At 45.9% G+C, this 72,089-nt stretch overlaps 1 protein-coding gene and 1 long non-coding RNA gene across 2 annotated transcripts; one reads left to right on the top strand and one right to left on the bottom strand.

Moving 5' to 3' along the window:
* The first annotated feature begins 12,603 nt into the window (after positions 1 to 12,603).
* On the top strand, positions 12,604 to 14,867 carry rh50 (Rh50-like protein). The gene has a single exon (XM_072514865.1). It carries the CDS (start codon positions 12,734 to 12,736, stop codon positions 14,162 to 14,164), a length of 1,431 nt encoding a protein of 476 aa, XP_072370966.1. The 5' UTR covers positions 12,604 to 12,733; the 3' UTR covers positions 14,165 to 14,867.
* Positions 14,868 to 20,995: 6,128 nt separating this feature from the next.
* Positions 20,996 to 59,987, bottom strand: LOC140428427 (uncharacterized). The gene is made up of 3 exons (XR_011948775.1): positions 59,822 to 59,987; positions 30,130 to 30,232; positions 20,996 to 21,796 (listed from the first exon to the last, which is right to left on the bottom strand). It is a non-coding gene; the product is annotated as an uncharacterized lncRNA (long non-coding RNA).
* Between the last annotated feature and the right edge of the window lie 12,102 nt (positions 59,988 to 72,089).

The raw sequence follows: 72,089 nt of genomic DNA on the forward strand, positions 1-72,089 counted from the left end.
CCCGCTGGGTCACTGTCTGTGCGGAGTTTGCACGTTCTCCCCGTGTCCGCGTGGGTTTCCTCCGGGTGCTCCGGTTTCCTCCCACAGTCCAAAGACGTGCAGGTTAGGTGGATTGGCCATGCTAAATTACCCGTAGTGTCCATAAGGGTTGGGAGGGGTTATTGGGTGGAAGTGAGGGATTAATGTGGGTCGGTGCAGACTCGATGGGCCGAATGGCCTCCTTCTGCACTGTATGTTCTATGTAATCTATGTAATCTATGATCCAGAGATGGGGTAACCCCAGGTTAAAGAGGTGTGAATTGTGTCAAGCCAGGACAGTTGGTAGGATTTTGCAGACCAGATGGTGGGGGATGAATGTAATGCGACATGAATCCCAGGTCCCGGTTGAGGCCGCACTCATGAGTGACTTTAACCTGATGTGCTTCTATTAAAAGTTATTTTTTAAGTCTTATGGATGTTAAAAGGACAGTTTACGGATTACTTAGTGTTGTATTTTTGGGGGTTGTATTTGAATTAATGGTTGCTAAGATGGTCACTGTATGTTTCAAAATGGTTAACTTGAGTTCATAGAATAAACATTGTTTTCCTTTAAAAAATATTTTTCCATTTCTGCTCTACCACACCTGTAGAGTGGGTTGTGTGCTCCCCATACCACAATCTATTAAAAGTTGTGGGTCAGGTGAACTCCATGATACACTTTGGGGTTCTCTAAACCCTAGCCCGTAACAAGCTCAACCTCTTCTTCCTCTGACTCCTCATCAGAAGACCAGTTATCTTCCTTGCCTCCTCCTCTGGAAGGGTCCCCACTCTCTGCATGGCCAGGCTGTACAGCAAACTATAACAATAAGAGGGACTCTGGCTGACACATATTGGAGTAATCCACCTGATCTGTCCAGACATATGAACCTCTTCTTCAACAGACCTGGCCATGGTATGTCTTTCGTTGTAACAGTGCATAGCTTCCATCCTAGCGCTTTGAACTGGAGTCATCAGCTACAACTTCAGGGTGTAACCTTTGTCTCCGAGCTACCATCCATCCAATATCAGACTCGTAAACATCCCTGGCACTTGGAAGTGTCTGAGGATGCATGAGTTCATAGAATTTACAGTGCAGAAGGAGGCCATTCGGCCCATCGAGTCTGCACCGGCTCTTGGAAAGAGCACCCTACCCAAGGTCAGCACCTCCACCCTATCCCCAGAACCCAGCAACCCCACCCAACACTAAGGGCAATTTTGGACACTAAGGGCAATTTATCATGGCCAATCCACCTAACCTGCACATCTTTGGACTGTGGGAGGAAACCGGAGCACCCGGAGGAAACCCACGCACACAGGGAGGATGTGCAGACTCCGCACAGACAGTGACCCAAGCCGGAATCGAACCTGGGACTCTGGAGCTGTGAAGCAATTATGCTATCCACAATGCTACCGTGCTGCCAGGTGCCTTGCACACACCTACATGTCTTGCTGTTTGTGGTCACACACACTCTGCACATTTAGGGAGTGGTCTCCCTTTCAGTTTATAAAAACTCCTGACTGCTCTGCTGGTGTCTCGATGGCTACATGGGTACAATCAATTACCTCTTACGTTAGTAGGAAGCCAGCCGTGGCTGCAAAGCGTAATGCTCTTTCCAATTGACTGCTGCTGTCTGTAGTGAAATAAATATACCGATGGGCACACCTAAACATCGCATCTGTGAATACATCTATGCAGTGATGTCTTGCATGTCGGGTCGTCCCATTCAGGTTTTCATAGGAGAGCTTAAAATGACCCAGTGGTGAAGACGTTCAATGCAGCTATCACTTTTCATGCCAAAGCATCAGGTAGCCAACCACACAACTGGAGGCTCTCTACGGGACAAGCATCTCATATGGGGATGTGCAGTCTCTTATGAAAGTGAAGTCACTCCATCATCTGAAGATACAACATTTGTCTGCTGTAAACGTGATAGACAGACCTTCGCCTATGGCTGGATGCCTGCTGATTTTTTAAAAATTGATTTACGGGATGTGGGCATCGCTGGTTAGGACAGCATTTATTGCCCATCCCTAGTTTCCCTTCAGAAGGGGTGGTGAGTTGCCTTCTTGAACCGCTGCAGTCCTTGAGGTGTAGGTACACCCAATGTGCTGTTAGGGAAGGAATTCCAGGATGTTGCCCCAGCGATAGTGAAGGAACGGCAATATATTTCCACCTCAGGGTGGTGAGTGACTTGGAGGGGAACCTCCAGGTGCTGGGGTTCCCAGGTATCTGCTGCTTTTCTCCTTCTAGATGGTAGTGGTCATAGGTTTGGAAGGTGCTGTCTAACAAACCTTGGTGAGTTACTGCAATGCATGTTGTAGATGGTACACGCGGCTGCCACTGTTCATTGGTGGTGGAGGGTTTGAATGTTTGTGGAAGGGAGAAGCAATCAAGCGGGCTGCTTTGTCCTGGATGGTGTGGAGCTTCTTGAGTGTTGTTGGAGCTGCACTCATCCAGGCAAGGGAAGAGTACTCTATTACACTCCTGATTTGTGCCTTGTAGATGGTGGACAGGCTTTGGGGGGTTCAGGAGGTGAGTTACTCTCCATAACATTCCTAGCTTTTGACCTGATCTGGTAGCCACAGTATTACCATGGCTAGTCCAGTTCAGTTTCTGATCAAGGGTAACCCCCAAGATGTTGACAGCGGGCGAATTCAATGATGGTTATGCCATTGAATGTCAGGGGGTGATAGTTAGATTCTCTCTTGTAGGAGATGGTCATTGACTGGCATTTGTGTGGCGCAAATGTAACTCGCCATTTGTCGGCCCAGGACTGGATATTGTTCAGGTCTTGCTGCATTTCGACATGGATTGCTTCATTATCTGATGAGTCGCGAATGATGCTGAACATTGTGCAATCATCCGCAATCATCCCTTCTGACCTTATGATGGAAGGCAGGTCATTGATGAAGCAGCTGAGGATGGTTGGGCCTAGGACAACCATCCCTGAGGAACTCTTGCAGTGATGTCCTGGAGCTGAGATTATTGACCTTCAACCACCACATCCATCTTCCTTTGTGCCAGGTATGATTCCAACCAGGAGAGTTTTCCCCCTGATTCCGATTGACTCCAGTTGAGCTCTGGCTCCTTGATGCCATACTCGGTCCAATGCTCCCTTGATGTCAAGGACAATCACTCACCTCACCTCTGGCATTCAGTTCTTTTGTCCATGTTTGAACCACAGCTGTAATGAGGTCAGGAGCTGTGTGCTACTGGCGGAACCAAACTGAGCATCTGTGAGCACGTTATTGCCGAGTAAGTGTTGCTTGACAGCACTGTTGATGACTCCTACCATTACTTTACTGATGATGGAGAGTAGACTGATAGGACTGCAATTGGCTGGGTTGGATTTGTCCTGATTCTTGTGTACCGGACACACCTAGGCAATTTTCCACATTGCCGGGTAGATGCCAGTTTTGTAGCTGTGGAACAGCTTGGCTAGGAGTGCGGCAAGTTCTGGAGGAGAAGTCTTCAGCACTATTGCCGGAATATTGTCAGGGCCCATAGCCTTTGCATTATCCAGTGCCTTCAGCCCTTTTTTGATATCACGTGGAGTGAATCGTATTGGCTGAAGACTGACATCTGTGAAACTCCAGAGGAGACTGAGATAGATCATCCACTCCGCACTTCTGGCTGAAGATTGTTGCGAACGCCTCAGCCTTGCCTTTTGCACATAAGTGCTGGGCTCTTCCAGCATTGAGGATGTGGAGATTTGTGAAGACTCATCCTCAGTGAGTTCATTTAATTGTCCACCATCATTCACGGCTGGATCCAGCAGGACTACAGAGCTTAGATCTGATGCGTTGATCTAAGTGCAATCACTTAGTTCTGTCTATTACTTGTTGCTTATGCTGTTTGGCACATAAGTAGTCCTGTGTTGTAGCTTCACCAGGTTGACACCTCATTTTCCGGAATGCCTGAGGTTGGTCCTGGCATGCTCTCCTGCACTCTTCATTGAACCAGAGTTGATCCCCTGGCTTGGTGGTAATGGTAGAGTGGGGGATATGCCAGACCATGAGGTTGCAGATTGTGATTGAATACAATTCAGCTGCTGCTGATGGCTCACAGCGCCTCATGGATGCCCAATCTTGAATTGCCAGATCTGTTCGAAGTCTAACACATTTAGCATGGTGGTAGTGCCACACAACACGATGGATGGTATCCTCAATGTGAAGACAGGACTTTGTCTCCACAAGGGCTGTATGGTGGTCACTTCTACCGACGCTCTCATGGACAGAGGCAACAGGCAGATTGGTGAGGATGAGGTCAAGTATGTTTTTCCTCTTGTTTGTTTCCTCACCACCTGCTGCAGTACCAGTCTAGCCAACTCAGTCTGTGGTGATACTACCAAGCCACTCTTGGTGATGGACATTGAAGTCCCCCACCCATAGCATATTCTGTGTCCTTGGTAGCCTCAATGCTTCCTCCATGTGATGTTCAGCATGGAAGGGTACTGATTCATCAGTTGATGGTGGCCGGTCAGTGTTAATCGGCAGGGGATTCCTTGCCCATGTTTAACCTGAAGCCATGAGGCTTCATGGGGTCCAGAGTCGATGTTGAGAACTCCCAGGGCAACTCCCTCCCGACTGTATGCCACTGTGCCCTCGTCACCTCTTTTGGGTCTGTCCTGCCAGTAAGATATGACATACCCAGGAATGGTGATAGTGGCGTCAGGGACATTGTTTGTAAGGTATGATTCTGTGATATGACTATGTCAGGCTGTTGCTCAACTCATCTGCTGCCTCCTCTCTGAAGCCCTTCGCTCCACAGCAGCTTGCCCGCCTTCCTGCACCTCATGTTGATCCAGGCCCTGGCCACCTGGCTTCCTCATTCTCCTTCTCCTCCACACCTTCTCACTGGAGGACGTACCTCCCACAGAATATACAATACCCATAGGCCACATTGTTTCTCACCACAATTGGTGCAGTGCTCAAAGATGACAGGAGCATAAGTTTTTTACACTTCCCTGAAGGATAGCCATGATTATGATGAAAGGTTTATGAAAAGCAAAGATTTCTGAAAAAAATAGCTGTCAGCAGCCTCTTCTGCTAAAGCCAGGCCGAGAGGTGTATTGATTTGCAATATCCTCCCCACCATCAACCAGAGCTGTTTTAGGAACCTTGGCAGGTCAATAGCTAAGTGATGAAGGATGGTCCCATTGACGTGACTCATTTGATCCTTCAGTTTTCTCACCTAGCATCTAGATATCCTTCACTGTAATGTGGCTGAGATGCCAACTGTGATGTAATGTCAACAACCTGGAACTTTGCTTCCCTCTTCATAGATGTTACCTGACCTGTTGAGTATTTGCAGCATTTTCTGTTTTTTAATCCAGACCATGAGGAAGCCCCAGCAGGTTTCTTAAAGAGTGCTGGATTTATTAGTCAGTTTACAAATATAGATAGATGGGGGGTGTAGATGTCAGCCTTGCAAGATTCATAATGGAAGTTACTCATTTAAGGCTAATTCACATTAATTATATTTTCCTCCATTTGAATCATTTTAAGTCTATGTTAGTATTTCCCTTTACAAGTTGTTAATGTATTTATATATGTTCAAATGTAGAACGGAAGCAATGGAGTAAACTTGTGCTGTGTGACATTGGTACACAAATACATTAATAAAAACTTTCTCTGCTGATTACATTAATAAAGGATTAACCTGTTTTTTTAAATGTGTAAAAAACTTTGATAAATTGATAGACCACAATTTTCTTTTTTATTCGTTCATGGGATGTGGCTGTTGTTGGCAAAGCCAGCAAATTTTGCTCATCCCTATATACCCTTAAAAAGGCTTCTTGAACTGCTACAATCCTTGTGGTCGAGATATATCCAGTGTTGTTAGGTAGAGTTGAAGGATTTTAACTCAAGCCCGATGAGGAAATTGAGATATATATCCAAATGAGGATGGTGTGTGTGCTGGAGGGAAAATTGAAGGTGGTGGTATTCCCTGCACCTATTGACCTTGTTCCTCTAGGCAGTAGAGGTCACAGGTTTGAATGTTACATGGATATGTTAACACTTTCTTACACTGATAGTGCAGTGTGATTTCGTTTGGTGAGTGTCCACTCCACCAGAATTGAACACTGAAAATAACTCACGCCAGGGCAGCACGATGGTGCAGTGGTTAGCACTGCTGTATCACGGCACCGAGGTCCCAGGTTCTGGGTCACTGTCCATGTGGAGTTTGCACATTCTCCTCGTGTTTGCGTGTTTTTCACCCCTACAACCCAAAGATGTGCAGTGTTGGCCACACTAAATTGCCCCTTAATTGGAAAAAATGAATTAGGTAGTCTAAATCTTTTTTTAAAAATATTTTTGATGATGTCATCAACACATCTTATCTTAAATATCACTTTTCATTCACTATCATGGACATCTTGTGTTATTAACCAAATAAGTATAAATTTAGTAGTAAATGCTGCTTGTTCCCATTAACCAAATAATCAGGTATAAGTCTGGAAAGTATGATACATCCAGATTACAATTTCCACTTATTTAAAAGTCAAGACAGGTGTCTTCACTATGACTGGTGCCATCATTTAAATAAAAACGGAAAAAGCTGGAACTAAACACCATCTGTAAAGCTTTGGGATTTGAAGGGAGAATCTTGCCAGACATACTATTTACACAAGCTACAAAACTGCATCAAATACATCAAGCTCAATGAAACGGTGTTCATTTAACTTTTCCATTACAAGTGAACAAGACTTGTGCAACTGATATACTCCTTACTGTTGCGGGCTGGTTTATCTCAATTGGCTGGACAGTTGGTTCATGTTGCACAGTGAGATCAACAGCATCGGCTCAATTCCTGTACTGGCTGAGGTTATTCATGAAGGCCTTGCCTTCTCAACTTTGCCCCTCGCCTGAGGTGTGGTGACCTTCAGATTAAAACACCACCAGTCAGCTCTCCCCCTCTAAGGGGGAAGCCGCCTATGGTCATCTAGGACTATGGGTACTTTGCTTTTACATTTTACTGTGTGTTTCTGGAAAATGAATACAAAGTGAGTAATTGATTATTCACTTAACTTGCAAATACCTAATTTAATGTATTTGTTATTTTTAAAATTTAGATTCCCCAATTCATTTTTCCCCATTAAGGGGCAATGTAGCATGGCCAATCCACCTACCCTGCACATCTTTGAGTTGTGGGGGCGAAACCCATGCAAACACGGGGAGAATGTGCAAACGCCACACAGTGACCCAGAGCTGGGGAATGTATTTGTTATTTGATATTTTATATTGTTTGCCCTTGAATCTAACCATGTACTTTAAATAGGAAGCTATAGCCACCCCAACTTTCTAAGGCAATAGGTCTTAGCATGTAACACTGTTGTTATTGCTTTCTTAAATACAAATATGAAATATATTGTATAATTTTTACTTGTTGGATTTCTTTAATGTTTACTCAATTAACTTAACAATTACTAGAAAAAAACTACTAAAAATATGGATACACAAGAGCACCAGCAGTAACTTCAGTATGTCCCAGAATGCTGCAATTACCTTCAATGTTCATGGATTCTTTTTGTTTCTGGTGATCCAGAAGTCGCTACCTTGCTGGTGTTTGACGCTGTTTCTGTTATCAGCCATGAAGCTTTCCATTTCAACAATTGAATTCCTAGTCAATGTTTAATCATCTAAACCATCTGAACACGTCCATTGAACCAAAGCAGTCTTTGGTCTCAAAGGTCATTATTGTTCAATGACGAAAAAGAAAATGACTAGTTGGCAAGTTACTTTACGAATTGCAAGCCCAAATAGATCTGTTGACATACAGAGTAGATGTTTCCAAAGAATCTACATGTGAGTTAAGACAGATAACGATTCCATGATTATACAGTGAAGGTAATTTAGGATAATTCTTACTCTTCCAAATGACCTGTAAATTCACACAATCTACAGCAGATTTGCTACCTATGAACTCACTTCAAAATCAAAAGCATGACATGTATGTAATCTGTTAAATTTGGACAACAACAGCATATGCAGTGATGCCATGATCTACTGATTCTTAAATGTAGATGTATAAATAAATGTATGTGAAAGTTTGCATTAATTCCGTACTAAATGGATACAATCAATACAACAGCAACAACTTGCATTTATATAATGCCTTTAACATAGTAAAGTGGTGCAGGGTGCTTCACAGGAGTTTAATCAGACAAAAGGGAAATTCACACCAGAAAGGAAGGCAGTATTAGGATAGATGAAGAGGCCGGCTTTATGGAATGTCTTCATAGAAGGAAAGGTGGAGAGGTTTAGGGAGGGAATTCCAGAAGTTGGGGCATCACAGGTTGAAGGAAAGGCTGCCAGTAGTGAGACGAAGGATGTGGGGGTTGCACAAGAAGCCAGTTTGAAGGAACAGAGTTCTCGGAGAGCGAAAGGCAATGTTTTCTTTGAAATGCGTTATTATATGAGGACTGTTTTTGCAATGGGCAGTCCCTTTGAATTAAGTGCACAGCCATGCACACCCATAACATATCATGGAACAAGACCTGCATTGTTCCCGCCAGGCTGCTGTATGGCTGTACACAATTACAGCTTAGCAGGGACATTGGGTGGAGGAGGCTGCAGAGATAGGGAGAGATGAGTCTAAGGACCAATTTGAACTCAGGTTTGTGGATTTTAAAATCAAGCTATTCATCAACGAGGAACCAATATAGGTCAGCAGGAACAAGAATGTTGGATGAATGTGATTTGATAAATGCTAATATATGGGTTGCAAAGTTTTGGATAAGCTTCAATTTGTGGAGGATGGCAAGGGGAGGACTACCAGGACAACACTGGAATATTTGATTCTGAAGATAACAAGACTTTGAATGGATTGAGGCAAGGATGGGGACACGATATTACAGAGGTAATCAGTCTTTGTGACGGAGTGGATATAATTTAGAGGCTTATCTCCAGGTCAAATACTAAGATGAACAGTTTGGTTCAACATGAAACAGTGACCAAGGAGGGGATGAAATACAGATCCCTATTTTATCCCTCATGTGGCTTACAATAAATAAGGGAATACCACCACAAGACCCTTGTAAACTTTATTGTCAATTCTATTGAAGCTGAAGGAAACTATGGAGAATGAAAATTCCTCCACAATCTCAGAACCATGCACAATAGGTTCATCTTCAATAATGTCTGAGCCTTGTGACATTTCCCACTTAAAGTCCAGGAGTAATTCTTCTGATACCTGGTTAAAGCAATAATTTCCAGCATTTCTTTATTAATAACAGCAATCAGCTTCATGTGGGATTAATTCTTCATCAATTCATGGCTAGTTGAATTATCCCAGTGTGGAAAGCCATCAAGGCAGAATGAGTTAGGTTTGATTCCTCATCTGCACTAGATTAGTAGATCTTGGAGCACATTAAGCTGTTGCAAAAATCCTTTGCTCTCTTGGTTTAGGAAAGGAGTAACATCTAGGTTCTTCAATATTGATCACTATCGAATGAGTTCTGCTGGAATTACTATTTGGCCCATCAAGTCTGCACCGACCCTTTGGAAGGGTACCATACCTCGGGTCAGGCCCCATCCTATCCCCTTAACCCAGCAACCCCATCTAACCTAATCTTTTGGACACTAAGGGGCAATTGATCATGGCCAATCCACCTAACCTGCACATCCTTGGCCTGTGAGAGGAAACCAGAGCACCGGAAGTAACCCACACAGACAGTGGGAAGAAAGTGCAAACTCAACACAGACAGTCGGTATAAACCCACGACCCTGGAGCTGTGAGGTAGCAGTGATATCCACTGTGCCACCATGCTGCCCCATTTACCTCATTGCTGTTTGTCAGGTAGCTGAAGGATCAATCACCAACAGTAAAATAATAAAGTTGTATTTATATAACAACTTACCACAGTCTCAGACAATTAAAAGGCCCTTCAAAATTGATTAATTATTTTAGAAGTGCGCTCACTTTTCTGCAGCCAAAGTGGCCGGTTTGTGCACAGAATGGTCTCATCTCTCTAAGCAGCAACGTTTCCTGCAATCCAACATTTTGTCAGCACTGCACTACACATCATCTTAGTTTATCTGTTTATTGCCTGGAATTAATCTTGAACCCACAGCTTCCTAACTCATCAGCATGACTGCCACCAACTAAGCCAAACCGAAATTCACCAAGAGCAGGAAGATTGGGGGGGGGGGGGGGGGGAACTGATCTTAAACCAGGAGAGGATTTTAAGTTCAAGATTTGGAGGACAGAAGCCAATGCAAGTTAACAACAGTGGAAATAATCAGCAAATTAGTTCAAGATGCAGGCGACTGACTTCTGTATCAGTTGAAATTTGTGGAAGGTGGAGATCATGAGGAGAAATGTTGTCTGGAGCTGACGCAAGTCATGAATGTTGACAGCAATTGGGATTAAGGTAAAGGTGGAGGTGTGTGATGTTGAAAAGCTGCGAAATGCTTTTGGCTATAAAATATAATTTTTCAAATATTTGCTCCTGGTTTTACCTACCAGGAACAATCCATTAAAGTTAATACTTGTAAAACTGTAACCATGCCTGATATATACTCATGTCCCACAGAAGTGTGCAATTGGAAAATTAGCCTTGTGTGCTTTGAAACTGATATTTAAGTCAGCTATTAATAGTCTGCCTCACCCGAGAGAGCATCTAGGAAGAGCGATAAAGTAGCAGGGGTGCGTATTTTGGATTTTGACTGAAATTCATAGTTACAGAATTCCTGCTGAAGGAATTTATGTCTCAAGTATGTCTTCATGTCCAACATGCAGACTACCAGGACGGAAATTAATGTGGGATCTAGAAAAGTGAAGGAGTGAGAGAGCTCAATGTTGTCAATACCCTGTACACCTATAGAAACTGACCATTCAAATGAATTGCAGAGCAGTATGGAATAGATGAGGGGGAGTGGTGGGGCTGGGATGGAGAACTCTGAAGGCGATTGTGGCAGAGAATAAGTCTTTCCGAAAAGCAAATTTCTGCGGATGCTGGAATCTGAAACAAACAGAAAACGCTAAACAATCTCATCAGGTCCGACAGCTTCTGTAGAGAGAAGGGGGCTAACATTTCGAGTCTGGATGACTGTGTCAAATAAGTCTTTGCTGCCGTGCCCGAATAAAGAGACGATTTACACCAAGCTTTGTGAATCCCCGGGGCTGTGAAACGGCATACATGACTACTTCAGAGAATGCAAATCTCGGGAATGGTGGTTATGAGTTTACTAATAGCAGCACCTAGCTATGTGGCCCCGGGCTAAAAAAAATAATCAAGTAATGTCAAAACCACAGCATTCAGTGTTGGGAACACATGTAGGACCAGTGTTTAGGTTAATGATCAAAACAAAAAGGCAATACTTAGTCGAAACAGATTAAATGCACGTGTTTGCTCAGTGCCAATAGTAAGCTCTCTTTACTTAAGATACTCAGCGGGTTGACTTTGTACTCACACTCATCTACGCTGTACTGGTGAATGAAGTTGGCAAAACTGCTGGGACAGCAAGATTCCTGAAACTTGTTGCTGTTGCAAATCTTGCCCATTCTACAAAGCCTAATAAGAAGCATTCCTCCCAGTTAACTGCAGAGATTCCCTGGTCTACACTATTGCCTCTTCAGGTACTGCAGTAATTTGCTTGGCACTCTTATGCCATAAACGTTTTATCAGGATTCATCGGGTTTGCCGAGATATGAAGGTGCCTTGCTTGGTCCTCAAGTCCTGGAGTGGAACGGAACCCAGAGTCTGTGCCTCGGAAATAGGGAGGGTGCCCACCAGCGCCACGAGCACCCCCCCCCCCCCCCCCCCCCGCCCCGACTGTACTTCTAAAATGCTTCATTGGCCCTGAGGCGCTTCCGGCCGTCCTGAAATCGTCAAAGCCGCCACATCAGTGCAAGCCCTTCCATGTCTGGCCTCTGAAGCTGGGAGCATCAGTAGAGTTGGTCAGGATCCTCTCTGCACCAGGTTTGATGCAGCGCAGTTGTTAAGCCGGATCCCTGTACCTCAGCACTCTGTACCAGGGGCGATACACCCAGCCAGGCTGGCTGGAAACCTCCCCGCTCAGCATGACCTTCCGCCCGGACTGCATTAGGCGGTGGGAAAGCTGTCAATAACACCAGTGCACTTTCTCCAAACGTTTGTTCCAAATAATCAGCGGGCGGCACACTGCGGACACTTCGGACTTTACTATAGTCAACTTTAGGTGTCACATGGTACCCTGCACTTCGACTCATCCCGGTGCCCAAGTCCCATTGACTAAACTGATCCCTGGTGGAATGGGCTGGGAGAAGGGGACCAGCACTCGCTGGGCTGGACTGCCTTTGGAAAACGATCGAATGGGGGGGGGGGGGGGGGGGGGGAGGGGGCTATGTAACGGAATCATGTCATTGGTTTAGTGTGAATTACAGCGCCTTTAATAACAAAGGACACAACTGGAGGTTTGGTGTTCGATTCCCCCCCCCCCCCCCCCCTTTAGAAAGTAACTTCCAAAGGAGCTGAACCGAATTGCAAATAATTGATTCTCTCGGCTCCTGACCGAATAGAAGATAAGCGGGTTGCAATGAGTGCTGAAAGTTGGAGTCACGTGCTGCTTTGCCGATATAAAAGTGCTGCTCCAGGTGCCCTGTCCAGCCAGTCAGCGCTAGGAGTGGAAAACCAGCCCGGACTGGTGCAGCGAGTCCAGTGCAGAGCAGCTACGCCGCTGCACGCTCCGCGGGGTCCTCACACAGGAAGCTCAGGGTTGGGAGGGGGAGATGTCCGCTATCCGCTGCCGGCTGCCTTTCCTCGTCATCTTCCTGGAGGGGATTTTACTGGTGCTGATCGCGCTCTTTGTGACTTACGACGAGCACTCGGATGCTGCAGCGCACAGCAACCAGACAGACCACAAGCACAACCAGCTCTATGCAATCTTCCCGGTCTTCCAGGACGTGCAGGTGATGATCTTCGTGGGCTTTGGGCTCCTCATGGGCTTCCTCAAGAAGTACGGTTACGGGGGCATCGCCTTCAACTTTATGATCGCCGTGTTCTCCGTGCAGTGGGCTCTGCTGGTGCAGGGCTGGTTCTACCACTTCCACCACGGCAGGATCCACATCGGCGTTTACAACCTGCTGACCGCCGAGACAGCCTGCGCCACCGTCATGATCTCCTTCGGAGCCGTGCTGGGGAAGACGAGCCCAGTGCAGATCCTCATCCTGTCCCTGCTGGAAGTGCCCATATTCACTGCCACCGAGTGGATTATCATGGAGCTCCTAAAAATCAAGGACGTCGGGGGGTCCATCACCATCCACCTATTTGCTTGTTACTTTGGACTGAGTGTGACCACGGTGCTGTACAGACCGGGGCTGAAAGGTGGGCACAAGGACGAGGGGGCTGACTATAACTCGGACAAGCTGGCCATGCTCGGCACCTTGTTGCTCTGGGTCTTCTGGCCAAGTTTCAACTCTGTCTTCGCCTCGAGTGGCCACGGCCAGCACAGGGCTGTGCTCCACACCTACATCGGCCTCAGCTCCTGCACCCTCACCACGTTCGCCGTGTCCAGCCTGCTGGACAAGCGGGGCAAGATCAACATCGCCCACATCCAGAACGCTGCCCTGGCCGGCGGCGTGGCGGTGGGCTCGGCCGCGGACATGATGGTCACCCCGGCCGGGGCATTCACCTTGGGCTGCATCGCCTCGGTGCTCTGCACGGTGGGATTTAAGTACTTGACTCCCTTCCTGGCTAAAAAACTCAAGATCCAAGACGTGTGCGGCATCAATAACCTGCACGGGATTCCCGGCTTTGTGGGGGCAATCGCCGGCATAGCCACAATTCTATTGACAGCCGATGAGAGCTATGGCCACGGCTTGTATGACACCTTCCCCGAGAGGGTCCCCAAGGAAGGGGATGTAAAGTTGGCCGAATTGGCTCGGGTGCTGCCGCAGCTGAAGCCTGGAGGGGGTCGCAGTGCCTGGGACCAGGCTCAGTACCAGGCAGCAGCTATCGGGGTGTGCCTGGGCATTGCTGTCTTAGGCGGGACAGTCACTGGCTTCATACTAAAACTCCCCTTTCTGGCACAACCCAAGGACGAGTATTGTTTCAATGACGACCCTTACTTTGAAGTGCCCGAGGTGGAAGAGAAAGAAGAGTTTGAATTTACCAATAAAAACAACGCGAACAATAACCAGCGACTCAAACTTCCGGTTTGATTTCTAAACTTCATTTATAAAAAAAATTTGTTCTTGGAAGTGCGTACCATCGTGTCTTACACCAGTTTTCAGGACGTGCCGGCAAAATAGAAAAGACACCTTGTGGTTAGCATACTTGATGCTAATTTGTCCAATACTTTACCAGATGTACTTATTAAAGAGAAGCCTTTAACCTGAGTTGAGTTGAAAATTACTGTTTCAGCGAACGCACAACGCCCCATAAACCTCCAAAATCAGGATGTGCCCACTCCTCCAAAACCCAAAAAAAAATCATTCACAGATCCTGCATATTCTATGAACTTTGCAAATAACACATTTACTCGGAATGTGAATCAGAACATATTTCTCACACTTGTTTAAAAAATGATTACTGTATATTTCCTCCTACAACATTCGGCGAATGAGATACAAATGTACAAGTCTGGGGTACCTGCCTTTTGACACACAGTGACATGCTAATCATTAATGTCAGTCTCTGTCTGCCAGCCAGGTCAAGTCTGCACAGATGAGCCATTCAGCCAGTACTTGTGTAAGAGTGAGTTTCTATTTTTCCTTTTTATAAGTCAGTAACTGATTGCTCTTAAACTGCACACTAGAAGAATTTAATGAATTTTTAGACAAGGTAAAATTTAAAGAATTTAATTTACTCTGGTTAAGGTAATGGATAGTTTTAAGAAATTCAAATAAAGTTGTTGAAACACAATGATCAAGAGTGTTCAGTAATTTCCTGCGGTGTAATGTTTCTAGCAACCTTTTTCTTCCCGACTTTTATTCATTCTGTTTCAGATTCCACCTGCCCCCGCCCCCCCCCACAAATCTATCTCTGCCTGTGTTTCCTGCCCCGCCCCCCACTTTCCCCCCTCTTCCTCTCCCAAAGGGTGAAGTTTCATAGGATCCTCCAGAAGTTTCACGACTAAACCATTCTTAATGTGGAAGCTGAAATCATGAAATTTGACAGGTTGTTTAATAGTACGGGGAGGGGGGTGCTCCCATTCACGTCAGACCCTATCATCATCTTGAAGTGAAACCATGCAGTTCATTAAACACTCAGTCTACACGTTTCTGCACCCTTTCACCACTCACCCCTCACCAGTCCCACCCATCAACTACATTTTCTGGCAGGAGACATTGAATAGATAAGCTGCAGCAACTCTACCCTATTTTCTTAGCCAATGGATACTGAGGCCAGGTATAAACCCCCAGTGACACCCCAGCTGATTACAGCAAACACAGCATAAACTGGAATCAAAAATTGTGTCTTTTAATCTTTACAAATCAGGTTTACATTGCATTTGCTGAGAGCAAACCCTCAGTGTATTTCAATCTCTTTTTCATCACCCTCTGTTCACCTTAAAGTCCTGAAGCTTCTACTTACAGCACCTTATTTTTGTGACCTTTACTTCCTCTCTGAAGGTCACCAACAATTGCAGCAAAACAAGTCTAAAGTATAGGTCAGTTCGTTTGCCTACTGATTATGGCTGACCTTTCATTCTTTCCGTCTTTTATTTCTTCAGTTAATGCTGTTTTCCTTCACTGGAGCAATTCTTCTTTGGTCTGCTTCACTGACTTAATTCAAGTCAGTTTCCTTCTTCAACTCTGATCTTTCCTACCTGTCTCAATACTTTGTTATTTGATTACAACTATTTGTCTTTATTATAAATACTGATCTTTCTTGACATTTTCTCCTTTTAGCTTCTGCCTGCCTCCCCATCATTCATTCTAATCTCTATACTTCCCTTGCTTTGATCTTCGATTTTAAGGGTGAATTTTAAGAACTTTAAGGAATTCTGAAGCCTTCAAATTTTCAGTCGTGAGCACTTACCTTTGTCTTAACTTTTCCTTTTCAGGTATGGATTTTTAGATTACAGCTTACACTTTTGTACTAGTTACATTATTCTACACCGCCATGCTCACTTTATCTGCTTCTCTTGCATTTTCCTCTCACAAAGGCAATGCTCACACAAAAGTACAGAAAGTGGCCCTCCTGTTCCTTGTCAACTTAATCACGTTTTATATGGTTGATGAGAGTGTTGAACAGCTATTCACAGAATCACACCCAAGCTCAGTCATGTCCTTTTGAATCATCTATACTCACAAGGTTTCCTGCAGGAACCATTCAGTAGCAACAGGAGCAGGAGCTTGGGCAAATTCTTCACCTTCTTCGCGAAGGAACACTGCATCTAACTGCAGCACTCCCACCTCTGCTCCAGCTGAGAACAGTTCACATAACAAAATCAGGAATTGAAACAGAGACTTTTCTGTTCCATATGGATCGCACCAAATGGTATAAGTGTGCCAGAGAGAGTTAGATATTAAAGCACTGTAGGAGGCTATCATGTGAACATGCCTATATTTGAAGCAGTGCCAGCTTCACATTGGAACTATTTAATCCCATTTCCTTTCTTTTATACTCTGTAATTTTCCTCTTCTTCATAAGTTTATTTAATACCCTTTAGAATGTCAGAATTGATTAGCTTCACTATTCATTGGAGGTAATGCATCCCGCACTCTAATAGCATTTCACACAGGAAATATTCTTATAACTTCTATCCTTCTTCTCATAACCATTGTTACTGACTCATAAATAATAATGTAATATTTCTCCTCAAGATTCTGAATACTTAACCTTCCAACGAATCCAACCTAGATTTTCAGGCCTCATCTTATCTTAATTAATCCACTTTTCCACAGCTCTACGACTCTTTCAATTATAGATCCTTTGAGCAATGGAGCTTTATTGTTTTCTTTCAAGGATGTTTTCTTCCATTAACTTCTATCCAGACTTTTTTTAAAAATCTTCCATTCCAGGCTCCTGTTCCAACAACCGTCTCCCCCCCAAAATGAATTTTCTCTTTTTTGACATTTCTGGGTCAACATTTCATTTCCTGTTGCCTCTACAATCCATTACTCTCCATCAGACTTGCTAACTGCAACTAAAATCTCTTGTTTGCTCATTTTGTGAGCCATATTCTTGCTGTACGTCTGTTGCCAGCTTCAGCCAAAACCAAAATCTCTCCTCCACTCTGGCTTAAGAAAAGTCATCTCATATGAGCTGTTATTATTCACTTTACAAACATGAAGCTCAAGTACAGAAATTAATGTGGTAATGATCTTGGGTTCTCAGTTTAATCAGACCACCATGGCGATACAGTGCCCTTATAGTTTTGCAAAAAGTCAGAGGTGATAGTCTGTATTATATATGAACAGATTCAATTTCACACATTTACAAGGCACAAACATGTATGACATTTTGTTGTTCAGCAAAAATTATATTATGGGCACCATTTTACATGAAACTCAGGTGATATTGTTTTCGTACACATGAAATGAAGAATATTGTACAGAAATGGACCTTGAAATGATTTGTGGCATAGCGGCCCAATTCTATGATTTGTTTAAAATGAAAATATGCATTATACTCAAAGATGTTTAGTGGAAGGTATATGCTATATTTTTGTGCACATTGGAAGTTAAAAGTAATCCTCTCTGGTAGTTAATCCACCAGAATATGTGAATTCAAGTTGTAGCAGCAAGTAATAGCAGTTAACAATGCAACAATGGAATACAGTTGGATCAGGAAAGGAGATAATCCACCAGCCTACTCATTAGTGGGTTGTGTGGTGGCTTCATAGTTTGTACCAAATGTTTTATCCCAGATATGTTTAATCAATATCCAAGTGCAATCCCTGCAATAGATATTATGGGGAGACGGTGGAATAGTGATATTGTCACTGGACTAGTAAACCAGAGACCCAGAGTAATGTCTTGGGGACCCAGGTTCAAATCCTGCCACTGCAGATGGTGAAATTTGAATTCAATAAGAAAGAAATCTGGAATTAAAAGTCTAATGGTGACTATGAAACCATTGTCGATTGGTAAAAACCCATTTTACCGGCTTGGGCCACTGTCTATGTGGAGTCTGCACGTTCTCCCCGTGTCTGCATGGGCTTTCTCTGGGTGCTCCGGTTTCCTCCCACAGTCCAAAGATGTGCAGGTTAGGTGGATTGGTCATGCTAAATTGCCCTTAGTGTCCAAAAACATTAGTTGGGTTACAAGGATAGGGTAGAGGTTTGGGCTTAGGTAGGGTGCTCTTTCCAAGGGCCGGTGCAAACTCGATGTGCCGAATGGTCTCCTGCACTGTAAATTCTATGATTCTATGATTTGGTTCACTAATGTCCTTTAGGAAAGGAAATCTGCCGTCCTTCCTGGTCTGGCCAACATGTGACTCCAAATCCACAACAATGTGGTTGACTCTTAACTGCCCCTTCAAAGGCAATTAGGGATGGGCAATAAATGCTGGCTCAGCCTGCGACGTCCACATCCCATGAACGAATAAAAAATGATAGTCTTCCTTATTATACTTGTCCAGGAGGTATAGTGTTTATCTCACCACATTTTCTCCAACAGTTCTGTAATACTCCTACAATTCACTTGTCAAGTCCCAGTGGTGTAAGCTAGATCTGATTGCACATTTTCTTAATTCATTAAATTTGCGGAGCACATGTATTCCCATTCCTCTTTCAGATGTTCTCCAAGTTATATCAAAAGACATATTTGACTGTCTTTGAAGCAAGCATTTTCATGAGCAAAAATTGTTTAAAAATGGGTGAGGCAAACAATTTTTCCTTTTATTTCTTTCCCTTTGGATCGTTATTAAATTTTTTAAATAGTTGTTGATGTTGATCTATTTAGAGCCAGAGTTTCATCTTCTGGCTTACTATAAATAATTGAAAAGAGATTTAAGCAAATACTAATAATACAACAAGTACTGCAGTAATTATTTGGTAATATGGACATTTTGCAGAAAAAGCCCAGTTAAGATAATTATATTAAGCAATTCCTAATCAATACTCCTATCTGAATGAGTTTACAACAAATGCCAGTGAATATTAAAAAAAACCTCACTATTTGTTCTTAGACTGTTCAGTTTAAATGTCATGACTTTGCACTTCAGATGTTACTCCCCCCACCATGTAAGTAGATCTATGGCCTTCAAAGAAACTATTCTGAAAAACTCAATTTATAAACAAAATTGAACCCAATGGATTGGGGTTGAGAGGATCTCGAAATCCAAACTTTGAAACTGGAATTTCTGTAATTAGTCAGTTTGTCTAGAAACATTCCTACAGTGTTTGCTTGTGATTTGGAAAGTTGATTGCAACATCTGTAAAGGGGCCAAGCTGTAGAAAACACTAGTAATATCTATAATGGAAATGCTAATTACTAATGGTGTCATTCGAGTGCATGGTTTACTCCAAAGTTCAAGGTATTGTACCTTTGGTGAGACTTTCCATAATCAGAGCACATTGTCCTTCGTAGAAACCAGTTCACTTATATTTTCAAATATTTAAGATTTTGCATTGGGATAAATAAACTTAGTAATGAACATTAATTAGATCATAGTATTATAACTATAATTGTAACTAGTTTCTTTTACACTACTTTTAGTGGCATTGTGTTTGTGACCAATGCAAGAAGCACAGTTGTCCTATTTTTCTGCCATCTGCCCCTGCTTTCCTGTCTCTATCCCACAATGGTTTTGTTCAGGTTGACTGAGATGACTACATCTGAGGAAACACTTAAGGAGCATTTTAATAGAGCCCACAATGCTCGTAGTATGTTGAGGTATAAACAATAAATATTGGAGAATTACAGAGATGTAAGAAGGTAGAATGTTTGTTTTGGAGGAAAATTCTGATCACATAGGATAAGTAGTATAAATATGTATATATTTGAAAACCCAGCCCCAATGGGCAGAACCATAGAGGAATCCCATCAGTTTCTTGCTAGTGAGCCATAGCTGAAAGGTCTACAGATCACTAGATTTCTGCACTAAAAAAGAAAGCCAATATTGATTTTGTTCTCCACCATGGAGAATGATGCACCTATAGGGAGTGGTTGGGAACTGTTGGACAAAGAGTCAAACAGTTTTCTTGATGAGGTGAGTTTTATTCCACTGATTCTGCCTCATTTATAAGACTGTGATTGCACTCTAGTTACTGCCTGTTCTCTATCTTCAGTTTTGGTGCAATCTGTTGGAGAGTACTGTCACAAGAAAATGTCAATGCCCCAAAAAACAAAATAGTATATAATCAATGCTGTGTGCAACAGTAATGACAAACAATGGACATGTATCTATAGAAACACATTAATATAAAGATTAAGTTCTATTTTAATCATTGTAAACTTTAAATATTAAAATGGAAAAAATGGTTAAGCATATTAGTGACATAAAAGATACTTCAAGTGAATTGCTGTACTATTCTGCTAAAAAGACTGAGAATCTAAAATAAGCCTTGTTAGAAAGCAGAACAATTTACAATGCCCTCAGCGCAGGATGGGGAAGATAATCAGGAGAATCTGTTCAAACCCAACCAGCAGGTAGTCACCCCACTTATCCCAGTATAGAGATTAGGATCTGTTAGACAACAACATATCACTGCAGTATTGCTTTCAATCTAATAATAATTTGCAATGTTTATAAAGGACAATTTTTTGTTTTGAAATGCCATACAAGGCATGATGGTGAAATGCGCAATATTAAACCTGTTTTGATGGACAAACCAATTCAGCTCAAACAAAGGTGTACCCTAGATTTCACCTGGTGGTGACCAGTGCATTTCCCTAAACAGCATAATCACCAAGTTATGGTGAAATTACAGCAATCTTGCGAATGGTAACATGCCTAAACTTCCTTACAACCATATAACTTACACTGGCACGTAAAGAAGCAACCTAAATTAAGCAAATATCAGTACACAATCAGGGCCTGAGGTACATGCGGAATATGTTCCATGTTCTTTATGAATGAAAATGTTATGTTTGGTGCCATCAAACCATACTTTAATTACATTAGTCACACATGTTTAACAATATAGAATCATGAACGCCACTCAAGTTTAATTTTTAAAATTTCCTTCTGACACTAAAAATACACTCAAAATACATTTTAGATACTCGTGAAGAGAAATCTTTAAAAGTGGCTTAAAAATCACAATAAAGTATAAGAAATGTAAAGTTTCAAACTCACATTTTCTGGCCTTTTTCATGTGGCAGGGCAATGTTAATGAGCAAAGGAGGATTTTGGCAAAGGTTTCATTGAACTGGTGAAAAAGATTGGGAAAATTTGGGTGACAAGCATAAGTCACTTATGTTGTATTCCAGAAAGTCAGGTTGTTGGGGATAGAATTTTACCCATTTTAATAAGCATTTATTTACAAGAGATACACATTTCGGACAAGAATCTCCTCACCCAAACGCCATAACTTTTATAGGGGCATAGTTAATACACACCATCTACATGCAATTAAATATAATCAACAATTTGCACTTCAATTTCTTTGATATTTTGCATCACAAATTGTGTTACATAGTACTTCGGCTGCTTTTCCAACTCACATTTGCAAGAAATTCTGAACCATATTTTAAATAGCTGGGCCTTAGAATTGTGTCAAGGAATGAAAGTACAACTCCCAGGAGTCAGTGCAGAGCTCAATACAGCTCAATGTATGCACACATTTTACCAAAAAGAAAAGCTGCTTCTATCCACTTGGAATAATACTGTCTCTATCTGCTCATAGAGATTTCCAGCGCGCTACTTCAGTGTGGCAGCACACATCACTTCTGGATAGCCTGCAATGAAAGGTTTGGGTTAAAATATATTAATATAAAATGCATTGTGAATGGCCTACACAGCCTGATTCATAATAACAGTGATGAAATGCTGTACCTCTGAGCTGCCCAAATGGACTTTCTGCCGTCTGAATTATAATATTCAATCTGCTCCTGATAGTGTTTGCAAATTGACAATGATATAATATGATGCAGTGAATGAAGATGCACAAATGCAGAATGGAAATAACATGATCATCATGTTTTGTGACAATCCTTGTGTGGTTTGTGCGCGTAAGTGTGGTTTCTGCCCATGGTGTAGTAGTACCAATTGTGTTTGCACCTACCATGTTTTGTGCCCATCATTGTGGTTTATGTCCATATTGATACTTTTACCTATTATTATCATTGGTGCAAATGTTGTTGTGTGTGCCCATTGTTGTGACTTGTCTGAGCTTTTCTTTTCATCTTCAAATTAAGTTCTTATTGCTGAACCCTTAGAGAACCATTTTGTTTATTATTTGACCTGTTTAAAGTAAAACTATTTCGCCTTGTTTTCTTTTTTTTTAAAGAAACATCACAACAGATAAATAGCGTGCAGGCTCTATCTAATATTTGTGCACTGAGACAATGCTGTCAGAGGTGCTGTCCTTCAGCTGACAGATTAAAGTGAGGCCTCATGCGCCTTCTCAGGTGAATATTAGAGATTCCATGGCATTATTCAGTATCTCAGTGGCCTGACCAAACTTTATCCCATAGTCAACACATTAAACAGGTTATCTGGTCATTGTTTTACTAATTACTGAGCAGTTTGTGTGTCTGGACTGCACTAGTCAGTGAGACTATCCCATGTGCAATGTTTCTCTCTGGCTCAGAGTCATTGAGCTGGAGTACGAGCTGGAGACGCTCCAGCACTTAAGGCAGGGAGTGCAGTACCCAAAACAGTTTGATCTGGACTTCAGTCATATGTAGAGAAGTGCAGTTTCAAAATGAGGTTGGTGTGACTGACAGTGTGACAAGTAAGGGAAACCTGGATGAGATGGAGAATGAGGATCTGCAGAAACATCTAATCCAACAGTCACAGTGTACTTGCTACCAATGAGGATGAGGTTATAAGGACTGTTGGAAGGATAGCCAGAATGTGGACCATGGGAACTTGGAGCAGGAAGCAGTTCAAAGGGGACTGTAGGATGGGGAGAACCATAATGTAGTGTTTGGGAAGCCTGTGTTTAGGGAGAGAGATAGCATTTTTTCTAAGCAAGATCAAGAGTCCCACATGGTAAGTTGCTTGTCAGGTAACAGGGAGCAGAACATTTCGAACAGCTTAAAAGAGGGAAGAATTCAGTCATTGCGATCCACATTGGGACCAATAACATTGGGAAGTATAGGCATGGGATCCTGTTTGAACAATACAAAGAACTAGGAGCTAAATGAATGAACAGGACCTTCAGGGCTATAATCTCTGAATTATTATCTGAGAAATGCTCAAATTGGAACAATTGTGAACGAAGGATACCAGATTGTAAGGTCTACACAAAGGAAGGGACATTATAGAAGGGGGAAACAGTAACTTGACTGATTATTGATGAAATTATTTCAATAATAAAAGATGATGTAACAAGAATAGGTGAGCAGCGGAGATTTTATGGGTGAAATTAATTAAGAAATGGAAAAGACTATAGTGAGAGTTGTATGACTGATACTATTACAAGGGGACCCTAGATGAGATAGAGAATGGGCATCTGCAGAAATTGGTCTTTTTCCAATAGATACAATGTACTTGCTACCCTTGAGGATTAGGTTAAAGACTGCTAGAAGGATAGCCAGAGTGGCCCCCTGGAAGCATCTGAGAAGTGGCTGAGTGTATAAATGCAAAGATTAGACAAGCATGTATCAAAGGCAGAGTGGTTTTATCGGGGGCATTTAACTTTTAATATAGATTGGAATAAGCAAACCGGCCCATCTGAACTTCTTGAGTGTGTCCAGGATAGTTTTCTCAGCAATATATCCAAGAAACAACAATTTTGTAATATGTAATGAGCCAGATTTAGTTAACAGCCTGTGTGACCGTTGATTTAATATCATTCACAATATGGATGAATTCTACATAGTGTTTAAAAGGGGGAAACGCGAAACTGCTTCAAAACTGCTATGAAAAGGTGTACGTTCAGTGACTGTCCACAATAAATGGAACAAATGGGTTAATGGGTGAATGAGAAGGGATCAGTGGGAGTTGTTCAAAAATGTCATGTAATATGATACAGAACTAATTTGTACCCCGAAGGGGCAAGAGCTCTACTTGCCAAGAACACAACCATGGACAACTGAAGAAGTAAGAGGTTACATAAAACTAAAAGGAAAAATGTACAAAAATGCAAAAAATAGCCAAGATAAACCGATAGGAAAGATACAAAGAACAGAAAAGGGTGATGAAACAGTTATTAAGAGCTACAAAAGCAGAGTAGAAAAAGGGAATATCAAAATCAACACGGAAAATATAATGGTTATATTAGAAAAAAGAGGGTGATCAAGAGCAGCGGGCCCCTGGAGTACTTAAACGGCAGTATTGTAAATGAAAATAAGAAAATGACAGAAAACGCTAAATAATTAAGTTTCATCAGAATTGGTACTTCAGGAAGAAGTCAGCATGCCAGACATCCCCCCAAAACTTGTATTGAATCAGGCATAGGTTTTCACCAACAATAATTATGCAAACTTAGAGGAATGGAGAAAATAGTGGCACAAAAGAGTGGCAAATCTCCAGGACCAAATGGTTTACATTCCTGGAATTTAAAGGAAATAAATAAGAACATTGCAGATGTCCTAAATATAATCTTCCAAAGTCCTCTCATCAGGACCTGTTTCTTTAGATTGGAAAATTTCACATGTCGTTCCACCGTTTAAAAAAGGCGACACAGGGAAACCAGGAAATTGTGCTGAAATTTGCTAGCATCTAATATTACAGATAAGGTGACTGAACACCGTGACAATTTTCAGCTGCTGGGCAAAAGCCAGCTTGGATTTGTAACAGATAGATCATGTCTGATGTGCTTGTGCAGGAAACTGGAAATGACTAGAAAATTCCAGTCTGCCTCCTTTAATGGTGGTTAGCAAAATACTTAGTGAACCAAATCAGCTACCCATCAGCGGGGTGGGTAGCATTGCCAGTCCTGATCCCATCCCCTCTATAATGGTTAGTGCAGGGGGCAGCATCAGGAAACCAGCATGCTGGCAGAGCCAAAATCTATGTGCCTCTTCTGCCTTTGTTCCCTCCTTCTGAAATACCCTTCTGTGAAATAACTACAATGTTTATAAACATCTGGCTATGGTTGACAGCTCATGACCACATCAAAAACAGTTAAGAGATTTCTGCTGAGAAAAAGGGGAAGTGAAAGCATTTAACTTCTAGATTTTTATATACATTGGGGGTTAGTTTCACAGCAGGCTACTTGAGATCCATTCAAGCGTGAGGGAAATGAAATTAAACAATCAATTACAGCCAAGTAAAAGTGATTTTTCTTTGAAGTGAGTAGAAGCCTTGCAGATCAAAAGGAACTGAGGGTGTTTAAAGCCTTGTCATGTGGTTTTGCTTACTATGAAGTTACAGTTGCTTCTTTCTAGACATCTGCTTGAGGCAGAAGCTGTAAGGGACAGGTAAGTGAAAAAGCGGTGATTGTTTTCACTGTTTCTGCCTGGGATGCTCTTTAGCTTCCAAGCAGGGATGACTGATTGGGGGTGGGGGGAGGTTACTGTTATGGGGGAGGTTCTCTAATATTGGGGTTCTCTGATATGAGGGGGGTCTCTGGTGGGGGACTTTGGGGGCACCTACCTTAAAGCGTACCCAATGGTCCACTGTGCCAGGACCATGTTGGCAAATACTTGTACCAATATATGCCCATGTGAATCCTTGCCCCGAGGGCTGGAGAATCACGGAGGTGTTGAGAATCCGGTGTCCAGCCTGTTAATAGGAAACAAATGGGTCATTTTGACCTCTTTGCTTCCTTCCACTGATGCAGGGCACGAACTTCTATTCTGCCACCAGAGGTGGACTGGAACATCAGAAATGGACTGGCGCTGTATTTTTACTGACACTGGATTCTCCGTCACATTGGGAGCTCCGCTACTGGTGGCGGGCGGTGGAAAGTGCAACCCCTGGACTCAAAGAATTAAACTACACACACAAACTAGGGTTATACTCCCTGTAATTGAGAAGGTGAAGGAGTGATTAACCCAAAGTTATCAAGATAAGACGAACAGCTAGGATAGATGGAGATAAACTATTTTGTCTTGCTGGGAGTCTAGGACTGAGGGGTATAGTTTAATACTAAGAGCCTGACTTCCCAGGAGTGAAGGTAAAAATAATTCAATACATAGTTTCCTCCGGGTGCTCCGGTTTCCTCCCACAGTCCAAAGATGTGCGGGTTAGGTGGATTGGCCATGATAAATTGCCCTTAGTGTCCAAAATTGCCCTTAGTGTTGGGTGGGGTTACTGGGTTATGGGGATAGGGTGGCGGTGTTGACCTTAGGTAGGGTGCTCTTTCCAAGAGCCGGTGCAGACTCGATGGGCCGAATGGCCTCCTTCTGCACTGTAAATTCTATGATAATCTATGATAAAGGGGTGGTAGAAGTTTGGAACTCTCTTCCAAGAATGGCAATTGATGCTAGATCAATTGTTACATTTAAACCTGAGATTGACAGATTTTTGTTATATTTGTTTCAGATAATTGCTGTTGGTGTTCAAAATCATCATCTGAAGCACTGAATCGCCGAAACTGCAGGACTCTCAAAACAGTCAATTTGTTTGACTTGGCCCATGTTCCATTTCAGGTACCTATGATATTCTGTAGGAATATCATACTGAATAGATGAAGACAATTATTGACCTGGATTTTTGGGGGTCAACGGTGAAGAAAAAGACTGAAAAGCAGAGTGGATATAGGAGATCAGCCATAATTGTCCCGAATAGTGGAGCAGGCTCGAGGGGCTATCCAGTATATTCCTGTTCCTATTTGTTGTGCTCTTATAAATGTCTCCTGCCATTCAGTCGGCCCACACACATTTTCTTTGGTGGCTCTTGAGCATAAACTTGCTGTCATTGGTCATCTCATTCAGTGCAGCACCTTATACAGAAGATCTGTGCTATGTGTGAGCAGGTCAAGCAATGGCGAGGCCGCTCAACCAATCACTGAGTTTCCCATCCTTGAATAGGAGCAGGATAGGGAACAAATGGTGCTGGCAGCCTGCGTGATGGTCCTCTGTCTGCATTTCCAACTCTGTGGACATTCCTGGGGATGGGGGGAGAGCGAGAGCTCGCCTTCTGACTTGCCAAGATTTTCACAGAATGGAAGATGGTTACGAGCTCTGTGAAGCTGATTAGCTCCAACTTGCTGGGAACAGGGGCATGAGCAGCTTTATTTGACGGCAAAAAGTGAAAGTTTGGACAAAATAACGACTGAGAAGCAGTGGCATTTCAATTAGTAACCTTTTCCTGCCCTATCCTGAGCCCCAGTAATTTCTATTTGCCATGGCTACTTTGAAGATGAAGATTCTCTCATTTTTAAAGACCTCAGCATTGGCTGCCATCCGGACCAGAAGGTGGCCACTTCCCTGCTGTCCCACCTCAATTCCTGCCCTAGCCCCTCTCTCCCCACAGCCACTAATTTGGATGATGGAACCATATCTTGGATCATTAAGACCCCATCCCTATGTAAATTGTGCAGGTTGGTGATGGGGTGCCATCACAATGTGGGATTGTCCAGATTCCCGTCTCCAATGGAAAAATCCAACAATGAGTCCAAATCAGAAAGGATAAAACAGGAAACAGAAATTCGGTTAGGTTAGTTGGATTGGCCATGCTAAATTGCCCCTTAGTGTCCAAAAGGTTAGGTGGGCTGTGGGTTACAGGGATAGTGATAGTGTGGGGGCGGACCTAGGTAGGGGTGTGGAGTAGGTGGGGGCATGGGCCTAGGTAGGGTGCTCTTTTGGAGGGTGGGTGCAGATTTGATGGGCCGAATGGCCTGCACTGTAGGGGTCCCATGAGTGCAACAAGATCCAAATCATGCATAGAAAACAAAATTAAGATCGAGAAAGAAAGTAAGTAGAATTCAACAGGAATGAATTGCCCGCCATGCTTTGGGAAGTCGTGAAGGCGGTGATGAGAGGAGAGGTTATATCGTACAAGGTGCATATGGATAGGGAGGTAAAGGTGGAACAGCAAAGGTTGGTGGATGAAATCTTGGAAGTGGACCACAGGTACACGTGCAACCCTACCCCACAGCTCCCAGCAAGCAGGACATGTTGACATTTTTAGATGGGGTGGTGGGGTTGATAGATGGGAAGAGTCGGAGGCCCCGTTAGACTTGAGGAGATTTTGACTAGTATTGGGTGGATGCAAACGGCTAAAGCGCCTGGGCCTGATGGGTTTCCAGTGGATTTTTGTAAAATGTTCGCAGGTTAGATGGTTCCATTGCTGGTAGATATCAGGATCCAGAGATTGTGGGTTATACTGGCTAACTCGCTGTTAAATGTGGATGCCAAGATACTGGCTAAGATATTGGTGGCAAGGCTGGAGCCCTGTCTTCCTGAGGTGATTGTAGAGGATCAGACAGGCTTTGGCAAGGGCCGGCAATTGTCAGCCAATATTTGGTGGCTGTTGAATATGGTTCTCTCCCTGTCTGAGGAGCCAGCGCCGGAGGTGATAGTGTCTTTAGATGCTGAAGAGGCATTCAACAGGATGGAGTGGTGCTATCTTTCTCAAGTTCTGGTGAGGTTTGGCCTAGGGCCAAAATAGATTTGATGGGTACGGTTTCTGTATTGGGCCCCCTTCGGGTGCTCATACCGATACCTTGAAATCAGGGTACTTTCATTTGAAAAGGGAGACCAGACAACGGTGTGATGTCTTCCCTCTTATTTGCCTGAGTGATTGAGCCCTTAGCTATAGCTTTGAGGGTTTGGGGTAAGTGAAAGGGGATAAAGAAGGGAAGGGTAGAGCATAGGGTGTCCCTATATGCCGACGATCTGCTGCTTTATTTTACAGACCCGGTCCCCATTATGAGTGATATAATGGAGCTATTGAGGATCTTTGGTTCATTTTCGGGTTACAAGTTGAATCTGGAAAAGAGTGAGTGTTTTCCGGTTAACTCCCCAGGTAGGGGAGCCAAATTGGTGGTGTTGCCTTTTCTCTTGGCCGGCTCTAGCTTCAGGTATCTGGGTGGCCCAGGATTGGGCCCAGCTGCATAAACTGAACTTCGCAGGTCTGGTGGACAGGGCTAAGTCTGATCTGCAGAAGTGGGACAACCTTCCTCCGTACCTGGCAGGCAGAGTCTAGACTATTAAAATGAGTATTCTGCCAAGGTTTTTGTTGCAATGTCTTCCTATTTTCCTAACTAAATCTTTCTTTGTGAGGGTTAATTGGTTGTTCTTATCCTTTATATGGGCGGGCAAAACTCAAGAGGATCCGTCAGCTAGTTCATCAATTGGGTACGCAGTCATGGGCCTAGCTTTTGCTTTATTATTGTTGGGTGGCCAATACTGAGAAGATTCTGGGGTGGTGCGGTGACCCAGGTTCCATACGGGGACAGATAGAGGCGAGGTCGTGCAGGGGGTCTTGTCTGAGGGCACTGGTGGAAGCTCGCTCCGTTTTCTTCAGCTAGGTGCTCCTGGAACCCGGCCGCTGTGTCTACTTTAAATATTTTGAGATAATTCAGGCAGCATTTTATGCTTTGAGCCGTATAGAGGCTGGCACTATCTGTGCCAATCATTTATTTGAGACGTTGAGATATGATGCCACGTTCAGGGTGTGGGAAGGAAAAGGGCTGGGGAGATTCAAGGATTTGTTTATAGAGGGACAGTTTGCCAGCATTTCCCGAGGCACCACGATGTCTCTGTTGGACAGGATACTTTCACTGGCAGGGTCAGAGGAGGGTAACACATTTGATATTTATGGGCAAATTTTGTCTGAGGACTCGGACTTGGTGGATGGGGTGAAGGTGAAGTAGGAGAGGGTGCTGGGGCCTATATGGATAATGAGGTTTGGAGTAAGGCCCTTTTGCAGGGTGAACTCCACGTATTCATGTCTAATCCAGCTTCAGGTGGTTCACAGGGTACACCTGACCAAAACTAGGATGAGTGTTTTTTTACCACAGGTAGACAACAGGTGTGAGCGGTGTTCCAGGGGTTCAGCCAATCACACACACATGTACTGGTCTTGCCCCAAACTGGTCAGCTTTTGGGTCTCCGTCTTCAACACCATGTTGGCGATTCTGAATATCGATCTGGAGCTTTTCCTCTGGTTGCCATTTTTGGGGTGTTGGAGCCGCCAGAGTGTAGACGGGAGTGAAAGCAGATGTCCTTACCTTCGCCTCGCTGATTGCTCAGAGGCGAGTTCTGCTGGGATGGAGGTCCTCTTCTCCGCCCTGTCCTTCGGTATGGTTGGGTGACCTAATGGAATTCTTGTACCTGGAGAAAGACAAGCGCACCGTTAGGGGGTCGGTTGAAGGGATCGGATCTACCTGAGATAGCAGCCATTCATTACCTACTTTAAGGAATTAGTCACCGTCAGTTGCTAGTGGGCTGGGGGCGGTGGGGGGGCGGGGGCGGGTAAGGGTTTGATTTGTTTTTCGGTTGTCTTTCTTATCTTGGTGGATGGGCTGAGGTTTTTGTTATGTCGGTTTTCTGCATCATTTGCTGTGGGTATCATGGATTTTGTTGTAAACATTTTTTGGAAAATGGAAAATCTTTAATAAAAATATTTTTTTATAAAAGATTGACGATGAAAGATAGGATTGAGAGAGAAAGGTAAATAGGACAGGAAGAAAAAGTTTTTAAAAAGCTGCGGGATTCTCCATCAGCGGGATCCGCCGCTTCGCTGGCAGTGCACCCACGCCGGCGAGTTTCCCGCCAATGTGGGCTGGCCACAATGTGAAACCCCAATGGCCGGTTGTGAGATCGGAGAATCCTGCTGTCGGCAGGGGCGCGCCATGCCGGAAAATGGGGCTGGCGGGACGGAGAATCCTGTCCAATGTTTTTGAATTTCTAAAATCAATTGAATTCCGAATGAATATGATTCCATGCCGGACACACTGTTTGGCTGTAATTGTGATTGATTGCTCCACTATAAAATCATTTACATCTTAATGCACAAGCTCTTTTTCCCCCTGCCGTGTTTATAGGTTACCATTGGGTAGGTACCACAACTTCACACCCTTACATCAATTTCAATGCTGGGTATATTGAGGAGATACTGTTATGGCGCAGCTTGTGGAGGAGCAGGTAACTCAAGACTACAGCTACTGGATTTCCATGTTTAACTGAAATGCTCTGGAATTTGCTGTCCAATTTACTCCATAATGATGGTAAATGCTGTAGTATCATTGTTATTCATGGTACAAAATCCAGGTCACTATACGTTATTTATTTATTAATACTGGATATAATAAACAAAGGAAGGCAGTGGCTTAAAATATCTCAGTGAATTTATGTCTTTGTCTTAATCTAAGTGATGACAACCTGGTGTCTAGTGGTTAGGATTTAAAAAATTAATGTTGAATATTTTGTGAATGACAATATGCAGGATAGACAACTTATTCTGTAGCTTTGGGACTAATTTTCAAGCATTGCAGAAAGAAGGTGTAGAAAAGTAAATACATTTGACAGGATTCCATTGATAGCACAGAGCCACGTTGTGACCTATGACCTGAAATGCAGCAGGCCTGAATCTCTACTTGCTGCATTTTGCAATAGATGTTTTTGTGTAGCAGAATGGGCCTGCACTATGGACAAGTATAAGCCTCACTAGCACATAATGGAATCAATATCATGCAGTCGAAGTAGAAGATCAGCCATGATCTTATTGAATGGGGTTCACAAGGCTCAAGATGGCCTACCTCTGCTCTAATTTCATCTGTTCTTGTAATATTTATTAAAATGAAGCTTCCTGCCAAATTTCATGACGGGGACAAGGTTTGGTTTACAATGTGCAACTTGTATAAACCACATTGCCACATCAAGAATCCCGGCCACATCAAGAGTCCCGGAACTTGTTCTCCTCATGTAATTTTTAAAAAACAGTGTTTTTTTCTTTTAAATTTTCAGTTATATCATTTTTCCATTTGCATTATTTGGTTCTGCAGTGTGGTGAATTTTGCATTTTTTGTGCCAAGATGTGTGTTGGCATTGTTTTTGATTGCAATTGCATTTAAATAGCACCAAACACTAAGGGCATTCAAATGGTCATTGGATAGACATATGAACGATAAGGGGATAGTGTAGATGGGCTTTAGGGTGGTTTCACAGGTCGGTGCAACATCGAGGGCCGAAGGGCCTGTACTGCGCTGTAATGTTCTATGTTCTAAAGTGATGAGGATGGGATTTTCATGCCATTGACACTGCATGATTTAGAATAGGCAGATACACTCATGAGGGGAGAGCAAATGCAGGTGCATTGGCACAAAATATGTTTCACTTCTCTAAATCCAGCATTTATGCTCATTTCCACAAAAGTTATTCATATCGGCGGTCTTGCTTTGCCACCTCTGAATCACAAGTCCCAAAGTCATCCAATTTGCTGCATGCTGAATTGCTGACAGCATCTGGAACAGGAACAGCTACCATGGGGGATGCATGCCACATCAATGCTGAATTGTTTGACAACTAATGTTCAAAAAGGTGAACACATTTACCTTTGCACCTGCAACAAGGCATGAGGGACTTTATTGACTGAGCTGGCAACCTCCTTTCATATAGCTTGTATCTGAATTTTTCATGGAAGATGGCTAGAAGGACACTGTGAACAATTAATCTACCCTTTCGCCATCAATACAACCTTCCTTTCAATGGATTTAAGATCTGTAGCCCTATCAAATTTTAACTCTCACCAGCTAAGCCAGCCAACAATCGATACTCTCTGGACAAGCTCTCATGTGCCAATAGCCGATTAATTTTAGGGGAAGGAATTCCCATTCCAAAATTTAATGTGATCTTTCTTCTGTGCCGGTGGCACAGATGGTGCTGCATTATGGTGCTAGCTCAACATTAGCACAGTTACCACATTCAGAAAGCCGCCTCAGAAAGATTTACGATAGTAGGACAGGAATGCAGGGGGGGAAAACAGGTGGATGGAATAGAAAGGCTGGAATGGTGGACTAAAGGGAGAGCTTTGAAGAATTCTTGGCATCAGTACAAAGACCAATGTGGAGGGGAGCAGATAGGGAGGCAGAATATAATGACTGGAGAAGTGCATGTCAATGGTGGAGCAAAGGGAGTGAATTCTGAGAAGAAGTCTGGTGTTTGGAAATGCGCAGGAATCCTGCAGGGGTATAAGGCAAGGGAAGACCCCTAAGGAATAGTGTAACAAGGCCATGGAGAGATTTGAGACCCGTGACTAAAATCTAGAAATCAAAATGCTGGGGAGAGAGCCGTTGGAACCTGGTGAGGATGACGAAGAATATGATGATGGTGTGAATAGGGACATGACCTATCCACAGTTGTTTTGGGTTACTGCAGAAAAACAAACCAGAAGGGCATTGGCAAAGTCAAGCATGAATGTTTCAACAGAAAAAAGGATACATGGGGTGGAAGTGGGTATTGTGGTGCAAGTGGAAGAAAATAGGTATGGCATTGGAATGGAATGAGATGGAAGTTAATTTCAGGGTAGTCAGTGTACTCACATACTAAATTAATTTATCAAAATTTGAAAAGCAGCAAGTATTTTGAAGGAAGATTTTGGCAGTCAATGCATGGGATAGCGTAGAATTGGTTTGGTTACTGGGGTTTTAATAATTAATGGAAAGGTTCATTGAAGCACATATTGCATTTTGCTGTATTGGAACGTGGAAAAAGGTCATTTACTTGGAAGTGAAAAGAAAGATAACTTAGTTGGATAGACAGTCGAGGGTGGGGGGGGGGTAGTTGGCACTGCCTGATTTGATGTGGTATCACTGGGTAGCAAATGTTGAGAAAGTACGGGGGTGGTTTAAGGAACCGGGTTCACTATGTTGGCAGATGGAGGCGGTGTCTTGTATAGGTTTGTATTTGAGGGCACTTGTTACGGCTCCTCTTCTGTTTTCTCCGGTTAAGTTCTCTTCGAGCCCAGTGGTAATAGTCTTTCTGAGGAACTGGAATCAATTCAGACAACACTTTAAGTTAGGATCTATGTCATTACTGGCACCAACCTGCAAAACCATAGATTTGCACTGGCAGGGTTAGATTCAATGTTTAGGACAATGGAGAGGGAAGGGGGAGAGTGGTTTAGAAATTTGTTTGTAGAGGATAGGTTTGCTGGGCTGGAAGAATTGGTGGAGAAATTCCTGCTCCCAAGAGGGAATGTGTTCAGGTATTGGCTGGTGCGAGACATTGTGCGTAAGGAACTTTCTTTCCTTGGTTATCAGCACCCTCACTTATGGATAAGGTTCTATCTCTTGATGAGTTAGGAAAAGGGAGGATTTCAGATATCAATGGGCTGAGTGATGGAGAAGGCTTCGCTGGAGGAAGTGAAAGAAAATGGGAGGAAGAGCTGGCTTTGGTTTTGGAAGCAGGGGTGTGGAGTGAGGCTCTGCAGAGGGTCAAATTCACCTCCCCGTGTGCAAGGTTTAGTTTGATACAATTTAAAGTGGTGAATAGGGCGCACTTGTCCAAGGCACATGAGTGGCACAATGGTTAGCACTGCTGCCTCACAGCTCCAGGAATCCGAGTTCAATTCTAGGCTCAGGTGATTGTCCGTGTGGAGTTTGCACCTGTGTGTGTTTTCTCTGGGTGCTCCAGTTTCCTCTCACAGACCACAGATGTGCAGGTTAGGTGGATTGGCCACGTTGGTGTCCAAAAGGTTAGGTGGAGTTACTGGGTTACGGGGATAAGGTGGAGGTGTGGAACCAAAAGAGAAAATCCTGGAAAATCTCAGCAGGTCTGGCAGCATCTGTAAGGAGAGAAAAGAGCTAATGTTTCGAGTCCAGATGACCCTTTGTCAAAGCTGGTGGAGGTGTGGGTTTGATTTTGGTGCACTTTCCAATGGCCGGTGCAGACCTGTTGGGCCGAATGGCCTCCTTCGGCATTGTAGAGATTCTATGGTTCCTGGGGTAGAGGATAGATGTGAACGGTGTTCTAGGGGGCTGGCAAACCACTCACATATGGTTTGGCGTTGTCCCAAGTGATGTGTTATGTACTCTGGGATAACGCAGGCTGCAACTGGATGCAGCTTTAACCAAAAGATACTCCAGACCTTGAAGTTAGTTCAATCTGAATTATTGAACAAGTAGCACAGTTAGCACAGTTCTCTATGAGTTTGACTCTCTGCCAACCTAAGTGTGGTTACTCTGTCTGAGTGAACCAGATTAGCTCTTAGCCACATGCTGGAGGTGTAATACTGTACATACACCCTGACTCACTCTGTAGATGTTCATCAGTGGAAAGAGGCGGAGTGTGAGTGCCTCGTGCCTTTTATTGTGAGATAACCCCCCTGAGTGTCCTGCCTGCTCATTGGTCATGTCCTGTTCTCTGTGTTCATTAGCTGCCTGTCTGTATGTCATAATCTGCATGTCTGCATATCATGACATCTCCCCTTTTAAAAAATATTTGGTTGGCATATGGGAACGTACTTTTACATGTGGTGGCATTTATTAACATATTTACAAGCGGTGGCATATGTGAACGTATTTACATGTGAAGACAGCTGTCTAATGTGAGAAAACAGAACATAGCAAACAAAACAAATGTTCATAAGTCGAGCCTCTGGGGCTTGCTTCTGATCCTTGTCGACCGCCGGAGAGGTGCTGGTGGGGACGACAGCACCTTGACAGCCAGGATGGAAGCCTGACTGGTGGCCTCGTAGTTCGAGGTATCAGGAGGTGGCAAAAGAACGGACGGAAACGGAGAAGAAAACAGTTGCGGGCAGGTAACCTTGCCCAGTACCCGTCTGTTTCGTCGCATAACAGAACCATCAGTCATACGTACAACATACGAGCGGGGCACAGCCTGTTGAACGACAGCTGGAGCAGACCAGCCACCATTCTGTATCTTGATCCTGACAGTGTCTGCCAGGGATAACACGGGCAAATCAGGGGCATGAGCATCAAAGCCCTGCTTTTGCTGGTCTCGGAGTTGCTGCACCTTCTGCCGCACAGGGAGGTGATCCAGGTTAGGCAAGTGTATGGATGGAAGTGTCGTCTGCAGGACCCTGTTCATCAGCCGGCAACATGCCAGTGTACAGTGGGGTCGCCCTGTACGCAAGCAGCGCGAGGTAGATGTCAGAAGCAGAATCCGCAGCCTAGCAAATGAGTTGTTTCACAATGTGCACCCCTTTTTCAACTTTCCCATTGGACTGCGGATAGTGTGGTCTGGAAGTGGCATGTTTGAAATGGTATGACTTGGCAAACATAGACCACTCGTGGCTGTTGAAGCACGGGCCATTGTCATTCATGACAGTGAGTGGGATACCATGCCTGGAGAATGTCTCCTTACATGATGGTCCGAGCTGTGAGGTCTGAGAGCTTCACGACTTCAGGGTAGTTGGAGAAATAGCCAATAATCAACACGTAGTCACGACCATTCGCACAAAAGAGGTCGATGCCAACCTTGGACCACGGGGCGGTCTCGATTTCATGCTGCTGGAGCGTTTCCTTGCTCTACGTGGCTGGAAGCGTTGACAGGTCGCACAGTTGAGGACCATGTTCGAGATGTCCCGGTTAATACCGGGCCAGTAGACATCCTGCCTGGCTCTGCATCTGCACTTCTCGACGCCCAGGTGTCCCTCATGGATTTGGCGGAGCACCAAGCTCTGGAGACTGAGTGGAATGACAATCCGGTCCAGCTTGAGGAGGATACCATCAATCACCGTCAGGTCGTCCTTTACATTGTAAAATTGAGGGCACTGCCCTTTCTGCCAGCCATTGGCGAAGTGGTGCATGACACGCTGCAAGAGGGGTTCTTTGGCTGTCTCCTCGTAGATACGAACCACTTTCTCATCAGACGTCGGGAGGGTGCTAGCAAACAGCTGCACCTGTGATTCAATCTGCCGGATGATTTCCAGCGGTTCACTAGGCAATGTGATGAAGCGGGACAATGCATCAGCGATGATGAGCTCCTTGCCAGGCGTGTACACTAAGTCAAAGTCGTACCTTCTGAGTTTGAGGAGGATGCGCAGCAACCGAGACTTCATGTCGTTCAGGTCCTTGTGGTTAATGTGGACCAGAGGCCTATGATCCGTCTCGACAGTGAATGTCGGCAGGCCGTAGACATAGTCGTGAAACTTGAGAATGCCAGTGAGAAGACCCAGGCATTCCTTCTCTATTTGCGCATACCTTGTTTTGGTGGGCGTCATGGCCCTCGATGCGTAGGCTACCGGTGCCCAAGATGAAGTGTCATTGCGTTAAAGCAGCACCGCACTGATGCCATCCTGGTTCGCATCTGTGGAGATCTTTGTCTCCCTGTCAGGGTCGAAAAATGCCAAGACGGGTGCAGTGGTGAGCTTGGCTTTCAGCTCCAACCACTCTGCCTGATGTGCTGCCTTCCACTCAAAGGCAGTGGACTTTTCCACCAGGTTTCGTAGGGCCGTGGTGTGTGAGGCCATGTTTGGGATGAACTTGCCCAGAAAATTGACCATGCCCAGGAAGCGCAACACCGCCTTCTTGTCTTCAGGGACCTTCATGGCTTTGATGGCCTTGACCTTGTCTGCGTCCGGGCGCCTGCCCTGCTGAGAGATCTGGGTACCTAGGAACTTGAGTGTCGACAAAGCAACATTTGGACCGGTTCCGCTTTAGGCCATTGGCATGGACACGGCGGAATACCTGCTGGAGACAGGAAACGTGCTCTTCAGGGGTCGTGGACCATATATTGATGTCGTCCACGTACACACGAACCCCTTCAATGCCCTCCATCATCTGCTCCATGATGCGATGGAAGATCTCCGATGCCAAGACAATGCCAAACGGCATGCGATTATAGCAGTATCTGCCAAACGGTGTTCTGAAGGTGCAGAGCCTTCTGCTGGACTCATCCAGCTGGATTTGCCAAAATCCATGTGACGCATCTAACTTGGTGAAAAAAACGTGCATGTGCCATCTCACTGGTGAGTTCCTCCCGCTTCGGGATAGGGTAGTGTTCACGCATTATATTCTTATTGAGATCCTTGATCAATGCAGATGCACAGGTCTCCCGAAGGCTTTCTAACACATACCATTGAGGTGACCCAGTCAGTCGGCTCGGGTACCTTGGAAATGATGCCCTGTTGCTGAAGATCCTTGAGCTGTGCCTTCAGGCGCTCCCTCAGCGGAGCCGGGACCCGGCGTGGTGTGTGGACCACTGGCTTGGCATCAGGTCGTAGCAGGATCTTGTATCGATATGGCAGCGTGCCCATCCCGTCGAACACATCCGGATACTGAGCGAGGATGTCGTCAATGCCGGCCTGAAGATCCACATTGGAGGATGTCGTTGTGTAAACCCGCTGCACGAGGTTCAGCTGCTTGCAGGCCTGCGCGCCAAGTAGGAATGCCCTGTCTGGCTTGACAATTTCAAAATGTAACCGTGCATGGGTGCTCCGGTTGGAGACGAGTAGATGGCAGGATCCCAGTGCCGTGATGGCATTTCCGTTGTAGTCCAAGAGCCTGCAGGCTGCTGGAAGGACCTTGGGGGGTTTCTTGATGCTTTTGAAATCTGCCTGTGAGAGGAGGTTGGCAGAAGCACCTGTGTCCAGCTTGAGCTGGATGGAGCAGTGGTTGACCTGCATCACCGCACACCATTCGTCGCAGAATCCGCAGCGAGGTTGGATTGCATTTGTGATGAGTTGGATGTGCCGTATTCACATTTGGTAATGATGCCCACACAGTAGGCGGAGTCCAGACATTCTTCCTCTGGATCCATTGTGCTGCCAGGATCAGAATCCTGTAATCTTTGTTGCACACTCTGAACGCGCCGTCATCGGAATTGGGAGCGCTGGCCCCTGACTGGTGGTGCAGACCTGCACAAGGCTGCATAGTGTCCAGGCTTCCCGCAGTTTAAACATCACCTGCCTCTAGCAGGGCGGTGTTGTTTAAGTGGGCGTTGCTGCAGTTCGAGCATGTCATGATGTCGGCGACCTGACGCTCCGCGCGCGCCGCACATGCGCAGTGCGGTCGTCAGACGTCAATACCTGCGCCGTGTGGGTGTCGGCCGCTTCGTTATCCCATTCGCATCACGCATGCTTGGGCCCCGGGAAAAGGGCGCAAAATGACCGCTTTCATCAATGCTGAGCCGCTGCATCCGGGAGATGGCCCGCACACTGCCTCGTGGGAGGAAAGTTTCTCATTTTCAGCCGATTTGTACTGGGCATCGCGATTTTTGGCGTGCTCATGCACTGTGCATGTTTCAATCGCGACTGGCAGGGTCGTATGCTTGATTTTCAGTAGCTGCTCTCTCAGAGGATCCCAGTGAACTCCAAAAACGATTTGGTCTCTGATCATGGAGTCAGTAATATCACCAAAGTTGCAGGGACAGCACTAGCAGGCAGAGGTTAGTTAAGAAGGAGTTGAAAGATTCATCTTTACCTTGTAGACGCTGTTTGAATATGTAGCGCTCGAAGATTTCATTGGTGTCCACTTCACAGTGACTGTCAAACTTCTCCAGGATGGTCTGAAATTTTGTCTTGTCCTGGCCTTCGGTGAAGTGAAAATAGTTGAAGAGTTTGATGGCTTGATCACCCGCTGCTGAGAGGAGAAGCACGATCTTCCCTACCTCAGACGCACCCACGAAGTCTGAAGCTTCTATGTACAGCAAAAACGTTTGCTTGAATGTCCGCCAGTTGGCACTGATATTGCCGGAGGTCCTGAGCTGGTGAGAAGCCTGAATCTTCTCCATGGTGCCGGGATACATTCGCTGGTCGTCACAGAACGGACTGAGGTAAACCATCTAGATTAAGTAGTCTCCTGGTAGCATGATGTGTTATGTACTCTGGCATAACACAGGCTGCAACTGGATGCAGCTTTAATCAAAAGATACCCCAGACCTTGAAGTTAGTTCAATCTGATTTATTGAACCAGTAGCACAGTTAGCACAGTTCTTTATGAGTTCGACTCTCTGCTAACCTAAGTGTGGTTACTCTGTCTGACTGAACCAGACTAGCTCTTCGCCACGTGCTGGAGGTGTGATACTGTACATAAACCCTGACTCACTCTGTAGATGTTCATCAGCGGAAAGAGGCGGAGTGTGAGTGCCTCGTGCCTTTTATAGTGAGATACCACCCCTGAGTGTCCTGCCTGCTCATTGGTCATGTCCTGTACTCTGTGTTCATTAGCTGCCTGTCTGTGCCTGTCTGTATATCATTATCTGCATGTCTGCATATCATGACACCAAACTCGTTAAGTTCTGGACCTTTTATTTGAAACAATGTTAGAGATTCTGGGAGTTAGATTGGAGCCCTGTTCGATGGGGACTCTCTTTAGTGTGTCGGATTCACCAGTGCTGCAGGAGGGGAAAAAGGCAGATGTCCTGGTCTTCGCCTCTCTAATAACCGAGAGGTGGGTCTTGTTGGGCTGGAGGTCACCAGTGCCACTGAAGACTTCAGCTTGGTTGGGGTATTTGTCAGAGTTCCTGCATCTGGAGAAAATTAAGGACGCCACAAGGGGATTGGAGGAGCGGCTTTATTCTATGTGGCTACCGTTCATCACCTTCTTTCAGGAGATGGGTCTCACCAGCAAATGGAGTGGTGTGGTTAGAAGGTGGGAGGGAAGTCGTGGGAGGGGTTTAAGGGGGTTACATACCAATTGATCAGAACTTGCAAGAGAAATGATGGTGTGTTAAAGTTTTAGAGGTGCCCCCTAAGTAGCAAATCTCCAGAACTTGCTGATCAATTTATATTCCTTTGCAGTTTGCTTCACACAAACAGCATCTCGCCCTTAACCTCCATGTTATTTTTAAGAACGCACTGCATTTTCATATAATGTCCATCAAACTTATCAAAGAATTTTAAGGTGGTCATTCAGATTGTAAGTACCCTTTTACCATAGAATTTACAGTGCAGAAGGAGGCCATTCAGCCCATCGAGTCTGCACCGGCTCTTGGAAAGAGCACCCCACTTAAGCCCAACCCTCCACCCTATCCCCGTAACCCCACTTAACCTTTTTTGGACACTAAGGGCAATTTATCATGACCAATCCACTAACCTGCACATCTTTGGACTGTGGGAGGAAACCGGAGCACCCGGAGGAAACCCACGCAGATACGGGGAGAACGTGCAGACTCCACACAGCCAGTGACCCAAGCCGGGAATCGAACCCGGGACCCTGGAGCTGTGAAGCAACTGTGCTAACCACTGTGCTACCGTGCCCCCGTTAATGATGTGACAATTGTTCACACAACGCCAATCAGCTTCTCTGGCTCAGAAAAATAACAGTTCAAACTTTTCGATGGAATTCGCACATATGGCAAATAATTGTTGGTGATTTTTGAGATGTTAATTTAAATGAAAAATCTGTCTCTTTTGCCACTCTTTATTTTTTTACATTTAATTTTTCATTCCTTCTTTTTTTTTTTCTGGTACATTGTTGTCAGTTCACCCTTCCAGCAAGTTAAAAGACCGATGCTGATTAAGCTGAAGGCTGAAGGAGGAAGTTTAAATTAATGGTTTAGGTTGTGAGACGCCCCGCTTCAGCAAGGTCCAGTCCATTGTGTAACACTCCTACTATAAACCAGAATATTCCCTATCTCACTATGATCAATACCACACAAGATTCACTTAGTGTTATGTATATAGTATTGTCCATCTGTCACGCTTCAAAGTGTCAAACTTGCACCCGATTAAAATATATGTTGGAGCCAATCATTTGCCACAAATTATTGCTGACCAGGTGGGGGATGTGGCTAAAATATATATTTAATTAAACGGCAGCAACTGGATAATTAGGGAACATACCAGTCAACATCAACAAGTGTTTTGTGCCCTGGCAATTTTTTCTGAGCGCTTCTTTTTTTAAAAAATATGTTTATTCAGAATTTTTCAACAAAAATTTTCAACAATTCAAACCCCCCCCCCCCCCCCGTAACAAAAAAGAAAACGAAAAGTCGCATAGCAAGACTTAAACATATCAATTCAACATAATACAGAACTTTGTACAAGGGGGAACCCGCAGGGGAACTCCCGCACATATCGACTTTCCCATATGTTTATGTATTTCCTTACTCAAGTGCCCCTAGGAAAAAAAACCTTCCCCGCCCCCCCTTCTACCCCCCCCCCCCCCCCCCCCCCCGGACAGAGACGCCCCCTCCCCGCCCTGGGTTGCTGCTGCTGCTGACCGACCTCCATCTAACGCTCATAAGATAGTCTAGGAACGGTTGCCACCGCCTGAAGAACCCCTGCGCAGACCCTCTCAAGGTAAACTTCATCCTCTCCAGCTTGATGAACCTTTTCTGAGCGCTTCTTAGTGTGACATCCTGCCCCAAGTGCTTCCTGACCCTGAGTGATCCTTGCTGCCCTGAATGCCTCTTAGCCTGTCCTAAATGTTTCTTTTCCCGCAGAGCTTCCTGACCTATCCTGAGTGCTTTTCATAGGGCATAACATCCTGACTCCAGGCTGACTTTCTTATATTTTTTTTTCCTTCTGGTCAGCTAATTTTCATTTCCTGCTGTCAACCTGCTCTAATGCACCCTTAGCCTTTCTTCCTCTTTCAGCCAGTCTTGCCGCTGCTGGATTTTCTCTTGTTCTCCCAGCTGGTACGTGGGGCGGATTTCTCAGTTTGAGAGACTAACGTGTCGACGGCGAGACCAAATTGTGCGGGTTCTGCGTTGCTGTTGGGGGTGCCAGTTCCAGAGCGATTCAGGACATGCTAATGGACCAGCACTCTGTCCACGTGAAACTAGTGCTATTCTCACCATCGCTGGGGCCGGAATCGGCACTGAGAGATTGACAAGCTGGAGCTGCACCTCACTCCCCACACACTCTCATTCCAATCAAAAAGATGGTCCTGTGATGAGCTGCCCCCCAGTTCACCGATGCAGAGCTGGAGAGAATGTCGGAGGCGGTGGAGGAGAGGCGGGGCACTCTCTCCCCCAGAGTGAGCAGGAGGCTACCGTTCACCGACATCAACCAGGTCTGGATGGAGGTGGCAGAGGCGGTGAGTGCTGAGAGCCTCATTAGGCGGTCTGTCACATAGTTCTGCAAAAGATGAACAACCTCCTTAGGTCAGCTCGGGTGAGTCACCACCTCTGTGCCCCTGACATCACTCCCGTCCCTCACTCCTCACCGCCACCACCCCCCCCCCCCCCCCCCCCACCCCAATAAAGGCCAATCAAAATACATCTGCCGGTATCCTCCATGCATCCCACCCTGCACCAAACCCCAACACCTATGTTGTCCTCTTTGGCCAGCTGCCTTGCACACACATGCCCTTCCTGTTGATGAAGGGCACCCCCTCTCCCCCTACGTAGGGGGATAAGTGTCCCATCTATCAACATTGGACCTGGATGGTTTTCTTCCTGGGTATCCTGGTTGGCTTGATCCCGATTGAGGTTTGTGTAGTCTGATGCTCGGGCTTATAGGGCATCCAGAACAGTGTGGATGTTTGAGATATCCCAGAGAGGTCACTGGTTAGCGCTTGAAAAGATCCTGATGCAATAAAGCTCGGTCGCCCGTCATCTTGAAGGCCACTGGGCGTGGGTGCCCTCCTCCATTGCCCTGCGGTTCAAGGTGCGCCATCATCTGGCACAGATGTTGCACGGTCTCCCTGGTTAGCTGAAGTCTTCGGCAACACGCTCGGTCTGGCAGGTCCTCGAAGGACAGACGGCGACAGCATAAACATGGCCTGAAGTGGCGCCTCCTTCACACCTCCCCCTCGGCCTGTTGGATGGCTGGCTCTCCAGGCTCACTGGTGGCCCCTGATCTTCTGGGGCAGGCTCATGTTGTGCAGGGTCCTCCCCGAGCAGCATCTATGCCTGCTGCCTCCATGCATCTGCAAGGGAAGCTACGGGCTGGTAAATAGCAAGCATTCCTGGCTGCACTCCAAAAGAATGTTAACAAGGTGGATTCCCTTTCCCAGCCAATTCCAACAGACTAAATGGCAACCCCGAGTTCTACTTAAGCTCACCCTCCACATAGCCCCCCCTCAACCCACCCCTCAGCTGTCCGCCATGATATGTTGCCTGCCACACTGCACCCCGACCCCATCAGAGAGTGTCACCAGGGAGCGTCTAGCCTCACCCTCCCATCCCTGTCGACAGTGGCTGTTGCTACCCATGTCAGGATAGGCTCTGTTGCCCCTGTCCCGTCTACCCGGAGAAGTCCACTGTGGATGTCCTCATTGGGTGGGCCTTGTGTTATCCCACCAGCAGTGTGTCACCTGGTTGTGCTGTGGAGAGGATCATGGTGTACCACCAACCACATCACTGCTTGAGGCTTTTGTGCAAATGGGGATGAGCAAGGGGGTGGGTGTCTGTTGGGGACTTAGCTGCAGTGTGATATGGGTCCTGGGTGTGACACACAGGCTGTGACAGCCTGTCCAGGGGCAAGATGGATGGGAACAGGGGTACCGTGGATAGGCAGGGCTTGGAGACAGCTGGTGGTCCTGCAGAGTGGGCTAGCTAATAATGTCACTGGTGAGGCCTCTGCCCTGAAAGGGATGGTGTGCCAGGGAGGGTGCCATGTGCATTTATCCTTTGTTTGGGGTGAGCTCTGCTGTTCCCCTGCAGTGGGGCTGCGCTTCGGATGAGTGCACTGAGTGTTGTCATGTGCTTCTTTATCTCTCATAAGCTGCTTCCTTGATGTATACTCTGACAAAGGAAGGTTCAGACTTGGAGATAGGTTTAACACATTTATTGACCAGTTAACAATTCTCCTACTTGAGTTCGACTCTCCAAGTAATTTTGCTATAGTAACTCAATCTAACTAACCAGTCTGCTCTAATCCATGCGATGGGTGTGATGCTTCTGATCTGCCCCTGTCCTTCTCTCTGAGTGTCACCTGTGGAAAAGAGGAAGAGCATGTGTGCCCTGTCCTTTTATATGCCCTTGCGCTAGTGTCACCTCTGGGTGTCTTGACTACCCATTGGTCGTGTCCTATTCTATGTGTTCATTAGCTGTATGTCTGCATGTCATGATGTCTCTGGTGCTCCCTCTACTGTTCACTTAGTCCTAGTGTATCTACATTAACCCCTTGTGTATTTACAGTGATGCATATCACCACACTGAGGAGTGGCAACACCTAGTGGGCCACGATTGAGTTTGGCCACACTCATCCTGTTGATGATACAGTTGTGGTTTGAGTGTTTCCAAAGAAGTGGCCTGGGTAAGTTCTAAAATGACCAGAGGCTTTGTAAACATTTACAGGACACAGTAAGCATTCAGCAGAGTGAGCAGCCAGGGGCCTGTAACTTGTACCGAATGATTGATTTTAAAACAAATATGCAGCAATGACGGTCAGTATCCAGCCACCCCGATCCCAAGCGGGATACCCCAAATCCACGGATATGTCAGCATGTCATTCCCACTACTCTCCCTAACCCTGGCAGGCACCCCCTGCAAGCGCTATGGTTTTAAAAATAATTTTACAAACTTCTCTTACCTTCTCTCTACCTCAGCAGCCATGACGCCCAGTCCCCATTTTTAAATACTTGTAATGACCGCGCCCACGTGACCTCCACCTGGGAGGGGCTGAGAATCGTGGAGACCCAGGGCATATCAGATCAAACCTGGTAATGATATATAAATGCTGGTTATGCATGCCCCACTGGTGCGGGGCCCAAACCATGGGCGGGCTTCTCCGGTCTCTGACGCCAAAATCGCGTTTGGGGATCGGCCAGAGAATCCCCAATGGCGCCGCTTTTGTGCAGATGGGGTTGAGCAAGGGGGGTGGCACTGCTTTTGCAATGCTCTGCCCCCCAAAAACGGCATATTCGCAGAGTACACCGCACGCCATTTGGACGGCCACAGGACGTCACCTGAGCCCTACATGATGCTCCGCTCCCGATGGGCCGATTTCCCGACGGCGTGGATCACTCATGCTATTTTCTTCCGGTAACCCGGCCTAGTGGCTGCCACAGCCGGGGGGAGGGGGGGGGGGTTAAGTGGGGAGGAGCTGATCCGTTGGCAGTGGGGGCTTTGGCGGGGACTGGCGGCACTGGTGGGGGATGGTCCTGGACTGGCGCGCCTGGTCAAGGGAGCAGTATTTGGCAGGCCGGGTCCGCCGTGCATATGCGAATCCACGAACTCGGCAATTTTCCGGCTGTATCCGCAGCTAGAGCCATGTTATGCTGCGTGCCTGCTAGCCCCCCACCAGACGGAGGATCGGTGGAGATTTTGCGCTATTTTTGCAGGTGTGAAACGCCACTGTTCCCACGCTGGCGTCAGCGCTTAGTCTATAAATCGGAGAATCCAGCCCCGTGTTACCACGACCAGCACCGGGCACGAACCACGATTTTCAGTGGAGGCCCGATTCGTGTTTCCGGCATCGCGCGGCGGAGAATCCAGGCTGTCGTCTTCAGTTCCTTCCTATTGTCTCCCATGAGCATGTTCCTTGACTCAAGTGTGGTTCGTTTTCTGGCTTAGTCGCTCATGGAATTAACCTGCTGCTCACTAATATTTTTGGAATGATGATCATCCATGAATTTTATCTTTCTGAGATTGTAAGAGCATTATATTTTGGGGAATCAATTAACAGCAAACATTAAAAGGAAATACATATCATTATAAACCAAATGAATTAATTGGGAAAGTTTCTTTTTCTCAGTGACATTCCATGAAGTATATTTGAAAACTTCCCAGATATTTTAATCTCCCCTTCATGTGGTGCTGATTTTTTTCTGGTAATTCTCTGGTCTGGCAGTGACCCTATTTGGTTGATCTGCTTGAATTTATTCACAGTGTCAGTTTTACAGTTTTACATGGATTATGTCTGAATATGCATATAGTACCTACACTGTGCTGTCAGATTAATGTTGATGTTTTTGTGAGTTTTTACCCAATTTTCTTTCCTGCCACTAACAGCAGGAACTAGATTCCAAGTCGCTTCATCAGCAAATATAGTCAGCAATCCATAAACAGATATAAAGAGCAAATTCCTGCAGTCCAGTTCCTAATGCAGAATCTGACAGTCCATGCCCGCCCCATTTCATGTTTCTGTTCAGTCTGATTTTCTTCTCTTTATGAATGTTCCTTAAAGAATGATCTTCACGTGGAGGATTATGAACAGAGTATAAAGACTACTAAACCACCAAAATGAATTTTAAATGTTCCTTGGGTGTAGCTGGAGATTCGAGATTTGGTGGAAAATATTAAATGCCTCGGCAACAGGGCAGCACAGTGGCACAATGGTTAGCACTTCTGCTTCACGGCGCCGAGGTCCCAGGTTCGATCCCGGCCCTGGGTCACTGTCCGTGTGGAGTTTGCACATTCTCCCCGTGTTTGTGTGGGTGCACATTCTCCCCATGTTTCCAAATATGTGCAGGGTAGGTGGATTGGCCACTCCAAATTGCCTCTTAATTGGAAAAATTGAATTGGTACTCTAAATTTATTTTTTCAAAAATGCCTTGTCAATAAAGAAGTACGTGCTACAATTCCAAAACTGACTTAATCTAAGTGAGAGGCTTATGTTACTTTTCTGTCGGGGTAGGATCTGAGATGCTTTGATGCGGGCTTCTGATTCCTCTGTTCTGCATAGCTGCCTTGCAGGTGAACGTATTCAAAGTTTGAAAGATCAACTAGTTGGGAAGCACTGATATAAATGTGCCTTCTCGAAGTCAGTCCTCGGTGAATCTCAGCAAACTTTCATAGGAGCTCACAACAACGAAAGAGGCCATTTAATTCTTCATTTTCCTTGGGTTACAGCTTTCTGTGCAAGATATTTGTAGCACAGGCACCAGGCCGATAGAAAACAATTGCTGACAGTTTCAAGAACTCAGAGTTAAAAATAAAAGATTTGATTAATTTAATTTTCCATAACTCCTGGAAAAAGTAAACTTTCTGTGAGTTAATCATAATCAGTTCTAAGAACACAAAGGTTTCCAGTCTGAGAATAGTAGTCAGCTTTTTGAATGGTAATACACGTATTATAGAATAATCATATAGGAACATTGAAAATAGGAGCAAGAGTAAGCCATTCAGCCCGTCGAGCTAGCTCCGCCATTCAAACATATCAGCGGGAATTTTCCACCAGAGAATGGCATGCCGCTTCCCGCTGCCGAGAAACACACAGCGGGGAGGCCAGAGAATTTTGCCCGTCATGGCTGATCATTTACCTCATATGCCATTTTCTCCCTGTTATAACCTGCCTGCTTACCATTGGCTGGGGACTAATGACAATCCCACAATCCTGTGGGAGTATGAGCTTCCCCAATGAGGGGGGGGGGCGGAGAAATCATTAGCAGACTCCCTGTATAAATAAAGCTGGCCAGTTTGGAACCAGCCAGGAAGGAGTGAGCAGCAAGCGAAGTTGCTGCCGCTGTTGTATATATATATGTTATTGTAAATAAATGTTATTTCTTTGTATCCTTGGAACTCGTGCTGGATTCTTCGTGGCCCTCACAAAACTGGCGACGGGGGTTAAAGTGAATAGCTGTCTACACTGCTGAAGCCACCTCCCTGGATTTTTGTTGGATACAGGTTGGAAGTTGTTTTCTATTACACCATGCCTCTGTACGGATGTTTGGATGTTTTTGATGATGCGCTGGAAAGCTGGAACCAGTATGCACAACAGATGCGTTACTATTTCCGGGCAAACAATATCACCGAAAACGAGCGCCAGGTGGCCATATTGCTCACCGCCTGCGGCCCGCATACGTTTGGGGTGATTAGGAGCCTTACGTACCCAGCTGCGCCGGACACCAAAACGTTTGATGAACTTGTGAATTTAGTGGGGCAGCATTTTAACCCAACCCCGTCCACGATAGTCCAACGTTACCGGTTTAATACCGCTGAGAGGACCCGAGGAGAATCCCTTGCCGACTTTCTAGCCAGGCTACGCAGGATTGCGGAGTACTGTGACTATGGTGAGAACTTGCCAGAAATGTTACGCGACCGTTTGGTTTGCGGTATTAACAATGCGGCCACCCAGAGAAAGTTGTTAGCTCAGGCAACATTGACTTTTCAACAGGCCATTCAAATAGTATTGTCCCGAGAGAGCGCAGAACGAGGAGTGCAGGAGATACAGGGAATGGAAGTGCATTCCTTGGGGCCCAACCCTTTCCGTCCAAAAACGTCCCCCCGCACTCCTGCAGTACCTTGGGCGAGACGACGTCCGGATCGACGCCAGTGGCCGTCGGACATTCCTCCCTGAAGGGAGATTTCTCCAGAACCAATGGATGAGGAGCCATGTCCGTGTCAGACTTATAGGCGCCGACTCTGTCGCGGACGCCGGTCCTGGGGGTGCCAGAGGTGCCGTCGTTCCGACCGAAACTGGGACCAGCCCAGGGGCCATACCTTCCATGTGGATGAACCTGCGGCGACTACTCCTGAGGACGTGGAGACGGAGGACGACTGCCTGCAGCTGCATTGTGTGGCAACTCCCCGTGTGGCCCCCATTAAGGTCACAGTACGGGTCAATGGTCACCCGCTTGAGATGGAGTTGGATACTGGCACAGCGGTCTCCGTGATCGCCCAGAGGACATTCGACCGCATCAAGCAGGGTATACAGACCCTTACATTAACCGACACACAGGCCAGGTTGGACACATACACGGGGGAACCATTGGACATTGCAGGAACTACGATGACCCCTGTTGTTTATGGATGCCAGGAGGGGCGTTTCCCACTTATCGTGGTGCGTGGCCATGGGCCCAGTCTGCTGGGTCGGGACTGGTTGCGCCATTTGCGCTTGCAGTGGCAGCACATCCTCCAAACAGTTTCTGGAGGGTTGACTGAGGTGCTAGGACGATACCCAGATGTATTCCAGCCTGGTTTGGGGAAAATAAAAGGGGGCCGTAGCCCGTATCCAAGTCAAACCAGGAGCCACGCCGCGCTATTTCCGGGTGCGCCCGGTGCCTTACGCCTTGCTCGAGAAGGTAGAAGGGGAGCTCACTCGTTTGGAAACTTTGGGTATTATCAGGCCCGTCTGTTTCGCTGACTGGGCAGCACCAATTGTACCTGTAATGAAGCCAGATGCCACAGTTTGCTTGTGCGGCGACTATAAACTTACAGTGAATACGGCTTCCCGACTCGACCGATATCCAATGCCTCGCATGGAGGATCTCTGTGCGAAGCTTGCAGGCGGACTATCGTTCACAAAATTAGATATGAGTCCGCCTACCTACAGTTGGAGCTGGACTTTGCCTCCCGACCATATGTAACGATTAATACACACCGGGGCCTGTATGAATATACACGTTTGCCCTTTGGAGTATCCTCTGCCTGCGCTATTTTTCAATGCGTTATGGAGGGCATTTTGAGAGGTTTACCGCGTGTCGCTGTCTACTCAGATGACGTTTTGGTCACAGGGACATCGGAGCAGGAACATTTGGAAAATCTGGAGGCTGTCCTAAGACGCTTTTTGGAGGCTGGAGTCTGTTTACGTCGCACAAAGTGCGTCTTTCAGGCGACAGAAGTAGTCTACCTGGGTTATCAGGTGGACCGCGAAGGTTTGCACCCCGTCGCAGAGAAGGTGCACGTGATTCAACAGGCCCCCGCCCCGAATGACACTTCGCATCTTCGTTCTTTTCTCGGCCTCGTAAACTATTACAGGAAGTTCCTCCCCAATCTGGCAACTACGCTGGCCCCGTTGCATCTACTGCTAAAGAAAAATTACACCTGGGTTTGGGGTCAGCCGCAAGAAACAGCTTTCCGGCGGGTAAAACAACAATTGTCGTCGTCTGGGTTACTAACCCACTATGATCCTGGAAAGCCATTGCTCGTCACATGTGATGCATCCCCGTATGGTATTGGGGCCATCCTGTCCCACAAGATGGAGAACGGGGCCGAGCAGCCGATAGCTTTCGTCTCCCGCACATTGACTGCTGTCGAAATAAAGTACGCGCAGATCGAGATAGAGGGCCTGGCAGTGGTCTTTGCTGTGAAACGTTTCCACCAGTACGTGTATGGCCGCCACTTCACTATCGTGACTGATCATAAGCCTCTGCTGGGACTTTTCAGAGAGGATAAGCCAATACCGCCCATTGCTTCCGCACGGATCCAGCGCTGGGCTTTGTTGCTCGCTGCATACGAGTATTCTCTGGAGCACAAACCAGGAACGCAGATAGCGAATGCTGATGCACTGAGCCAATTGCCTTTATCGACTGGCCCCATGTCGACCCCCACGACCAGTGAGGTGGTTGCAACCCTAAATTTTATGGACACCTTGCCTGTCACGGCATCACAGATCCGTGAGTGGACCCAGACGGAGCCAGTCCGATCAAAGATTCGACACATAGTCCTGTATGGTGGGCAGCATAGACAGCTCCCAGGCGAGTTGCGGGCATTTTCCTCCAAGCTGTCGGAATTCAGCATGGAAGACTGCATCCTCTTGGGGGACGGGTGTGATTGTCCCGGAAAAAGGACAGGAGCTGATACTAAGAGACTTGCACAATGGGCATCCAGGTGTGACCAAAATGAAAATGTTGGCCCGGAGTTATGTTTGGTGGCCAGGCCTCGACGCCGACATTGAGAAGGTGGCCCAAAACTGCTCCATTTGTCAGGAGCATCAGAAGCTTCCGCCGGCCGCGCCCCTACATCACTGGGAACGGCCAGGGCGGCCTTGGGCGTGCTTGCATGCGGATTTCGCCGGCCCTTTTCAAGGATCCATGTTCCTTCTATTAATCGACGCCTAGTCTAAATGTTGAAGGTGAATAAGATGCTAGGCACAACGTCCTGTGCAACAATTGAGAAGATGCATTTGTCTTTTGGTACACATGGCCTCTGCGAGGTGCTGGTCACGGATAACGGCACTCCATTCACCAGTGAAGAGTTTGCGAGGTTCATGAAGATGAACGGCATACGCCATACCCGCACTGCCCCTTACCACCCGGCTTCAAATGGGTTGGCGGAGCGCGCAGAGCAGACATTCAAACGAGGCCTAAAGAAGCAGTCTTCCGGGTCAATGAATTTACATAGAATTTACAGTGCAGAAGAAGGCCATTCAGCCCAACAAGTCTGCTCCGGCTCTTGGAAAGCGCACCCTACCCAAGGTCCACCCTATCCCCATAACCCAGTAACCCCACCCAACACTAAGGGCAATTTTGCACACTAAGGGCAATTTAGCATGGCCAATCCACCTAACCTGCACATCTTTGGACTGTGGGAGGAAACCGGAGCACCTGGAGGAAACCCACGCACACACAGGGAGAATGTGCAGACTCCACACAGACAGTGACCCAAGCCGGGAATCGAATCTGGGACCCTGGAGCTGTGAAGCAATTGTGCTATCAACAATGCTACCGTGCTGCCCTGGACACGAGACTGGCTCGCTTTTTGTTTTCGTATAGGACCACCCCCCATGCGGTGACTGGGGTAGCTCCCGCAGAACTCCTAATGGGCCGGAGACTTCGCACCCGCCTTAGTATGGTATTCCCGTACAGTGGCGCAAAAGTACGCCGCACACAAGAACAGCAGGGACAGGGTTTTTCTCGGCATCGGCCGATTCGGCAGTTTGTGCCCGGTGACCCAGTGTTCGTTCGCAATTTTGCTGGTGGTGCCCAGTGGGTCCCTGGCGTAATCTTTCGCCAAACGGGCCCCATATCTTACCAGGTGCAAGCCCAGGGTCGTCTCCAGCGCAAACATGTAGACCACATTCGGTCCAGAAGACTATCCCTTCCAAATACTCCCCTCCCCCGGAGCTCATTTCTACAGCCGCAGAGACCAGAGACAATGGAAAGTAGTCCTCACAATCTGGTGCCTCACTCAAAGCCTGCGCAGGTCGTTACAGAACTGCGTGGAGATAGAGACGCCGAGATGACAGAGGCAGCAGACTCTGACTCCGAGATGGAGACACAGGACACATCAGAGGGGGAATCCTCGGGCCCACGGGCTGTGGATGTACAACCATTACGCCGTTCATCACGGAAGCGCCGGTCTCCGTCTCGTTACACGCCGCCCGATCCAGCGCCTCGTGCAAATGTTGTCCGGCCTGCGGCAAAACGAGCCCGACACCCTCCTTCGCCAGGGTCTTCGGTGGATTCCTTGGACGTTGGGGGGGAGGGATGTTATAACCTGCCTGCTTACCATTGGCTGGGGACTAATGACAATCCCACAATCCTGTGGGAGTATGAGCTTCCCCAATGAGGGGGGGCGGAGAAATCATTAGCAGACTCCCTGTATAAATAAAGCTGGCCAGTTTGGAACCAGCAGGAAGGAGTAAGCAGCAAGCGAGGTTGCTGCTGTTGTGTATATATGTTATTGTAAATAAATGTTATTTCTTTGTACCCTTGAATCTCGTGCTGGATTCTTCGTGGCCCTCACAAAACTCCCTTTCCCATATCCTTTTTGTCACTAAAATTCAAACATCCATTGATTTCTGTCTTAGACATGCTCAATGATTGAGCTTCCACGCCCATTAGGGTAGAGAATTCCAAATATTCACCATCCTCTGAGTGAAGAAATTCCTCCTCATCTCAGTCTTAAACGGCCTGCTCTAATTCTGAGACTGTGTCCCCCAGTTCTAGACTCACCAACCAGGGGAAACATCCTCTCCTCATCGACCTGGTCCCATTCTGTCAGAATTTTGCAAGCTCCAATGAGATCACTCTTCGAAACTCTAGAAAATACAAGCCCAGTTTCCTCAATCTCTCCCTCTAAGACAATCTTGCCATCCCAGGAATTAGTCTGGTGAATCTCTGCTGCACTTCCTCCTTTTTAGCAAGTACATCATATCTCAGATATGGACATAAATACTGTACAAAATACTCCAGTTATGTTATCACTAAGACTCTATACAATTGCAGTAAGACATTACACCTGTGCTTAAATTCCCTTGCTTAAGGGTATCACGGTGGCACAGTGGTTAGCATTGCTGCATACAGCGCTGAGGGCCCGGGTTCGAATCCTGGCCCTGGGTCACTGTCCATGTGGAGTTTGCACGTTCTCCCCATGACTGTGGGTTTCACCCCCACAACCCAAAGATGTGCAAGGTAGGTGGATTGGCCATGCTAAATTGCCCCTTAATTGAAAAAAATAATTGGGTAATCTAAATTTAAAATTCTCTTGCTTCTCACAGAGGGTGGTGAATTTTTGCAACTCCCTGTCCCATAGTGCGGTGGAGTCTGAATCATTAAATGGTTTCAAGAAGGAGATAGATACATTTCTGATTTTTTTTAAATGGGTTAAAGGGATATGGGGAACAGGTGGGGAGGTGGATTTGAGACCAGGAAGAGATCAGCCACGATCTGATTGAATAGCGGAGCAGGCTCGAAGGACTGAATTGCGCTCCCCTGCTCCTAATTCCTATGAAGCCCAACATGCTGTTAGCCTTCCTAATTACTTAGCTACACGTGCATGCTAGCTTTTAGTGATTTATGGATTAGGAAACCCAGATCCCTTTGGGTGCTAACATTTCCTGACCTCTCACCAGTTAAAAAATACTCTGCCTTTTTGTTTTTCTACAGGGGGGGCAACTTCACATTTATTCACATCATATTCAATCTGCCAAGTTCTGGCCCATTCACCTAGCCTCATCAAATTCCCTTTTCGCATCCTCCTCACAATTCACATTCCCACCTAGATTTTTGTCATCAGTAAATTTGGAAATATTACATCTGGCCCCCACACACATATCATTTATATAGATCGTGAACAACTGTGGCCCAAGCATCAATCCAGGCGGTTCTCCACTATTAACAACCAGCTGTCCTGCGAACGACCCATTTATTCCTACTCTCTGGCCGGAACTTTCCGGCTATCCTTGCCGGCAGGATCTTCTGGTCCTGCCGCTGGTTTCACAGCGGTGAGCGGTGAATTCAACATGAAACCCCATTGACAATGGTGGGACTAGAAGATCTCGGCGCCAGCCAATGGATGGCCTCCTCCCCCCGCGGCAGGTTGCGAAATAAATCCTGCCCTGTGTTTTCTGCCTGTTAACCAATTCTCGGTCCCAGCAGTATATCACCTCCAATCCCACGTGCCCTCATTTTGTTTACTAACCTCCTGTTTGGGGCCTTATTGAAAGGCTCCTGAAATACTAAAAATGTCAGATCCACTGGTTACACAATGCTGAATGTAAAGTGGATGACTCGCTGGGAGCAACACTGCAGGAAATATGGTGTAAAACCAGTGCCTAACAGTTACCAGACTTGGGTACAAATGTGTCACAAAAATTGGAAAGCCAACCACTAATCTGGAGGCTGCAATTTACAAGTGCTTTCAACGGTCCTTTTGATTGACTCAGCAGTTTCTATGAGGTTACGTAATAGGATTTATTTTCTAAGAGTGAATCATCTGATTAGCAACTAAACATTATACCTGTGCCTCAAATTCAAGGCACCTAGAAACGTTTGAGAGCATGAAACTGAGATCCTAAATCATTAACATTTGAACGTATGTTTCTATTGTCATCCAAAGCAGCTTAAAACCCATGCAGTAAGTAAATGTAATCACGTGATGCATTCACCACGGGCGCGATTTAATGGAAATGAAACAAAGTCCCGTTTTGGGCACGTTTAGCAGAGTGTTTCTGGGCACTTGCTGCACTGAAAATGACCCCGGTATTAAACGGGATTGCGCTTCATTTTTGGGCCTCAACAAGGAACATCCTGCCAAGGCCACACTTAGGCTAATTTTCTGCACCAACGAGATCAGGAAGAGATCGGAGCGCCATTTTTCAATGATGGCCCAATCTCTGGACCCCCACTGCGACCTCAGGAACCCCCAACTTTCCAATTAGAGGGTCTGCGAACCCCCCGCACACCACCTCATAAGGGCAGGGTACCTCCGGGCCCGAACCCCGGCACGGGCAAGATGCCACCTGGGCACCCTGGCACTGCCAGCTGGAACTGCCAGGGTGGCACCCGGATGACATCTGGAGTGCCAGGGTACCACCTTGCCCAGAGCCCGACCTCACAGAGGACCCCCAATCACCCGGGAGACTCCCCCAAATGCCGGCACTCCAGATCCACGTTTGTGGAAACCAGTGCTAAACGGCGCCTGCTTGGGGGCTCTGAGGTGAGGCCATTAGATCCCTCACCTTGGGTAACTCAGACGCAGACTATTCACTTGAATATACAAATCTCGATCACACCCATTGAGGGGGAGATCCAGATCGCGGCGCCTCATGAAGTCTCATTAGATCTCATAAGGTGTAACAACCATTGTAAATCTCATGAGAAGCCTCTAGAGATTTACCAGCTGTGTCACGTCACGGGCCAGGTGGGGCGAGGCCGTTAGATTGCACCCCACAACTCAACCTGAAAAGGATGCATGCGTGGGACAATTGGAACTTGCAGGGCCATGGTTGATGGATTTTTGATAGGCAAGGGTAGATAGGATATGGAGTAAAGGTAGGAAAATGGCGCTGAAGTAGATCAGCCGAGACCTAATTGAATGGCACAGTAGACCTGAGGGCCTGAATGACCTATTCCTGTTTTTAATGTTCCCATGTCTTTGTTGGAACAAGTCACTATGCAGTGACTGGAATATTCAGTCTTTGAGAGTAGGAAAATGGCGCTGAAGTAGATCAGCCGAGATCTAATTGAGAGTAGAAGCAGACCAGGAGGCATCCATACAGATAGAATAAATGTTCAGCATATTTTAGATAGATTTTTCTGGAAGAGATTGTGCTGCAGAAAGAGAGGAATTGAGGGACCAGAAACAAGAAGCACTTTCTATTATTGTTTTTCTTTTCTGGGCAAAAAACCTTTTAGGTTGCTAACCAGTACAATATTGCACAAAATATAAGTGATTGATGTGAGGAAGTGGGGGAGGAGGGATTATCATTATCACGCATCTAAAAAAACAATAATTAACAATAGCAAACCTGAACACTTGTATTAACGGTATGGAAACATTTTTGCATGCACACATGGCGACGCAAACCATGTTAATTGTAATCTTGTTATTTATTTTACCCTATCTCAGGATAAAGATAAAAAATAACTAGATAGTCCTGCCTCAGTGCATAACAAGACAGGGTAAAGGTCAGGGCTGCCTCTTCCACACCTCATTGTGCGCATTCCCAAGATTGGCAAAAATTCCAGATATTAACTAGCTCAGACAGGAAACCTTTTATTGGTTAAATTATGCCAAGATTTTTTGTGTTATACTTTACCATGATAAAATCTATTACTAACTTCAATTGTAGTTTTTTCATTCAGTTTTTATAGATTTCTTGCTTTATCTCAAGATAGTGACAAATCAATTTATACCAGAATATCAGTGATTTAATTGTCAATCATTATTCAGCTTCTTGAAGTGGGTGATGCTGAGGAATTCACCCAGTATTGGTGTTAAACATTCCCAGGTCACATTTACTGTACAGGTTAAGTGCAGATCGACATAAAGTAGTTTACTGGAAACTTGACCTTGGGACAGCGCTCTCTACTGTAGCTATCTGGCATTTCCTTTTCTCACATCAATCCCTATTATACGTTGTCTGAGTCAAATGTGAATTTAACGGCAGGTGGTGGAGCAATAGTGGGGTAAATATTTGACTGTGCCTGTTTTTGGTCCCAGACTCAGTACTGCAGAGGCAGCACATGACTGAAGGGAAAGGCCTGAAAAATGAGAGAAACCAGTCCTCAGGCCTCATCTGAATAATAGGCCTGAGCTGCTAGCACTGGTCGCTCCTCCGCCGGTGACCTGCCAGTGGGAAAATATCAACTATGGGCCATTTGCATGGCTGGCAGAATTCTAGGGAGAGAGGTTGGAGCGGACTCCAGGGGAGGAGACAATCCTTGCTCCACAGGAAGTTAGTTCTGTAAAAATGGGAACAGATTTCTCAAACGGTCCTTTGACAGGAATTAATTGACATATTCCAAGGGGCCTAATGACTGTTTTCGGCATCGGCCCAGAACAGCTAAAAATTGGGCTGCACCTGTTTAGTAGTTTGGGCCCAGGCTGCTCCATTATCACATTGATATGCTTTTCCCAACATTAACCTCAAGAATGTGAGAAGGGGCAACACATATCAGTTTTTGACCTGGTCTATATGAAGTTTTGTGCAAAGTTTAGGAAGTGGTTAAAGGTTCCCAGAAATCGGGGCAGCACGATGGCGCAGTGGTTAGCATTGCTACCTCACGGTGCTGAGGTCCCAGGTTCAATCCTGGGTCACTGTCTGTGTGGAGTTTGCACATTCGCCCCGTGTGTGCATGGATTTCGCCCCCACAACCCAAAGATATGCAGGGTAGGTGGATTGGCCATGCTAAATTGCCCCTTAATTGGAATTTTTAAAAAAAAAGTTTCCCAGAAAAGATTTCACACAGGATCCATATAGTTGGTCATCAGTCAATCCTATTAATTTGGGTTGAAATTAATCTCAAACCCTGGTCACGAAACAGTATTGCTCTACTCCAGCAAATGAGAGTTGTTGCATCACTAAACAGAGTAATAAACATTCCTCTTCGGGTGGTGTAAACAAACAAAAAAAATATTATAATGTATGATGCAGAAGAAAGATATTAGAATGATGGATGTAATTTGTTAGTTCGCATATAAAGTTAGTACATTGTTAAGTTCTAGTACAAAGTCCATCTTCTACAGTAGATTTCAATACTCATTATAACCAGCACATAGTTAAAGTGCAACAAATATTTCACCACCAGTCTCAACACATTTTTTCCACATGCAGCATCCAACTCTTTCTGGGACAGTGGTGTCTAATCTTCAGCCTCCAAGTATGACCATCCAGCCCAAACCATTTCTCTCCTATTTATACTTAGATGTATTAGTGACTGGTTCTTCTGTTTGAAATTTTTGACCTCAATGTTTAGAAAGGGGTGTTTTTTTTAGCTTTCTTGCCTCATTGGTTGATATCTTCCAACTAATAATGCCAAGACCTGTTTGTCTTGTCTATTTCTCCGAAAGGGAAAATGCATCACATTCTCCTTACCCCTTTGCTAGACCCATTTTCTGCTTGCTTCCCCCTCCCCATGCTGCCCATTCTCATTCTCTTTACACCACATTCTCTGATCTTTCCTCCAGTTCTGGATCACACTTTAAAACATTTTTTTTTGAGTTCCCAATTCTTTTAGCGTGGCCAATCCACCTATCCTGCACATCTTTGGGTTGTGGGGGTGAAACCTACGCAAATACGGGGAGTATGTGCAAACTCCACACGGACAGTGACCCAGAGCCAGGATCGGACATGGGACCTCGGCGCCGTGAGGCAGCTGTGCTAACCACTGTGCCACCTTGCTGCCCCTGGATCACACTCGTAACCATTAATTAGTGGGTAATGTAAAACGTGACCCGGCTGCCACACTTCCTAACCAATAAACCTGTTAATTATCTGTAAACGGCGCACTATGTTCATCAGCCACCATGCATCTCACTTTGCCTGGGAAGGTCGCCATAGTGTGTGTACTTCTGGTTTATTACTGACCTGTGATGTCATCGGCGCATGAGCTGAGCCACTCGATGATGTCACTCTCAGCACATACTGAAAATCTACAACTCCACCAGTCAGGTCACTCACAGCGACTTTACCATTACCCATTCTTGTTGAAATGAGCCGCACCTACCCAAACAACTTTGCTGCTCAAATTCTGTAAAAAAAAAAATCAATGCTGTGGATTTGCCAAAATTAGCTTCAGAGAAACAAGTACAGTACCTCATATGATCTTACATTGCGCATTCATTAGGTCATATTTTTGAAGGTGCCACAAATCACTTTGAATCATAAAATGGTTAGCGCACAGCAAAAGATCATTTGGCCCAGCATGTCTGTACCATCTCAACTCTGCTAAAGATCATTTCATATCCACTTCCCTGCCTCTTCCCCACAGCCCTGTAACTTTTTCCTCTTCAGATAAAGATCCAATTGGAAAGTGAACTTCAATACTCAATTGGGTGATTCTTGATAGTCAAACATCTTATTCCAAATCTCCACCCACTCCATCCCCAACTGCATCATCTCCGATAGGCTTATAACCAAAACAAAAGCATCCGAAGAAATATTATACAAAAATAATTTTGCTTAATCGCCCCCCCCCCCCCCCCACCCCTGCCGCCAATAATGGTCAGAAGTCCTACCTTCTTCCAATCAATGCTCGTTAGAGTGTGAAATGGCAGCAGGTCTGTTGGAGTCAGGCCATAATAGACATGTAAGGCAAAGCAAAGCATAGTGGTGAAGAGTTGTTTTCAGACTAGTTGATAATTTGCCGTAGTGTGCTCCAGAGTTCAAAGTTGGGATCACTGTTCTTTCTGAAATACATTAATGACCTGAACTTCAGAGTTGGCCAATGACATGAAACTTGTCAATATAGTAAACAGTGTATTTGTTCATTTTAAACTTGACTATTCCAATAATCTCTAAAATTCATATATTGGCACCTGTGATATTAAGATCATCCAAAATTCTTCTGCCTGTGTCTGAATTTGCACTTGAATTTGCACTAAGTCCTATTCAACATTTACCCCTGTACTAGCTTCGATTGGCTTCTGGTTATACAACGCATTGATTTAAACATTCTCATCCTTGCTTTCCATGGCTTTTTCCATCCCAGCAATCTCCCCCAACCTCATGATCCTCTTGAGATATCTGTGCTCCTGGAATTCTGGCCTCTTGAACATTTCTGATTTTAATTGCTGCACCATTAGCAGCCGTGCCGACAGCTGCCTGGGCTCTAAGCTCTGAAGTTCCCTCACTAAGTTTCTAAGCATTTCCAACATTTTCTTCCTTCAAGACACTTCTTAAAATCTACCTCTTGGGTCAAGATTTTGGTCATCTGACCTAATATTTCCTTATTTGGCTCAGTGACAAATCTTAATGGATAGGTCCCTTGATAAACTCCTATGAAGTACTGCGAGATATTTTACTAGGTTAAAAGCACCACATAAATGCAAGTGGTTGTTGTTGATAGTAACAGATTTCAGGAGGACATCGACAGAGTCGCGGCAGATTAAATTTGATGTGGTGAATGTGTGAAGTGTTTAGTTTTGATAGAAAAATAAAGAGGTGTAATATATGGTGTCTATATGGTTTACAGGAAAAGAGAGACCCACGCCATTGAAGGTGACAGGTCATGTAGACAAAGCTGTTAAAACGAAGGATCTTGCAAATATAAAGAGATAGTGTACAAAATTAAGGAATGATGTGGAGATGCCGGCGGTGGACTGGGGTGAGCACAGTAAGAAGTCTCACAACACCAGGTTAAACTCCAACAGGTTTGTTTTGAATCACTAGCTTTCGGAGCACTGCTCCTGCCTCAGGTGAATTAAGAGGTAGGTTCCAGAAACATATATATAGACAAAGTCAAAAATGCAAGACGATACTTTGAATTAGAGTCATAGATCATAGAATTTACAGTGCAGAAGGAGGCCATTCGGCCCATCGAGTCTGCACCGGCTCTTAGAAAGAGCACCCTACCCAAGTTCCACACCTCCACCCTATCCCCATAACCCAGCAACCCCACCCAACACTAAGGGCAATTTTGGACATTAAGGGCAATGTATCATGGCCAATCCACCTAACCTGCACATCTTTGGACTGTGGGAGGAAACCGGAGCACCCGGAGAAAACCCACGCACACACAGGGAGGATGTGCAGACTCCGCACAGTGACCCAAGCCGGAATCGAACCTGGGACCCTGGAGCTGTGAAGCAATTGTGCTATCCACAATGCTACCGTCTTTGCAGATAATTAAGTCTTTCCAGGTCCAGATGGAGCAGGTTAAAGAGGTGTGAATTGTCTCAAGCCAGGACAGTTGGTAGGATTTTGCAAGCCCAGGCCAGATGGTGGGGGTTGAATGTAATGCAACATGAATCCAAGGTCCTGGTTGAGGCCGTACTCATGTGTGCGGAACCTGGCTATAAGTTTCTGCTCAGCCATTCTGCGTTGTCGCACGTCCTGAAGAAAATTAAGGAAGTTATGCTAAACATTTGTAAAACACTGGTTAGGGGCTAGCTGCAGTTTTATGGCCAATTCTGGACACCACACTTTAGGAATAATGTAAAGACATTAGAGGGGGGGGGTCAGTGGAGTTTTTGTATTAATTCTTAGGATTTCGGAGTCGATGGCTAGGTCAGCATTTATTGCCCATCCCTATTTCCCTTTAGAAGGTGGTGGTAAGCTTCCTTCTTCAACTACTGCAGTCCATATGGTGTCAGTCCATCCACAGTACTGTTAGGGAGCCAGGATTTTGACTCAGCGACAGTCAAGGAACGGTGATATATTTTCAAGTGAGGGTGGTGAGTGGCTTAGAGAGTAACTTCCATGTGATAATGTTCTCAGTCTTTTCTGCTCTTGTCCTTCTAGATGGTAGTGGTCGTGGGTTTGGAAGGTATTGAGGTGTCCAGGTGAGCTCCTGCAGTGTATTTTGTAGATGGTACTGCTGCCCCAGTATGTCGATGATGGAGGCAATGAATCGTTGTGAATGGGGTGTTAACCAAACGGGCTGCTTTGACCTGAATGGTGTCAAGCTTCTTGAGTGTTGTTGGGGCTGCATCTATCCAGGCAAGTGGAGAGTATTCAATCACACTCCTGACTTGCGCCTTGTAGATGATGGCAGGCTTTACAGTCAGGAGGTGCATTACTTGCCGCAGGATTCTGAGCCTCTGACATGCCCTTGCAGTCACGGTATTTATATGATTAGTCTAGTTTAGTTTCACCCCAGAATGTTGATAATAGGGATTAAGCGATGGTAATGCTATTGAATATTAAAGGCAATGGTTAGATTCTCTCTCGTTGAAGATGGTCATTGCCTGCCAATTGGCACGAATGTTATTTGCCACTTTTTGGCCCAAGCCTGGACATTGTCCAGGTTTCCTGCATTTGGACATGGACTGCTTCAGTATCTGAGGAGTTGAGAATGGTCCTGAACATTGTGCAAACATTCCAATTTCTGACCTTAAGATGGAGGGAAGGTCATTGACGAAGAAGCTGAAGATGGTTGGGCTTCGGACACTACCCTGAGGAACTCCTACAGTGATGTACTGGAACTGAGATTCAACAACAACCATCTTCCTTTGTGCCAGGTATGACTCCAACCACCGGAGAATTTCTCCTCTGATTCCCTTTGACTCCAGTTTTGCGAGGGCCCCTTGAGAGCCACACTCGGTCAAATGTAGCTGTGATGCCAAGGGCAGTCACTCTCACCTCACCTCACCTCTGGCGTTTAGCTATTTTGTCCATGTTTGGACCAAAGCTGCAACCCAAACTGGGCATCACTGCGAGGTTATTGCTCAGCAAGTGCCGCTTGATACTACTTGATCCTTTCCATTATTTGATTGATGATCCAAAGATGTGCAGGTTAGGTGGACTGGTCATGATCAATGCACTGGGCAAAGGGGATTGGGTGGCAGAGTGGGCCGAGATGGAGTGTTCTTTTGGAGGGTCGGTGTAGACTTGATGGGCCAAATGACCTCCTTCTGCACTGTAGGGATTCTATGGATTGAGAGTAGACTGATGGGGCGGTAATTGGCTGGGTTGGATTTGTCTTGCTTTCTCTGTACAGGATATATTTGGGAAATTTTCCACAGTGCCAGGGTAATGTCAGTGTTGTAGCTGTACTGGAATAGCTTTGCTAGGAGTGCAGCAAGTTCTGGAGCTCAATACTTCACTATTATTGCCGAAATATTGTCAGTACCCAGTGTCCAGTCCCTTCAGGTGTTTCTTGATATCATGTCAAGTGTATCAAATTGGCTGAAGACTGGCATTTATGATGCGGGCAACCTACGGAGGAAGCCAAGATGGATCATCCACTCATCACTTCTGGCTGAAGACTGTAGCAAACGCTTCAGCTTTATCTTTTGCATCGATAAAGATGGGGCTCCCCCATCTTTGACGATGCAGAGATTAGTGGAGCCTCCTCCTCCACTGAGTTGTTTATTGTCTACCACCACGGTGGGCGGCACAGTGAGTACCATTGTGCCTCACAGCGCCAGGGACCTGGGTTCAATTAATAATAATAATCTTTATTGTCACAGGTAGGCATACATTAACATTGCAATGAAGTTACTGTGAAAATCCCCTATTCGCCACATTCTGGCGCATGTTCAGGTACACAGAGGGAGAATTCTGAATGTCCAAATTACCTAACAGCATGTCTTTCGGGACTTGTGGGAGGAAACCGGAGCACCTGGAGGAAACCCACGCAGATACAGGGAGAATGTGCAGACTCTGCACAGACAATGACCCAAGCCGGAATCGAACCTGGAACCCTGGCGCTGTGAAGCAACCGTGCTAACCACTGTGCTACCGTGCCCGACGTTGGATGACTGTCCGTGTGGAATTTGCACTTTCTCCCCATATCTGTATGGATTTCCGGGTGCTAAGGTTTCCTCCCACAGTCCACAGATATGCAGGTTAGGTGAATTGGCTATGCTAAATTGCAACGAGTGGGGTTATGGGGATGGGGTGGGGGATTGGGTCTCGGTAGGGTACTCTTTCAGAGAGGCAGTGCAGATACGATGGGCTGAATGGCCTCATTCTGCACTGTAATGATTCTATGATTCACAACTGGACTGCAAAGCTTAGCTCTAATCCATTTATTGCGGAATCGCTTAGCTCTGTCTGTCACCTGCTGCTTATGTTGTTTGACACGCAATTAGTCCTGTGTTGTAGCTTAACCAGGTTGTACATCTCATTTTGGGTTATGTCTGGTGTTGCTCCTGGCATGCCCTCTGCACTCTACACTGAACCAGGGTTGATCCCGTGCCTTGGGGGTAATTGTCGAGTGGAGATATGCCGGGCCATGATACAGATTGTGGTTGAGTATAATTCTGCTGCTGCTGCTGGCCCACAGCACCTCATGGTTGCCCAGTCTTATGTTGCTGGACCTGTTTGAAATCTCTCCCATTTAGCATGGTTGTTAGAATGATACCAGGAATGAAGACTTCAGTTACGTGGAGTGACTGGAGAAACTGGAATGGTTCTCTTTAAAGCAGAGGAGGCTATGCGCAGAATTGGGAGTAATGTGAAAAATCTTGAAGGGAATTGATAAAGTAAATAAGGAGAAACTGTTTAACACAAAAGACGAGTTGGGAACCAGCAGAGATAGATTTAAGGTAATTATCAAAAGATCCGGAAGTGACATGTTATGCAGTGAGTCATCTGGGGCTGGTTTAGCACAGTGGGCTAAACAGCTGGCTTGTAATGCAGATCAAGCAACGCGGGTTCAATTCCCGTATGGCATCCCCAAACAGGCGGTGGAATGTGGCAACTAGGGGCTTTTCACAGAAACTTAACTGAAGCCTACTTGTGACAAAAAGCAATGATTATTATTATGATGATGTGGAGATGCCGGCGTTGGACTGGGGTGAGCACAGTACGAAGTCTTACAGCACCAGGTTAAAGTCCAACAGGTTTGTTTCGATGTCACTAGCTTTCGGAGCGCTGCTCCTTCCTCAGGTGAATGAAGAAGTATGTTCCGGAAACAAATATATAGACAGATTCAAAGCTGCCAGACAATGCTTGGAATGCGGCCATTAGCAGGTGATTAAATCTTTACAGATCCAGATATGGGGTAACCTCAGGTTAAAGAGGTGTGAATTGTGTCAAGCCAGGACAGTTGGTAGGATTTCGCAGGCCAGATGGTGGGGGATGAATGTAATGCGACATGAATCCCAGGCCCCAGTTGAGGCCGCACTCATGTGTGCGTAACTTGGCTATAAGTTTCTGCTCGGCGATTCTGCGTTGTCGCGCGTCCTGCAGGCCGCCTTCGAGAACGCTTACCCGGAGATCACAGGCTGAATGCCCTTGACTGCTGAAGTGTTCCCCGACTGGAAGGGAACATTCCTGCCTGGTGATTGTCGCGCGATGTCCGTTCATTCGTTGTCGCAGCGTCTGCATGGTCTCGCCAATGTACCACGCTTCGGGACATCCTTTCCTGCAGCGTATGAGGTAGACAACGTTGGCCGAGTTGCACGAGTATGTACCGCGTACCTGGTGGGTGGTGTTCTCACGTGTAATGGTGGTATCCATGTCGATGATCTGGCACGTCTTGCAGAGATTGCCATGGCAAGGTTGTGTGGTGTCGTGGTCACTGTTCTGAAGACTGGGTAGTTTGCTGCAAACAATGGTTTGTTTGAGGTTGCGCGGTTGTTTGAAGGCAAGTAGTGGGGGTGTGGGGATGACCTTGGCAAGATGTTCATCTTCATCAATGATGTGTTGAAGGCTGTGAAGAAGATGTCGTAATTTCTCCGCTCCGGGAAAGTACTGGACGATGAAGGGTATTCTGTCGGTTGTGTCCCATGTTTGTCTTCTGAGGAGGTCGGTGAGGTTTTTCGCTGTGGCGCATTGGAACTGTCGATCGATGAGTCGAGTGCCATATCCCGTTCGTACGAGGGCATCTTTCAACGTCTGTAGATGTCTGTTACGCTCCTCCTCATCTGAGCAGATCCCGTATACACAGGATCTGCTCATGGACTTTAACCTGATGTTGTAAGACTTTGTACTATTGTTATGATGTGATGGTCTGGAAAGCACTGTCTATAAGGCTGATGGAAGCAAGTTCAATAATAACTTTGAATAGGGAATTGGGTAAATACTTGAAGGGAAAACCTTGGGCTGGATTCTCCGATCTTGCGGCTATGTCCGCAGGATCCGTCTGGTCTTACGACCAGAAAGTCGGCGCCGACACTGCAGCGAACCTCCGTGGGGGGCTAGCAACCGCGCAGCCCTGACTTTACCTGTGGATACGGCCGGAGAACGGTCGGGACCATGGCTGCGTATGCGCACGGCGGCAGCCTTCGGTGGCCACGCCGTGCAACATGGTGCCAGCCGCGCGCCCCCTGTAACCAGCCTCGCCACCCCCAGACCACCCCCCACCAGCCGCCCCAGCCACCGCCAAAACCCCAATTGCCAGCGGAACGCCCCCCCCCCCCCCCCCGACTGTGATGGCGCTGGACTCAGTCCGCAGCCGCCGTGCGAGGTCCCCAACCGGTGTGAGCACACATGTCCCATGCCATTGGGGACTTGGCCAATCGGGGGTGAAGCAACGGGGGAGGGCCTCAGGTGACATCCTGAGGCCGTCCATACCCGTTTTTGAGGGGCTGAGCATTGCAAAAACGGCGCTGTCCCGATTCCGGCGTAAACGGGGTTTCTCCGGCCGGTCGCCAAACGCGATTTTGGGGTCGGCAATCGGAGAACCCCGCCGCTTTGCTTTTTCAATGGGGAAATAGCGGAAGAGTAAGTCTAACTGTAAAGCTCTTGCAAAGTGCTGGCACAGGCATGATGAACTGTATGGTCTCCTGTGCTGCATCATTCTGTGTAGTGTAATCAGTGACCTATACAATCACACTTAGAATACCTCCATCGTGTTGTGTGGCACTACCACCATGGTAAGTGGAATGGATTCAGAACAGATCTGACAACTAAAATCTGGGCATCCATGAGGCACTCTGAAGCATCAACATCATTAGCAGCAGTACGGCACTCCACCACAATGTGAAACTTCATGTACTGGCATATCTCTCACAAACGCCAACTGTCTCATGGAGCCAGGGACTGGGGTATGATTCCAGTTTTGGGTGACTATCTGTGTGGGTTTGCACGTTCTCCTCGTGTCTACATGTGTTTCCTCCGGATGCTCTGGGTTCCTCCCACAGTCCAAAGATGTGCAGGTTAGGTGGATTGCCCATCCTAAATTGACCCTTAGTGACCAAAGATGTGCAAGTCAGGTGGATTGACCATGATCAACACACGGCGTTCCGGGGATAGGGTGTGGGAGTCGGCCGAGGTAGAATGCTCTTTCGGAGGGTCAGTGCAGACTCGATGGGCCAAATTACCTCCTTTGGCACAGATGGGATTCCATGGGTGGATTCTGGATTCTAAACAAGGCCAATCAAGCTTAGTTTAACAAAGAGAATGGAGGGGCACTGAAGGAGGCCATTCAGTATATCTCACTCTTTGAAAAAAGTATCCTATTTACTCGCATACCCCAACTTTTCCCCCATAATCCTGCACATTAGAATAATTTAGCTACATGTCTAATTGTCTTTGAAAGTGCCTATGGAATCTAATTTTATCACTGATAAAGTAATGTACTTCCAATTTTAACAACTCTTGTGTGAGAAAGTGTCCTATCATTTCCATTCTAGTTTTTAAACCAATTGTTTTAAATCTGCGATCTCTGGTTCATGATCTCCTTGTTCTAACAAAAATAACCTCTTAATTTTGGATACCTCTATCGGGTCTCCCCTCAATCTTCTTTGCTCTTAAAAAGAAATAATCCCGGCTTCTCCAATCTCTGCACATAACTGAATTCCTTCATCCCTGGTAACAACCTGGCAACATCCTTTGCAACTTCTCCAGGAATTTGCCATCCTTCCTAAGGGATGGTGCTCAGAATTGGACACAATACTCCAGTTGTGTCCTTGCCAGAGAATGGTAAAAGTTTAGCATGATTAAGTCCCAATTTACAAAGTCAAGTATCATATCCTGTACACTTAACTGTCTTATCAACTTGCCTTGCCATCTTCAAAGTGTTTTTAAACATATACCTTCAGGCCCCAACACAAAATTATACACTTCCAAATGACGCTAGGTGCAATCTAACGGAAACGTTTCCAAGTATGATTGCGAGCGGGATTGCCGAGTGTTTCCCGACAGCTGACCCAGTGAGGCCATCATCAGTATCTAACATTTATTAGGCTACTTATAATGCCCCACAACTTCACGCCGGAAAAAACTGTCCCGCCAGCTGATTTGCCTGGACCAAGTTTGGCAGTTCCCTGCCAAACTTGAATGCTCGTAGTATACGGAATAAGGTGAATGAGTTGATGGCGCAAATCATCGTGAATGACTATGATTTAGTGGCCATTACTGAAACATGGTTAAAAGATGATCACAACTGGGAGTTAAATATCCAAGGGTATCAGACTATACAAAAGGATAGAATGGACGGTAAGGGCGGTGGTGTTGCTTTGTTGTTTAAGGATGGCATCCGGGCAATAGTAAGGGATGATATTGGTGCTATGGAGGACAAGGTTGAATCAATTTGGGTGGAAATCAGGAATAGTAAGGCGAAAAGGTCACTGATAGGAGTAGTCTATAGACCAAATAGTAACAGGATGGTAGGGCAGGCAATAAGCAAAGAAATAACAGATGCATGTAGAAATGGTACAACGGTTATCATGGGAGATTTTAATCTGCATGTCGATTGGTTTAACCAGGTTGGTAAAGGCAGCCTTGAGGAGGAGTTTATAGAATGTGTCCAGGATAATTTCCTGGAACAGTATGTAATGGAACCTACAAGGGAACAAGCGGTCCTGGATCTGGTTCTGTGTAATGAGGCAGGATTGATTAATGGTCTCATAGTTCGGGATCCTCTTGGAAGGAGCGACCACAATATGGTGGAATTTAAAATACAGTTGGAGGATGACAAGGTAAAATCAAACACTAGTGTTTTGTGCTTAAACAAAGGCGATTACAATGGGATGAGAGAAAAACTAGCTAAGGTAGACTGGGAGCAAAGACTTCATGGTGAAGCAGTTGAGGAACAGTGGAGAACCTTCCGAGCGATCTTTCAGTGTTCAGAAAAGATTCATACTGACAAAAAAGAAAGAGGGTAGAAAGGGGAAAAATCGACCGTGGATATCTAAGGAGGTGAGGGAGAGTATCAAATTGAAGGAAAAAACATACAAAGTGGCAAAAATTAGTGGGAGACTAGAGGACTGGGAAGCCTTTAGGGGACAACAGAAAGCTACTAAAAAAGCTATAAAGAAGAGTAAGGTAGACGATGAAAGTAAACTGGCTCAGAACATAAAAGCAGATAGTAAAAGCTTCTACAAATATATAAGACAAAAAAGAGTGGCTAAGGTAAATATTGGTTCTTTGGAAGATGAGAAGGGAGATTTAATAATAGGAGACGGGGAAATGGCTGAGGAACTGAACAGGTTTTTTGGGTCAGTCTTCACAGTGGAAGACACAAATAACATGCCAGTGACTGATGGAAATAAAGATATGATAGGTGAGGACCTTGAGATGATTGTAATCACTAAGGAGGCAATATTGGGCAAGCTAATGGGGCTAAAGGTAGACAAGTCTCCTGGCCCTGATGGGATGCATCCCAGAGTGTTAAAAGAGATGGCTAGGGAAATTGTAAACGCACGAGTGATAATTTATCAAAATTCACTAGACTCTGGGGTGGTCCCAGAGGATTGGAAAGTAGCAAACGTGACACCACTGTTTAAAAAAGGAGGTCGGCAGAAAGCGGGTAATTATAGGCCGGTAAGCTTAACTTCGGTTGTAGGGAAAATGCTGGAATCTATCATTAAGGAGGAAATAGCGGGGCACCTGGAGGGAAATTGTCCCATTGGGCAGACGCAGCATGGGTTCATAAAGGGTAGGTCGTGTCTGACTAATTTGGTAGGACTTTTTGAGGATGTTACCAGTGCAGTAGATAACGGGGAGCCAATGGATGTGGTATATCTGGATTTCCAGAAAGCTTTTGACAAGGTGCCACACAAAAGGTGGAGGAACTAAAGATGCATGGCATTGAGGGTAAAGTGGTAGCATGGGTAGAGGATTGGTTAACTAACAGAAAGCAGAGAGTGGGGATAAATGGCTGTTTCTCTGGTTGGCAACCTGTAACTAGTGGGGTCCCTGTTCAGTGTTGGGCCCGCAGTTGTTCACAATTTACATAGATGATTTGGAGTTGGGGACCAAGTGCAATGTGTCAAAGTTTGCAGACGACACTAAGATGAGTGGTAAAGCAAAAAGTGCAGAGGATACCGGAAGTCTGCAGAAGGATTTGGATATGTTAGGTGAATGGGCTAGGGTCTGGCAGATGGAATTCAATGTTGCCAAGTGTGAGGCTATCCATTTTGGGAGGAATAACAGCAAAATGGATTATTATTTAAACGGTAAGATGTTAAAACATGCTGCTGTGCAGAGGGACCTGGGTGTGCTGGTGCACGAGTCGCAAAAAGTTGGTGTGCAGGTGCAACAGGTGATTAAGAAGGCTAATCGAGTATTGTCTTTCATTGCTAGAGGGATGGAGTTCAAGACTAGGGAGGTTATGCTGCAATGGTATAAGGTGTTGGTGAGGCCACATCTGGAGTATTGTGTTCAGTTTTGGTCTCCTTACCTGAGAAAGGACATATTGGCACTGGAGGGAGTGCAGAGGAGATTCACTAGGTTGATCCCAGAGTTGAGGGGATTAGATTACGACGAGAGGTTGAGTAGACTGGGACTGTACTCATTGGAGTTTAGAAGGATGCGGGGGGATCTTATTGAAACATATAAAATTATGAAGGGAATAGATAGGATAGATGCGGGCAGGTTGTTTCCACTGGTCGAGGAAAGCAGAACTAGGGGGCATAGCCTCAAAATAAGGGGAAGTAGATTTAGGACCGAGTTTAGGAGGAACTTCTTCACCCAAAGGGTTGTGAATCTCTGGAATTCCTTGCCCAGTGAAGCAGTTGAGGTTCCTTCTTTAAATGTTTTTAAGAAAACGATAGATACCTTTCTAAAGAATAAAGGGATTCGGGGATATGGTGTACGGGCCGGAGAGTGGAGCTGAGTCCACAAAGATCAGCCATGATCTCATTAAATGGCGGAGCAGGCTCGAGGGGCCAGATGGCCTACTCCTGTTCCTAGTTCTTATGTTCTTATGTTCTAACAAGGGGGGGCAGCTTTTAAACCGATGCCGCAGAGCAAACCGCAGATAGGATGCAGCCATGCCACCAAAGAGACCCACACCATGGTTCGGAGATGCCGACCTTTCCAAGCTGTTGGACATGGTGGAGTCCAGGCAGGATACCTTGTTTGCCAAAGGGGTCGGAGGGTCAGCCACAGGGCACCTGGGAGGCGGTGGCAGCAGCTGTCAGCGTGGGGAGTGTCCCCAGTAGGACTGCCACCCGGTGCCGTAAGAAGCTCAACGACCTCCATAAGGTCGCACGGGTGAGTTGGCATCGGCCCCCTGGCATCAATTCCACCTGCTGCAGCCCCGCCCCCACCCCACCATGGTCCTGCGGTGAGCACCGCGCCACCTCCCCCAACACAATACCATGTCTGTGCCCCAGCACATCCTTGCAGCCACCTGCGCGGCCCACCCAATCCCGGTGGCTGTGCCCACCCCTGTCACCCCTGCCATAGCCCCCCCCTCTTGTAGCCATCTGACATGGCCACTTCCAACTAAACACAGAGCAACTCGCAAAGACTGATGGGTAAAATGGACAAGCCAAGAGTCAGGCAGGCTCTGAGCCTGAAATGCATATTCGTCAGCAAAGTCCAGACGGTATCGAAACCCCGTCCCATTAGCATGTTAATCAGGCCGATTAGCAGCATGGCCCATCTCCCCCAACACAAAGGACTGGTACTCCAGCTACCGGGACAGTCCCAGACATTTCGGCGCCA

Source organism: Scyliorhinus torazame, chromosome 8 (genome assembly GCF_047496885.1).
Source record: "Scyliorhinus torazame isolate Kashiwa2021f chromosome 8, sScyTor2.1, whole genome shotgun sequence".
NCBI lineage: Eukaryota > Metazoa > Chordata > Chondrichthyes > Carcharhiniformes > Scyliorhinidae > Scyliorhinus > Scyliorhinus torazame.

Bases quoted from the DNA above. Each gene is read 5' to 3' on its own strand.
- rh50 (XM_072514865.1), top strand. From the start codon at position 12,734: ATGTCCGCTATCCGCTGCCGGCTGCCTTTCCTCGTCATCTTCCTGGAG.